The following is a 72,089-nucleotide window of genomic DNA, read 5'->3' on the forward strand; positions in this document are numbered from 1 at the left end:
CTGGGAAGCTGCAATAGCATCTCGTGACATGTGATCCTGATCTCTGTATCACGGTAATGTATCCCGTGCCATGCTCTTATGTGTCTCTCACTTTTTTGCTTTAATCTGCAGGACCTATTTGTTTCCATTTGTTATTGTCATGATGTTGTGATGAAATAGTTATTTCTGCTACTTCAGGTCTAAACAAGGTTAAATCAGATGAATCTAAAAATGAAAAAGTCTCCCGACTGATTTGATAAACACAGAGAACAATCAGTTGTTAGCAGTCATTACCTCGTATCCTACTACCGTACTTTATTGTCTATGGTGTCAAATGCTATTTGAGAGTAAATTCAGATTCATGTCATATACCTGCTTTATATATACTGGACTTCTTGAGAGCATAGCAGCCTGGTGAGTTGAATGAACCAAGCACTGTCACTGTGCATTAACCTCCATACCAGTTCACCGAGAAAACAAAAAAGGATGTCTGGAAATGCTCCCCGGGTGTGGAAAGCTGACCATCGTGGTGCCACACGGCAGTGTCACTCAAGTCACCTTTAACGGGTGGGGAAGGTTACTCTGTGTGGGTGTTTCTGTCTGAGTGTCTACTCCCTGACATACAAGCTGACCGAAGTGACTGCCAACCAGATGGACCTTGATGTGGATGACTTGATCAAGTGGAGCGTTATCAGACCACCCACTCTGGCTGACATAAGCTGCGAGGGCTAAGCGTATTAGGAGGCAGGGGATCCACGGGGACCACGGAGACACTTGAGAGTAATAAACTCATCAGGAGAGAGACAGATACACCTGTTCACTACAGGGTGACTGAGACGGAGGGCACAGAGAGGAAAGAAGACGAGGAGGAAAGGAGGAGGAGTATTGGTAGAGTGCGCAGACAAGAAATGAGGAAATAGCCGAGGAGGGGAGAGACGGAGATGCTCAACTGCTGAGGGAGTTAAAACCGTATTAGACAGGAAAGAAAACTGAGCTGGTTTGTTGAGTCCGAGTCAAGCCAAACACCAAATCCTTTTTTTAAATCCCCAATGTGTTGAAACCAAAATGGCAATGCTAATCAGAACTCAGAAGTAAAATAGAACAGCCTAGAGTTTTTGGGGGGGATTTGTTAATGTTAGTTGTCCAATATTAGACTTGATTGAGAGTCATCATACCATATATAATGAGGAAAGTGAATGGCTTTCAAATGGCAAATGTTTAGTGATTTTCTATCTAGCCTTGATGGACATGGGCAGCAGACACAGACGGGCAGCCTAATAGAGGGGCAGCAAAGACTGTAAAGTCCAGAGAAAGTGAGATGAGATGTGAAATAAAGGCAGAGACAGACAAATCCACTCCTTCCACATACAGTAAGCCCAATGCAAGACAAATATAGACACTCTACTAGGTCACCTATATAAAATTGGTTGGTAATTTTCAACAATCCTACAACACTTGTTCTTTCTGAATTCCCAGAAATAATGCAGTGACCCATATGATTCTATCTCCTCTGTAGAAAATCACATTGACCTATTTTGAGGTAAAGTAGACCATGTTCTTATTTCTGTCTTTTATCATGTAAACGGATGAATTAGGTGAGGCACAAGAACAAATTTGGATACGTGTTTGCATAGTATAGACATCATTCAGCGCCAGCGCTGCAAGTAAGACTGGTGAGCTGATCCTCTTCTAAAGCATTATACATATATTACTATGCATTAGATTCTTTCTTTTTCACAAGGCCCCGTTTTTCATAACTCCTACCTGAACAGGCTTATTGAAGTGTTAAATCATGCATTTCAGTGTATAGCCGCAGTAACATTTATCAGTCATGCTACGCAAATAACAGCACACGCTTGTTTCCGTTATGTTTGTTGTATTATTTCAGATCTGCTTATGTAGTGATATTAAAAACAGGCGTGCATTATGGTATACTGATGGTGCACTCAGACTGTGTACAACTGAGTATGTACTGTATTATTGAATTCAAATGACAGCAATAACTAGTTTAAGTGTGTCAAAGTACTGTTTTGTGAACTATTTAGTATTCTTAGGAAGCTCACCCCTGTTCGGACCTGACTGGATGGTACATTCCAGATTGAGAAGACATAATGCCCGTCACTTGGCTGTGGTGAGAGAAAAGGTCTGTGAGGCTGTAGGTTTCCTTAGGGGATTTCACTTCAGTTTGAAGTTTTCTTAGTTGAACTTCTCTTCATTTTCGCTGATCAAACTTCACCTTTTGTGTAGACTTTTCATCCTTTTTAAAGGTTCGACCAGTGCAGAATACACAAGAACATATTTTGCTCTCTGTATGGGCTGTTGGCATGAAATAAAAACCCATGACATCATGGTCATGTCTTTCAGATATCCGTTGCCCACTTGTGAGATGCTTCGATTCAATAAACTTTGAATGCAGACATTTGAATCAGGCATTACAATCAATTATTTTCTTTTTATGCTTTATTATCATGTTAATGAATTTTGTGTTAAGCAATACCTTGGTGTACATAACACAAATTACAAAATGAAAACCTTTGTTACAAGAAATAGTTTAACATTGCTAGTGTAACAGAAAGAAAAGACATAATATCCTGCTGATAAATTGATGAAAAAGCTATTGTCTGTTTATTGCTTCTCAGGGGGGCTTCTCTGTCACTTTGGTAATCCCTTTATGCTGTCAAATAAACTTTGTTGCTTTAATTAATCTCTCAACATATTAATAAACAAAGCTAAAGCAATACAACTGAAGGTGTAAATGGTTGATGCCAATACCAGCGCCCTCCCAGCTTGATTTCTTTCACAGGTTTTGAAACTGTTAAGTGGAAAATAAAGTGTTTTGGAACTTTCTGCAACTTGTGATCAAGAAGAAAATGTAAAACCAAGACATAAAGAAGAAGGACCTTTAACTTAATATTTAACTTAAAAATTAGCAGGTCAGGTAGGCGAGTACATAAGTCCAAACCAAACACCATATGGGAATATAAAGTATTTAACAGTCTAGCAGAAAACAGATGTAACCCACTGGTATAAACATTGAATGGTTAATAGGGAATCTAAAAACAGGTGCGTACAGCAATAAAAGGGGTCACTTCAAGAAAGGCAGAAGAAGGAAACATGGGTTGGACTGAGGGCATCTAGTGGCTGGATGAAGAATGGCAGGACACAGCAGTAGATGGTCAAATTAAACTGGTCTGACACAGGAACTGTGACATGGAGCCCGAAAACAGGTGGTTGATGAATATTATTAAATGTGGATTGGTGATCGGGATGCTATTGTGTGTTTGTGCACCATCTGATGTTAGGTTAACATTTAAAAGCCAGAGAATGCCAGATGCTGCCCGTCTCGTCTCTTCGTACCAGCGTGATACATTGTTCTGCAGGAGTGTGGAGGCAGTTATTTGCTCCTGAGGCATTCTTAAGGTACAACTAGGACATGCCCCTGGATACAGTACCAATTTCCTGTGTCCAGTCTCAGCTGGCCCAATGAACAATGTGATTGTGTATGAGCACTAAGTGATAATAAGAAATAATAATAATAAGCTTTAATAGATAGTATGTATCACCTCTCTCTGGTTATATCTAGGAAAAGAGTATTAGTGTTAAAAATCAACAAGCACATTCAAAAAGTCGCATACTGTGTACAGGCATACATACAATGCACAGTGTATGTAGGATAAAATTTAGCCTGTCAACCTATCGACCTTGTTGAACAATCTACTGGGAGGCCTGATGACACTGCTGAGCTGCGTTCTGTATTAAAGCTGCACTCTTGCAAAGACAGTAACTAAAGATACAGAAAAAAAAAAGAGAAGCTTCATGAGACAAATGGAAAGATGGCTCAAACTGAAACCATGACTGTGCCCATCTGTGCTTACCTCCTGCCCTGGCAACCTGGCTGACCCTATCTGACCTGAAGCCGTTTTTGCATCTACACTCTGGACAACGTCAGCATGATATACAATGGGTAGTATCCAGGTAATATCTTTGGGTGGTCTGGCTTGGACATTTGCGTTCTCACCCGCTGCAGCTCACCCAGATGATGTTAAGATGTGTTCAGGGTTCCAGTGCATGTCTGAAAGACAGTTAACTGACTTTGGACACTTCTCAGCATTTGTTAACAGGCTTCCCTATATTATAGGCAATCCCTATCTTATATCTTTCTATAGCTACCCCCATATCAGGTTTGTCCATTTTAATTTAGTGTTACAAAGTTTCAAATGACACAAACAAAGATTTAATATGTTTCAAAGGTCTTGTAGCTCAGTCTTAAGTACTTTTTTGATATTTCATGTGCACAATGAATTATAACATCATGTATACCTTTGAGGAGAGGCTTCCTAAAAGCATGCATACCTTGAATTACATTATGTGGTGCCGTAACCGATGTACAGTATGGAAGACTTATCTCCATGAAAAATGAAAGCGACACATGTCTAAAACATCAATGGTGCTGTCTCAGCTTTTATACAATGTGCGATCAGAGACAAGGACAAAGAGTTATTCAAACTCAAACCCAGCAAAGTGCAGTAAACAATCGGGTACTGCACCCACTCTCCTTCTGACGTAGCAAAGAAAAACGGCAAGGTTTCACGAAGAAACATGGAAAAATGTATGTGGGACACAGTCAAGGAAGTAAAAAGGAAAAAAGTGACAAGTTCCTGCTAAAAAAGAACTCTCTGCATGTAAAACTCAGCTTTGTTTTTTTTTTTTTTTCCTATTAGAAGTGTTAGCAATAGAATACTTAGACCTCCACATGGTCCATGTCGATGGCTTACAGTTCTATATTATGGGAGGCACATCTTTATTGCTCAAAGGAAGAAGTACAGAGTGCAAGAAAAAGGGAGAAAAGGAGAATTTAAAAAATGTGTTAAATAGTGTAGGTAGGAAGAGGCCTTCGCTCTCTTATTGCCACCTGAAGAAAGGCCATTGCCATTAGATTGAAATTTAATTTACGAAATAGTGTTTTAATGCAGCTGTTCAGCAGCAGCTCATTCCAAATACGCTTTCTGTCACTGCATTTCCTGAGGGCCATTTAATTGGGCTAATGAAGAAAGCTGCTAATGGCTGGGTTTATCTCTGGCAACACTGGTGACATTTTATAAAGGCAGGTGATTTTCCAGGCTTTGTTTAAGCTAAGCTCAGCGTGTAGCGTTTCATAGTTGGAGAACACAAAAAAAGCCAACATGTTATTTGGGCAAAATATCAAAATCCATTTTGGGAACAATGTGGTCTTGAGGAAAATGAATAACTGAACTTAATTCAAGAACAGATTGAATTATTTTCCACACATGCTTCTAATCATATTTGGAAAATCGTCTCTGACTCAGTGCTGCTCAGCAATTTGTCTCGGGCTTTAAATTCTGGGAATGCCCACACAACCCGAAGACTTCAGAGGAATGTCGCACGCCGTGAACAAAATGTGCATCACATTTGAATAGACACACACAGACAACTTATGCAGATAGAGACAGTGATGTGACATTTACCTTCATCAGTTATCAACATCTTGACATTAGTACATCAAACCTGCTGTTTAATAATGAGGTTCAGTCACCAGCCGACTAACAGATGATTCTGACACTCTTGTCATTTTCTGCTGTCAGGGAGAAAGGTCAGTGGGAAAGTCAAAGAGGTGAGACCCATGTTTATACATGGATAGGTTACAAGATTAAACTGAGCAAAGCTGACAAGTTGAAATAGCAATAGCATATGAAGGGCATGGTTAAACTGTGGCAAAGTGCACATTTGTGACAAACTAGTCAACTCAAAATAAGGGCCATAATCTGATATTTCTATGGATGGTGAATGGGTCATTTACAAACAGTAAATAAAACAGTTGAGGGTGGCATGGTGGCTCATATTGTTTACGTATATCTCAATTGTTTATTGCTGTTTCCATGTTTTCTTCATTCTTGCTTTGACCCCGGGGCTGGTTTGACTATGGCATACATCTAAACAACAGATTTACATAGATATGTACATTCATCTGCTGCACAAATCTGCATTTAGTTCTTGAACTGTCTGAAGTAGGATCAATTTCATATCAAATCTTGATAAATTAAGATCTTTTTTCAAGCTACAAAACATGCCTGACCAAACGAGCATCACTCTGGCAGAAAACATATTCCTCCTGAACCAAGTTAACATTTACATGAATATATTTCTAAAAAAGTTTAGTGAAGAATGTAACAATACAGCAAACAGCCTTTAAAACTCTAAAGCGCCTCATTGCTTGAGTCACTATCATCACCAATATTATAATAAGGGCTGTTTACTCCCTTTTTGTCAGTTGATGCCACTTGTCAGCTAAGCATCTGTCCAGTGTGCTTCTCTAAGGTTAAGTTACTAAAGATTTGATTCTGAACATACCAGAAACACTGGTAACCACAATAAAGGTGGATCTGATTGTTCTCCAGCTCAGCTGTGATGCGTATTTTTACGCTGATGATACCATCATGTAGGTTCAACCACTGATGTGATTCTGTGGAGAAAAAAAATGGATTCTCATCAAAATACTGATGCCTTGATGGCTACTGTATTGGACTAAAAAAGTCCACATTTTTAATTGAGCTCAGGGCTTATTGCTACGACAGATCAGCTTACTGAAATCACCTGCAACAAATAAGACAAAGAAAAGCAACAAACCCTGACCACCGACAAGAACTTTGTCACATTTTGGATTTATTTGCTTAAAAATGTTCTTACACAAAGATTACACAAATAGCCAAATGGTAATAATAATAATAATAAAGAACTTTTTATAGGACTGTCTCTTTTGGTTTCTATGTTCAAACCATGAACTGTGAGAGACGAGCTGAAGTTTTCAAACTTTAATTGTGATAGTATAATAATAATAAAAAGATAAAGCTGTTTTTTTTGGACAACGGCAGCAATCATCAGCCCTGAAACTTCTAATTTTCCTATAATTCGTGTAATTTAGGTATGTATTATCTTAATTACATACAAAAAATGTTTAAAGCAATAATTGCTGCTGTGTAGTTAAACTCATGCATATCAATGAATAATGCTCCGTTACAAGTTTTTCTTACCAAAAAACTTTTTATGAAACACTAAATGATGATGATCCTAGTGAAAAATAAATCTAACAATGTGTTTTACACAGAAATATACATCTACCTTTATTGCATGTTTTTCTTGTGCCTACTCCTACTCCATCTTCTCCCATCCAAGACATGTACAGTAGATTAGTTGGTGACTCTAAATTGTCCATAGGTGTGATTGGTTGTCTTGATGTCTGTATGTCAGCCCTGTAAACGGACTGACTACCTTTTCAGGGTGTAACCCTGCCTCTCACCAAATGACAGCTGGGGCAGGCTCCAGCATTTAACAGGAGAAGCGGTTAATAGATACAGGAAAGATAGAAAAAACATGTCATTTGCTTCTTTTACAGTAGACTGAACATTTTTAGATGTGATCTGAATGCATTTAGGACCTTGAGTGGATTTCAGAATAAAAGGCGGAGAAAAGAAATAAATCAATATCCGCTGAAATCTTTGTTTGTCTTTGATAAATGACTTAACTGAAAATTCAAACCACCACTTGGGCCTGAGCCCCCCCCCCACACACGCCCCTTCGCTCGGTCCGCTCAACGCACGTTTTTCCTTTCCGGTAAACAACAAAAGAAGTGGGATATTTGAAAAAACACAGATGCGCCACCGGTGAGCAAGGAGCCACCAATCATTTGTAGTCTGGAGCCAAAGCGGCTTTTGAATCCCTCCTTCTCCTCCCGCCTCTTCAAATCCATTGGCTGCCGGAGGAGTAGCGACAATGTTTAATGCACCATGCGGTGTCCGGAGTTCAGTCAGTGAGAGGAAGCGCTGCATGTGCTCGGGGCTGTTTTTACGTGCGTAAAATACCAAGTGACGATTGCGTCTGTGTTTAAGAAGAATCACCATCTCACCGGCATCTGCAGAGAGTTGTGCCAGGACGCGGCGTTTGTTGCTGACCACCTCCTCAGCAGCTGTCTGTCTCTCTCTTTCTGTGTGTGTGTGTGTGTGTATGTGTGTGCGTGTGTGTGTGTGGACTTTGACGGGGACAGCGGACAAGGACAAAAACGCCACTACGGGAATCAGTCAGTCAGCGCACTTTCGGGACGCGGAAAACAGTCTGTGATCACATTTTCCAAACTGACACTTTTGGATCTACCTTGCTGCACATCTGGATTCTTTTGTTGTTCTCCCTCCTCAGTATTTGTCTGGACAGTTTTCCCTTTCTGAGGAGCGGTGAGTCACTGCAGGCACAAGGCGAGCCGCTGCATCCTAATCAGACAGCGGAGAGGACTTCAGCTCATTGACATTACAGTCAGACTTTTCTGGAGCACTTTTTTTTTTTTCTATTTCCACTGCGCTGCACTGTAGCCTGCTTGTGCATCGGAGGCTTGTGGCTTTTTGTGTGTGTGTGTGCTGCTCGGAGAAGGGGAAGGAGGATACGGGTGGTACCCAACTGAAGCTGGCAGGGGATGAAACTCTGCCCGATCCCTGCTGGAAGTGACTGTTTTGATTTGCACTGTCGTGTTTGTTTTTTTGTTTTGGTTTTTTTGTTTGGACTATTTGCTCCAGCTGTTTATTCAGGTAAGTTAACGCGTTTCTTTTTCCTTGCTCGCTCTCTTTCTCCTGTGCGTCTTTTCTTTTTATTCTTCCATTCCTCACCCGGACTCATGTCTGTCGACTGGTATTTCTCAGCCACCACCGTGCATGCGGATGCAACAGCTTCTTCCAAGGTCCGTTGAATCTTGCAGCGAGAGAAAGAGAGAGAGGGAGAGCCAGGGAGCATCAGTGGCGAGAATTACACGACTGTGCCGAGATGTTGGCAGCTCTTTTTTTTTTTTTTTTTTTGCTGAATTTTTATAATGCTCATTTTAAATATCCGGATTATGCGGATTTGTTAATGCGTGTAAGAGGCTCATTTTATACACACTTATTCAAATAGCCGCCACAATAGGGCCATTTCTCAGCTGTACGCCTGCGGTGTCACCATGTTATTAAAGTTCCAGTTTCATAATGTGAGAACAGTCCGTTTATCATGACAGGGTCAGGTCATGCATGCGCATTGGATCTAAAAAAAAAACTGCACTCTGAAACTTGTCCTTATAATAATGGAAGTAGTAAATAAGCTACAGGGGGAATAATTATTTCTCAGTGTATCAGGGCTGCGGCGAGTGTCTTCCCAAGGTTAACTAATTGACAAGCTTCCCCCACAATTGTGCAGATGAATTACACATGAGCCCTGTTTCATGTCGGGCTCCGCGGTGGATCTGGTTTCTTCCCGGGCACAATGGTTCCTGTAGCGCACTCTTTTAATTTAGATGCCTAATTGATACATATATATTTTAACATCTATGTGTTTTTTTTTTTTTTTTCCTGTTTTCCTTCTTAGGTGAAATGAGTAACCAGTTACAATGATTCTGTTTGGAGACTGGATCGCGATTATTGCTCAGATGAGTCTGGGCGCTCAGCTGAATATAAATTAGGTGTTCAGCACCACAGATCGCTGGAAGAGGCAGAGAGAGAGAGAGAGAGAGAGAGAGAAAGAGACAGAGCAAAGACAATCCACAAAGACAAATGCCAAGGCCTCACATGATGAACAGAACTCTTTATTTGATCCCGAATAACAGAAATATCGAATTTGAGCAAAATATCAACAGGTCAAAGGAAACATAAATACAACACACAGCAGCTTTTAAGGAGTGGGGATGCATCTTTCTATTTACTTTTTCCTTCTCTTATGGGCTCAAGCCCTGACACTGAAAAACTTGAACTACTCTGTTCCAGAGGAACAGGGTCCGGGTACAGTGATTGGGAACATTGCCAAAGATGCAAGACTTGGGCTTGAACAGGTTGGGCCGGGAGGACAGGGTAAGAAAGCCAACTTCAGGGTGCTGGAGAACTCAGCCCCGCATCTCATCGACGTGGACCCTCAAAGCGGACTGCTGTACACAAAGCAGCGCATTGACAGGGAAACATTGTGTAAGAGAAACCCCAAGTGCCAGCTGTCCATGGAGGTGTTTGCTAATGACAAGGAGATCTGCATGATCAAAATAGATATTCAGGACATAAACGACAACTCGCCCACTTTCCCCTCGGATCAGATTGATATTGACATTTCTGAAAACGCAGTGCCAGGGACACGCTTTCCCCTGACCAGCGCGCATGATCCAGATGCAGGAGAAAACGGTCTGAAAACCTATCAGATAACACGCGACGACTACAATCTCTTTTCTTTGGAGGTTAAATCCCGTGGGGATGGGACTAAATTTCCAGAGTTAGTTATTCAGCGGCCCCTGGACCGAGAAGAAAGAAGCCATCATACCCTTATTTTGTCAGCCACTGATGGGGGTGAATATCCTAGGTCAGGCACCATGCAGATAAATGTTAAAGTTATTGATTCCAATGATAACAGCCCTGTGTTTGATCAGCCCTCATATGTTGTAGAAATTCCTGAAAATTCACCCCCTGGTAAAGTCCTAATAGATTTAAATGCCACTGATCCTGATGAGGGCAACAATGGGCAAGTAGTTTATTCTTTTAGTGGCTATGCCCCTGAGAGAATCAGGGAGCTCTTCTCCATAGATTCCAGAACAGGGGTCATAAAGATTCAGGGTGAAATTGACTATGAAGAGAGTCCAGTTATTGAGATAGATGTCCAGGCAAAGGATCTAGGTCCTAATCCAATCCCTGGCCATTGTAAAGTCACTGTTAAAGTGCTTGACAGGAATGATAACTGGCCATCTATAGGCTTTGTGTCTGTGAGACAGGGAGCCATCAGCGAGGCAGCACCTCCAGGCACTGTCATTGCCCTGGTGCGTGTCACAGACAAGGACTCAGGCAGGAATGGGCAGCTTCAGTGCAGAGTGTTGGGTAATGTCCCCTTTAAGCTCGAGGAGAACTATGACAACTTCTATACAGTGGTGACTGACAGGCCCTTGGACAGAGAGGTGCAGGATGAGTACAATGTCACCATTGTGGCCAAAGACAACGGCATTCCTCCTCTGAACTCCACAAAATCTTTCACTGTAAAGATTCTGGATGAGAATGACAATGTTCCCCGATTTACAAAGTCCGTGTATCTTCTTCAGATACCAGAAAACAACATCCCTGGGGAGTACTTAGGTTCAGTTCTGGCACATGACCCAGACCTTGGTCAGAATGGCACAGTGTACTACAGCATAATCAATTCCAATGTGAGTGGTGGTGACGTCAACACCTATGTTAATGTAAATGCAGCCAATGGAGCCATCTATGCTGTGAGATCTTTCAACTATGAGCAAATAAAATATTTCGACTTCAAGGTTCTTGCTAAAGATGCAGGATCTCCACACCTGGAGAGCAATGCTACAGTACGCATCAGTGTTCTGGATGTCAATGACAACATCCCTGTCATAGTTCTACCCCTACTACAAAATGACACAGCTGAAATCCATGTGCCACGTAATGTGGGTGTCGGTTATATCGTCACCACGGTGAAGGCTGTGGATAATGACTATGGGGAGAGTGGGAGGCTCACCTATGAGATCTCAGATGGCAATGAGGAGCACCTCTTTGAGATTGATCCAGTAACTGGAGAGGTGCGAACGGCTCACCCATTCTGGGACGACGTGAGTCCTATTGTGGAACTGATCATCCGAGTATCTGACCACGGCAAGCCAACCCTCACTGCTGCAGCGAGACTCATCATCAAGGCCTCCAATGGGCGCCCTCCTGATGGTCTGCCACGCATGAACGAGAATCACAACTGGGATATGTCTCTGCCTCTTATTGTAACTCTAAGCATCATATCCATCATGCTTCTGGCTGCCATGGTGACCATAGCCATCAAGTGCAAGCGGGAAAACAAGGAGATCCGTACTTATAATTGTCGCATTGCAGAGTACTCGCACCCTCAGCTGGGGAAAGGCAAGAAGAAGAAGATTAACAAGAACGACATCATGCTGGTGCAGAGCGAGGTGGAGGAGCGGGATGCCATGAATGTGATGAATGTGGTAAGCAGCCCTTCCTTGGCCACCTCTCCCATGTACTTTGACTACCAGACACGCCTGCCACTCAGCTCACCAAGGTCAGAGGTCATGTACCTCAAGCCCACTGCCAATAACCTCAGCGTGCCCCAAGGCCACGTGGGATGCCACACGAGCTTCACAGGCCCAGTCACCAGCACTACAGACACACCTACTAACCGCATGTCCATCATACAGGTAAGAGAAATTGCACTTTGCTTTTTCACAGTTGTGCCACCATTTTCACGTCACAACTCTCTAAAAAGCTCCCTGTCCTATAACGTTTGCCCACTGGTTTATTTAATAAAAGAAGAAGACAAGGACAGGCAGAGGCAGAGAGGCCCAGAAGCACAGAATGGAGGGAGTGGTGAGCATTAGACGGATTAAACAGTCATTCTGTTGCTCTCATAGAACAGAGCCAGTGACATCAACACAAATCAGTTGTGCATGAAATATGTCACGGCAGGCTTTTTAAATCAGTTTTCCCCTAGAATTTCTCATTAATCACTCAATCACTTGTTTAATTCCAATGGAACAAAGTTTAGCCATTGGCTGAAGGTAGGTGTGCTTGTTTTAGGACCAATTTTATTATATATAATATTAACACAGTATAAAATTATCCTAACCATTATATTCATTAAGGGCATATCCAGAGAGTAGAGTTAGTTGAAGAGTTATAGATGCCTGTTTTTGTTTAAAGCCTCTGTTTCTAACACCATATCAGGCATTTAACTGTATAGCTCTTCGAGGTTAATTCCAGTGATTTTAATTCCTAGAGATTAGCAGATTGTACTTATTTTCACGGCTACTTTATACGTCTTTGTGTGGAGTACTTGGATATATAAGCCTCTAACGTGATAACTTCTCTGCGTCTTTGGCCTTAAGCCCATTAAAAGTCTGTCGTGTCAGACAAGGATTAAAGCCTGTTGAAGATTGTAGTATGTAACACGGGATAATGGGCAGTTGCAGCAGAGTCTACCTTTTTCTGATGTTTGTTTTTATATTAAATGATTGATTAAAATGAATAAATAGTAAGTAATGAGTTTTATTGTTTTTACTCTACATTTCTGCTGAATTGGAGAATGTCATTTTTGTGTTTGTCCTGATGGACTCTCAGTCTCTTCATTAGACTCTCCTCAATCTTTTCTATCCTGCTATTTGAGCTGGACATGGTTGTGACGATGACTGTTATCAAATGTGACATGTTCCCACCAGGGATGAAGGCCACTGTCTGTTGTTCCCACTCTCAGTCTCTGCCCTGCTTCTATTATGAGCCAGCTGCGTAGGGCAAGGGTCAGCACAAAGACCGTTAAGGCTTCCTAATCACAGGGACACAATAATTGCTCGTCCATTCTGCAGGCTGTTTCTCTGCACATCTAGTGATGATGAATGCAAGTGCGAGAGGCTGTTGCACACCCATTTTGTGCATTTCCTTTTTCTCTTTCCCTTCAGACTGTCAAAGGGAAAACAAGCAGGAGAAACAACACATTTCTTAGTGTCTTGTTTACAGAGGGACCCCTCAACGCATCAGGCGTGCAGGGTGCTCTATTGTATTATTCAACAGAAACCTGTGTATAGGGAGATGGCCCGAGGCATTAAGTTTCTTCAGAAGCTGTACAGAAGCGTATCGCTTTCCTCCCTCCTCCACGCTTCTGCTTCTGCTTCTGCCTACCCTCTCAGTTAGTGTGGACAGTAAGTAACCTGAGTCAGAGGAGAGTGGCTATGGGAAAAATGTCAGGAAACAAAGACAGAATTCCCCTTCCATCGATCCCAAGGCCTCTCAGCCCATCTGTCACTACAGTTGCCACAGGAGGAGAGGCTAAATAGGAAAAATAAATAAAGAGATGGACAAAGCGAGAGAGCGTATCACCTGCTCAGTCAGTTTCACAAGGGCACCTTAGTGCTGCTGTCTTCATCTGCACCTACTGTAGTTGCCTGCGACTCCTAGTCTCTCTCCAAACTGCTGTTGGCCTCTAATGATGTTTTATAGTGGTGCACTGGCAGACAGGCTGGGCTTGGTCTTTAGCTGGGAGAGGGGAATAATATGTACATATCAGCAGAGCTCTGCTGGCCTTATCATTGTCACCACCATGCTAGTATCTGGCCCAGTGGAGAGCTTCATTTCATTTGTAAAGAGAATTCCTGGGATAAGGAGATGGATGATACGTAACGATGCCTAATTCCGCTTAAGGCGTTGAAGGGAATTACTTAGTGTGGAATCAAGGTTAAAACCAATCTGCTGAAAAATTCCTCAGCGCTCAGGAAGAAGGGATTTCAGTAATGCGCTCCAAAGAGGGAGCCAGTGCCCACTCTGATTTGAATACGTTTCAGGATTTTGTCCCACATTATGTTTAGCTTCAGCAACTGTGTCAGACTTTGGCCCACTGACTTGTCTTGTGGCTATTTTCAAGAAGCCACCCTCACTGTTACCAAATATTCCAAAACTCCTGCGCCTGTTACTTTTAAATGGCCCATAATTTATCATATTGATTTGTTTTGATAAGTTTTGAGTGTTGTAATTTGATTCACCATGAAACTCTAATTAAACAGAATTCTGTCTCAGTGGGAGACCATCCATGTTAATAAGGTGCAGGTGGTAGCGAGGCGATGGGGGAGTCTGACAGGCTATAAGAGCCGCCTTTGGGTGGCGACATTCTGCCTTGTGAAGGGTGGCATTGACATGAGGGTGTCGAGGAGAAAATGGGATCTGGCCTTGACATTGACACTTTGAATGAGGGATCCTAAAAATGAAACATGAAACATGAAGATGTAGCAAATGTGGAATATAGTTCTTTTTATGCTTGGCTGCATTTTGTTATTATTGTTTTGATTGACAGTTACTGTATTAACCGAGCAGACACTGAATGATATTTGAATATTTTTTTGCTGCATATAAATCAGAGAAAAAAAATAGGACTTATTAGCAATAAACCAAGCTTTGAGTATAGTTCCTCAAAATAACTGGCAGCCATAAACCTATTGAGTGGAAAAACAGCAGTTAAGTGGTGCGACTTTGATCATTTAAGCAGCATATATACTGTACAGTAAAGTGGAGAAAGAAATCACTCCTTTGATCTGTTTAGGTTGAACATATGCATGCCAACAGTGTAGCTTGAACAGATGTTGAAAATGGATGCTTCCAGGAATGGTCTTTACTCTGCATAATTCAGAGAGATTGTGTATGTGTGTGTGTGTGTGTGTGTGTGTGTGTGTGTGTGTGTGTGCATGTGTGGGTGTATCATCATTGTGTATTCCAGGCATGTGATTTAAGCATTTAGCTGGCAGCCTTGGTGACAGAGCCCCCCCCCCCCTTTTACGAGTGTGACAATCTTGCGTTTGTCCGAACCTTGAAACACCCTTGCTCCAAGAAACGCACACAAATGCACAGATGCACATGTAAATGGGCTTAGTCTGTTTTTGAGGATTCTGCTGAAAAGTCTTATCAAAGCCTCCGCTGTATATTGTATTGAAATTGCTCCCACACTTCAGTGGCCACTCAGGCAATGAATAGAAAAGCACACTTTATTTCATTTCTTCCCCTCTCCCTTCATCTTTAGATAACTGCGTTCCTCTAGAGCTCTGGAATGAGTTTGGTAAACCTGCACCTACTGACGTTCGCTTGCGGACAGGTTGGAGCAGCTCAGCAGCTAGATGTGCAAACAGCCATTAGAAGAATGTGAGACATTTCAAGAGGTCATTTGTAATTTGTGTACTTTTGTCACACAGTTGAGATCTTCTGGCCCACTGGGCCAGATTTGTTTTATCTGAGTACCTCCTATACAATAAAGAGAAAATGATCACCTCGCCTTGGGGTGTATCTTCATATTTCCTCAAATAAACCTGGTGCTACTGTACATAACACTACACAGTGAAATTGTGAATTATTAATAGGCAGTTTTATTTTTCCTCCTTTCCCACAAGCCCATACGATAGATACAACTGAGAGGAAGTGCAGTCAGACCACAGAATGCTGCTCTAGGGAACATGAGTAAATTATGTTATCTTTGTACAATGAACACATCAAAATTTTGTCATTGAATGTTTCATTTATTAGCTGCCATTACTGGTATTTCAGCTGTGGTGTTTGCAGAAGTGCTTTTTTTTTTTGCCAGCGGAGATGCCACGGCATGTCTTGAAGCTGTTGCAGCACGTAACACGCAGCACCGAGCAGCAGCAGCTATATTTGCATCCTCTTTCATTAATAAATCATAATGTTTAACAGGAAAGCAGATGTCATGCTAAACATAAGAGGTCTCTGGCTACATATTTGTTAACAGATTTTGGGGGAGAGAAGGACAGAACGCAGGGTGAGTGGAACCTAGAGAAGCTAGTTAGTTAAAAATATAAGCCAAATTATATTTGTGCAATATGAGGCAGAAGGAGAGAAAGTCGAAATTACTGTAATATTCTTTCAAATAGCTTATTCACATCTCTCCACACATATGTGGTAACTTTTCCCTGAAGTTCCTTATTTTCACACTGAACAGACAAAAAAAAACAGTGCATTTCTTCAAAGATTTCACCAATTAATAGTTCATTTACAGATACAAAATATAAGTACCCCAAAATTGTGTTGGAGTCCAGAGGCAGCTGTGGAAGTGAATGGTTTATTTAGTGCAATGTCTCCAAAATCCAAGTAAATCTGTTAAATAATTAAACATAGGCTAAATGCAGGCCCCTGACTATGCCCTCCACTAGGCACAATTTTCCCTTGTAACTTAAAACCCCAGTGGAATGCCGACAGAGATAGATACACATAGATACATAGACTAGATACATATGGTGGATAGATTTTGGCTCCGATAGGTAGATAAATATGCATACGGTATTGACATTATTGATCTACCCCCATAGAAATCCTCTCTGCCAGCTGTTGTGCATCCACTGAACACAGCACTTAACTGTGCCGGTAATTTAATTATTTTAACAGACCTCCCACTGCAGAACTGCGGGGGAAACAAACAAACTTTATCTCCTACCCATGTGTAGAGAAAGAGAGGCAGGATATGAGAACACGATTTGACCTCCGTGACAGACAGATTGGCCAGACGCATTAAACAATTCTGCTTCATTCAATAGGAAGCAGCCTATTGGAGATGACATGGCGCGATAATAAGACTGGGGACTGTCAGTGGACGTTCGCTGTCAAGTCGTTTGTGTGTTTGCGTGTGCATGAGCGCGAGTGTGCGAGTCTGATAGCGAGGAAGTGGATGATTAGGGCTCCTGTGCCTAATTGAGTGACACTGGAGCTTCAAAATGTCATGTTGTTTTATCATGTCTTTCTGCTGAGTAGCAAGTGTTCTTTTGTAGCTTGGTTTACCTTCTAAAGGCAGACTGGCATTTAAAATGGTTTCCAATCAAGTCCTATCAGACTTAGTAATTACTTTCCAATCCTGTCCTTTCATTGCTACCAACAGCATGACTGCTTTGGCTTTTTTTTTTTTTTTTTTTTTTTTTGCCAGATAGTTTTATTTATTGCGGCTGTTTCCCTGTGTGACAGTGTGTCTTGTTTTCCTGACCCTTCCCAGCTGGCCATATTTCTGTTGCAGCGCACACCTACACCAGCCAGATGGATCTGAGCGTTTTATATGTGCCAGTCCTTTTTATTGTAAAGTGTTTTCTTTCTAACCCCAAATTCTTCAATAGTCGATATTTTACACAGAAAAAAGGCGACGGCAGAAAAAAAAAATAATAATCTGTGCATGCCCCTAGTAGATTTCGAAGCATTTATCTTGGTGCTGCTGGAATTGTGCTCAAACAACTCAGACACAAGGAGCCAGCCTAGCATCAACAGAGGTCACAAAAACAAGAGAACAAAACATAACCTTCACAGTGGAGAAATCCAACATTCGGCTGCCATGTGTATGCGTCTGCATGTGTACGTGCGTCCGCGTGCGTGTATACGTGCACGCGCACTCATGCACCTGTGCTACTGCCAGCTGTGCTCTGAAGCACCGGCCTTGCTGGTTCCCTCAGATTGAAATGGGCTTCTCTGTTAGGGGCCGCCTGCCCCCCCTGAGGGCTGTCAGATCCCTCCGGGGGTCTTTAGACTTAACGCTTTAAGCAGCGGGGGGTGCAGGAGCTGCAGCGATAGACGGGGCTACAGATAGGAATGACCTGTCGGTAAAGTGCGCCGTAACGCGTGGCACGTAGAAGGCTATGAGCGCGCGCGTGACACGGCGACGTATTCTTTGAACTGCCAGCAGCTGGGTTCTCCTTGCTGTAAATCAAACACTTTCAAAGTCAAACAAAGTGGAACTCACTCTGCTGTGTCTTGGCGCCGGTCCAACCTGAGAGAGCTTTTATTTCTGCCACATCTTCCTTCACTGTGCCCCCTAGGCATGTGCTGTAAAACAACACACAGCTCAAAGAATGAGTTATGCGGATCTGTTCTCACCTTCTATCTCATTAGTATAAGAGAAATGATTTATCCCTCTGTCCCTGAATCTCTCTCTCTTTGTCCTTGCCTTCTACAGTTCAGCACTTCTTCAGCTTCATCAGTAATGTGATTAATTGATTGGAGGGAGAGACCATGAATACCATCTCATTTGCTCTAATTTCACCTAACTACTTGTCAAAACAAGCCACTATAAAACAGGCTTCCTCTCCCTAATACAACCACTGGAGTACATTACAGTCGCCCGAGCCTGAAACGGCAGTTTGCTTTTGCAATTTGAGGAGTATTTTTCGAAACAGTGTTACCCTGTCAGTGTATGTTTGCCCGCTTGTGTATGCGGCATGAGTGCGCCTGCGAAAGTCTGACACTCTAATAGGAGAGATCCCACTGTCTCTTGTGTTCCAGCTCATATCTGTAGCACAGTTTGAAATCTGACTCCCATGTCTAAAGCCCTGTAGTGTGTCTGGAGGGAAATGACAGCCACTGTGTTTTGCAGTGGCTGTTGTGTGTTTGTGGCAACAGAGGCAAATAAGTCGGCGCTCTCGGATGTTATTGCCTAAACAAAAAGCCCACTAAGTGGCGGCCACGCGAGATTTGTCGTCAAGCGTTCCACTGTGTCTGCTCTTTGGGCTTGCAGTGGCAATGCCAAGTGCTAATGGTATATTTGACCACTCTTATATCACACAGATGTGCCCGACTGGCCCCTCGCTAGGTTGAAATCTTGGATTGAAATCTTTTTGGGGCCTTTTCTTTTTTTATAGAGTTTTGCTCAGTTTGGAACTGAAATACTGTATACCAGAACAACTAGTGCTCCCTCTCTCACTTCCTCCCCTCCCTCGTGCTCCTGTTCTTACTCTTTTGCTTTTTCGGATCCCCCCCCCCTTTTCTTTCTGCTCTTGTCATCTCAGATAAGCATTGCAATTGCTCATGTTACTGACGACCCAAGCCAAATTCATAATGATGAGATTATCTTGTCAACAGTACAGAGTGTATATGTCTGCTGTATTGATCTGTGCACAATCTTAATAAATGAAGTACCACGATGGAAGCGTGGTGTCGGTGATAACTCTGAGCAGATCTCGCTATTTATACACTCTCCACGCTGCTAAGATGATGAATGGAACTTGTGTATTTTACTCTTCTCTCTTTTCCTTTATCCTCCTCTCCTCTCCCTGGATTGATGGGGCAAAACAGCTCCTCTCCCCACACACATAGTCTGAAATGCGTCCTCTTTGAGGTCATGTTGACACTCTGAGTCAATGCACTCCCAAGCGATGAGACATGGGTGCTGCCGTGGGAGGAACCAATCAGAGGAGGAAAAGTGGAGGAAAAGCAGGGAGGGTAAAAAAAAAAAAAAAAAGGACTGCTGGAGCTCAGGCGTGTGTGTGTGTGTATCTTTAAAAGACTGAGGTTTGAAGGGGAGTTTATGCATTTGAAGAGAAGGTCAGCAGGGTTTAGAGCCTGAGATTATGTCTGATTGTTTCTTCTGTAGGCTAGCTGATTAATGCTTAAGCTGGTCTGACAGATTTCTTAATGCACACAGACACACTTAAAAGAGACAGAGAGGAACTGGCGTTCAGCACTTTGACATTGGAGCATTATCCTAAAGCCTTCACTGTCAGTTTTTTACCCAGGTGTATGGACAGTTTCCTTTCTCTCTTCCTTTTCCCTGCCACTCCTTTGCTCATCTCCACTGACCTGATACATATACAGTAGATAGGTCACCTTGAATCGCAACTAGGCGTAGTCCGTCTGCTGCGTGTATCTGTGCGTGCATAGAGAGGCAGAGTGGGAGAACCCATGGTGTGTGTGTATGTGTGTGTGTGTGTGTGAGTGTGTGTGTAGACTTCTGTGTTTATATATCTGTGCCTGACATTAGCTCTGGGCTTTGGGAAAATATCTAAAGTGCGTTCATCCACTGAACAACTCTTCCTCCATTAATTCAAACAGAATATTTTTTTTTGTTCTTTAACGTTTTTGTTCAACGCTAAATTACAAAATACTTTCTTGATGCTTGCACTGGAAAACAACATCAGCTCAGAAGTGCAGCTAACACTGGTGCTTTCAGCTGCTGGGAAATTGCGTTTGATTTTGCATTGTGAGGCTGAAAAGATGCATTTTAAGTGTAATGCAGACTTACTGTAAATTACACTTTGGATGTTACTTCAAACACTGAAGGGCCCAGGCATTTAGCCTGTTTATTTATGAATGCACCTTGTTTGATCATATTGTCCTATTATGTTGTCATTTATCATTATTTGTATAAAGCCGAACACCTGAAGCAAACATTGTACCTATGACAGATTTAGATGACAACATGTATGCCTCTCTCACCAATGTACACAGTATTCTGAAGCTCTAGTTAATGTTGCCTGTCTCCAAATCCTCTTTCCCTTTTTTTCGGCATATTTTTCTTTATCAATAATCACAAGACTGGTACCCGCTTTCTGCTCCCCAGACCAGCTGGTTCAATGTGTCTACACAAAACAAATCATGTAGTGAGGGAGAACAACACAGCTATTTTAGGGAGAGCTGGCAAACTGCTGTGTTAGGGGTTTTTTTTGTGTGTTGGAATAAATATCTATGCCAAAAGCTACATTTATCATTTACTCCTGGGGTGAAGCCGCCACAGATGTGGATTGTGTTGATAGGAGTACAAACGCACTGTCTTCTGCCGCCCCTCCTCTTCAGAGCAGGAAAGTTTCCTCTGAGCTGGTTTCAGAGGCTGCAGCTGAGACGGAATTGGCTGCCGAATTGTTGTCAGTGTTGTTGAGTTTCAAAAGATAATGCTGGTAGGAACTGCAGACACACAAGAGTCATTTTGCTGGAGATAACAGCGAATGGAACAAGGTCTGGAGTTGTTGAGTAACATTAGAACGAAAGGCCATTTTTGCCTTTTATTTTTTATTTTTTTTGAAAACACAGATTGGGTCACAACCCAGACTGCCTTTTTGTCTAGTGCTCAGTGTGATTTGGAGTTGGTTTTGTTTTGCTGTTTGTTCGGTCGCACTTTTATTATGTTGCACAGTGCACAGGCGTGATTGCGCCTTATAACAGCGGCTCAAGAATAACAATATTCTCACACAATCTCAGGACGCAGCGCTCTCACGCGCTCTCGCTCGTAGATTTGCATGCGCGCCGCGTTCTCCGGTGTTCTGCTGGTGAATTGCATGCGCTGGCAGTAATGCGGCTGTTTTTTTGGAGAGTCATCAGACATGAAAAGACATGAAAGGAAGTTCAGTTGTTTCAAGTAACTAATATACTAGGTACCCGATGTTTCACTTCACTTGGACCTCACCCAAACACTCTCGCACACCCACACACACACAAATCCTACCCCACACATGCACACACCAATTCTCCGGTCTGGTAGCTGAGGATTATGGCAGACTTCTCACTCAGTTTCAAAACCCCCGGGTCAGTCATATGAATTCACTCAATTTGAATTTAGCTTGCAGCTTGTAATAGGAATTGTGCCAATGCCCCCCTTATGAAGCTAGAATTAATTTTGCTGCTTGAATATCCCACTCATTTGGTATTTTAGTGATCCTCACATCCAGCTTGCCTAAAGGTGAGCAGTTTACAATAACATATTCTTGGTGCGCAGTACTTTTGTTTTTTATTGTTGTTAAAATGTTATTTATCTATTTTTTTATGTACTACAAACTTAGTCTCAAATTTAGTGAAAGAATATAATTGTTTCCTTCTGGGTGAACATGATGTGTAATAATAAATATAGTTACTTCAACATGGAATAGGACTCTTATGGTCTCTTTTCAGGCTACCAGCCCAGTGTCGTTTGACTCATATGATGGCTCACGCTCAATTTGGCTTCATTTACTTCCATTTAGCAGAAAATCTAAATAAAAATATGTTGACAGTTTGCCTAAATACAAAGCACCAGTTGTGTGTATTCATTGGCAGCTTATTGTAATCTTTACCTGAGGGGATGTTGGTCAACATCAGACCAGACCAGTAATGTTGTTCTTTTTAGTTAGATAAGGATGATTCATTCAATAATAGCTTAATCAACCTATTAATAAATCAATTACACGTGTAGGAGTTTAAAAACAGATTATTATATATTTTTTTGTAATTTGAGGTAAACAGATTATTCTGTGTAAGTGTCTGCTTATTAAGACACGCTGCCTGAGCCATTTTGTTTATGCAGGATTTAGTTTAGCCCATCATTTGATTTTTTCTGCATCATAAAATAGGCTAGACTAGAAGGATGTGCACTCTCTCAAGAGGTTTGCATTTTATAATTTTCTGCGTGAGTTGATTCTCGAGATGATAATGACAGGTTTAAGAACAGGGTTTAACAACACCGTGTTGACCATCGCTCAGACTCTGGGTTCTTTTATCCCTCAGAGTTTTCATGCTCTTTTACAAATAGCATTGTTGTCTGCAAAATTAAATGACAAACATTAGTACAAGGGATGACTGTGCTTTGTGAAAGCAGCTCTTAGAAAACTGAAAAAACGCTTTCGTAGTTTCATTACTCTTGAAGGCAAATGCAGGTATCCCACTTATACATAATAAAACTACCATAGAATTGTGACCAAAGTACTCATTTGTAGACAGAAGAGATAATTATATCTATGCTTGCTCTGGCTCTGCCTCAAAAGGAATAATAAAGTAGCAGTAACTGCACAGGTTGAAGGAAATCAGCTTTCAAGTAGAGTTTTTGTCACTCTCCCTCACTCTCTCGGTGAAGAGACACAAGCTTGACCACCCCAGTCCTCCATCTGCCTTTTCTTTTTTTGTCTCTTCTCTTTGCTTTTTGCGATTATTTCAGTTCCGACAACTTGTTCAGAAAAACATGTGGTTAGAAAAACAATCTAGTTCTTTCATATTGTCATTTCATGACGTGGTTTTGTTGAGATTGAGGGTGATTAAGGAAAAAAAAAGTAACTGTGACGACTTGATGCTCTCCGCTGTGCTCGTAATAGACATCTCTAATGACACTGTATGGTCAACCAAAATAATAGGCAATCACTGTGAGTGGCTGCTTATTAATTATGAATATTTGTCTTTGCTGGGGGTCAGTGGATATGCAAAGGAGAGGTCATATGTTTGTGTAGCTGTACATCAAAGCCTTTAAAGTACTACTTAACCCTGTTTAATGAAAGAATGATGCCCTATTCTCCACCAGAACAAAATAAACACATGCACACACACTCGCACGCAAACACACACAAATTAATGTTCTGCTATGTTATGAATTATGAATTATGGAAAACCATGATTAACAAGATGAGATGGAGTTAGATTAGGACTGCCTGTGTTGCCAATTAACAAATTATTTTCACAAAAAGGAGTTCTATAAAAAAAAATAATAACAATGTCACTATAGATCAAGCCTGTGGTGACGCTGACACATGTAGATGTGGGAGGCTTTATTGAGTGGATTTAGATTTGTGGTACTGAATCCGGGTTCACCACAGTTAGAAATTGGATGGAGAGGAGAGAGCGTCAATAATAAAGATACTTTAAATGACTGATCGCATTGGTTAGGACAAATAATCAATACGTTCTGATACGGTCTCCAGTGAAATGTAATAATAGCATTGGAAATAATTTTGCTGCATGTTCTCTTGCTTTCCTAGAGAGTTTCATTCCTGTCTAGAAGACATGTATTGGTAATCTTTCTCCAGTATCAGATGTCCATGAATGCACTTTCTCATGGCAGAGAAGGTTTCATGATTGTATTTAGGTTTTCAGACCGCCTTATATCACACAAAGCCTGAGCTTTAAACATGACTCACACAGAATGCCAGCTCACTCACTCATGTAACACTTATGGTGACCTGCCATCCTGCAACAAACATCGTGGTATTGGGGAAACTCAACACAATTTATGCAGGTGACTCACTGTCACAAATCAGTCTGCACAAAATGCTGCTGCAAGGGCTTGTTTATCTTCTGTTGTGGTTTGTCCAGTAAAGAGGGTTGGAAGTCGGTGGAGAATGCAACTGGACTTTTAATGTCAAAGCAACAGGAGCTGATGCCTGCTGCATCTTAACATACTGAGATAATGTGGGTTGTAACCAAACTTCACAGCTGAATACAAACCCCGGTGTTTGGGTCAGAGTTCAGGAGGTTTTTTAAACCACACAATTTACTTTCTATTTCTTTTGTTGTTTGTTTTTGTATTAGTAACAATAAACCTTGGTTTGTGGGCCTTAAATCCTTCCATCAAAATGTAAAATAAAAATGGATTTTCTATAAGATCACCTTCTGAAACTAGAGTACAGTAGCAGCTGCATGGTTCAGATGAATAATCCAACACGGTAGGTGCGAATGCTCACTCCCTGGTTATTCCGTGCGCTGCAAAGAGAAACCTTTTTTAGTTCATCAAGATGAACATGCATGCTCTATCAGTCACGCCTCACGTCATTCTGTCACCTAGACTTGTTCACACTTTGGGAGATGACATTTTATTACTCTTTCTTTACTCACTTCACAAACACAGCTCACTAGATCACTTGGAAGTTCTGTTTTGCTGATAAGTGGACGAATTGCAACCATCAGCAACAAAGGCTAATTCAGACCAACTGCAGTTCGTACTATGACCATGGGCAAGGCAGTCTGAAGTATTCACAGCATGGTGTCAACCTGCTTGACTACATGAACAACATCCGCCTTCAAATCTAAACTTGTCTTCAAATGTGTAAGGGATCTTCTTTGAAAGTCTCCTTAATGAATAAATGTTGTCCAGAATCATTAGTAAGGTGTCCATCCGCACTGATAAGGCCGTGACTGTAATCTGTCTCGTCTCCATTTACCCCCATCGGTGGCACTTCCTTACTCGTCTGAAATTTCTGTGGACCAGACTTTCTTCTGTGTTGTTTAGAAGATAATGGAAGATATTTAGCAGACAGATGGCCTTAAGTTCACTTAAGCCTATTGATTGATTGGTCTGTTATCTCCAGGAAGATGTATAGAACCAGGTAATTAGATTTGATCACTTACAATTGCTCCTCAGCCACTAGGTAATCAATGCAGTCTAATTATTGTCTAGTTTCTCCGCCCCCTTTTTCCCTTTCCTTCTTTATCATTCTCTCACTTTGTTGTTTTGCTTCCCCTTTTCTGTTTTTGGCTTTATTTCCTGTTTTTAACACAGCCTCCTTCACTGCCATGTTTAACCTCAGTTTCATCCTTTACCCACTCTCCCAGTGTTGCTGTTCTTACATCACACTAATAGATGCACAGAACACAGACATCATTTTATCATATTAAAAACTGTAGTCCAGATCTTTTTGACGTACTAACAAGGTTATGGTGGATTTGGAACCACTCGCACCTTGTTACACGAAGAAGCATATGCACTTGCAGGAATACACACAGAGGTCAACGTGTGTTTTTGGAAGACAGTAAAGGACAGATGCATGTATCATACCTAGCAGGGTAGGTCGTGGGAGGGGGGTGTAATCTCATTCCTGTGAATAAAAGAGAGCTGTCCAATGATGTGTGAAAGAGAAGCTGCAATTTGTCCTCGTTCACCACCCCTACCTAAAATATCAAACAGACACACACGCACACACAGACAGATACGCACAAACATAGCCTCGCAGAAATGAACAGTGCTCCAAAATGCACCAACAAAGCCTGAGAGTAGAATAGCACTCCAATATGCTTGTCCCATTTGTCTCAATCGGCCTGCTGTCTGCTTGGTCAGTCTTAGGGCCTCAATGGGAATACTGAATAGAATGCAGCTTTTTGCACTTACTCAGCCTCGCGGTACTTTGTATCTCTCTGACCTTTGTGGTCTTTCTGCATGACACATCATTCAGCAACATTCAATGACAGGCTTTTGCTATTTTCATCCATAGAACCAGCCAAACTAACCTCTGATGAGATCTACACACAACCAATGGATTCATCCTGTATCTCTGAACCGTTAAGGTCAAAGACTCTTAATATTGTAGGTCAATTCAGACTTGGAAACTTTAAAGGTCAAATATACGGACGATGCACTTCAGGTTGGTTTAATTTGTAGGTCAGTTACGTAGAGCTCAGTTCAGTTCCGTTCCGTTCATTTCCAGAAGTCCTGCAAAAGGGAAATGGCAAGAAGAAGGCAAGAAGTTCAATCATGCACCGTAAATTCCTTAATGATACTTGCTGTGCTAAATGAATCTACCTGCTGCACACAGAGTCTAATAATAATATTAAAACCACTGGACATCTACCCAGTATTTATCATCCACCTCTCAAATCACCCTGTATTCATTGTGGGCTCTGACTGACTAAGTACAAAGCAACACATACTGGCTTTTATCGATCCATTAATTGGAAAGTGGCCCGTTGCAGTGAAAGGGCTAGACAGTATAGACAGACTGGAAGAGATGGACGCTTAAGATCAGCCTGGATCCCTAATTGGCAGGAAAGAGGTTTCTATGAAGTGGTGTAATGTGCTTTTTATTGGCTGGGGGTGGGTGGGTGGCGGAACGATGTAGAATGCATGCTACTTTAAGTGCAACATACTTTTTTCACCCCTACTTTGGTAAGATAAAAAAAACCACAGTCATGAATAACCTTCTGTATGAAACTGTGGTTGAATTCCATTTAACATGCCATCAAAAGCACATTTCACATTAAAGTACAGTAGATTTAATTTAGTAATATAGGAAAAAAATGTTGTATGCCTGTAGATATCATTTAGATATTTGGCCTATGCACGCAGGTGCAGAAAGTAAATGAAACCATACAACAATCAAGGAAATTCATTTTCTGCTAGTGTCCTTTCATCTTGATCAGATGCAGTGCTTATAGAGCTGAGTTGATTGAAAAGTATGTCCAAGGATGAGTCCCTGAGGTACAGAAGAGGTCTATGAATATAAAGACTTCTTTCTCCCCTTTTTGTAAAACTCAGGCTGTTGTAATTTCAATGCCAAACGATTTCAAACATTCATTCTTCTCTTACTCTGTGGTCAGATTCCATCTTTTGACATATTCTGTGGGTGTTTTCTTTTAATCTTGGCGAAGGCTGAGGTGGAATTGAGTGTTCAGGTAGAGATAAAGGTGTTGGCAAAAGCATGGAAGGTCAAAGTACTGAGGTGGCCTGTCTGACCTTCAGACATGCTTTTTCATACTGAGCTACCGCAGAGCACGGACGACACTGAAATACTCTATCGACTGTGAGTCAAGCTGTGCATGTGAAAAACCCTGGCACAAGGAGACATTACTCACTAAACATGACATTTTGTGGCTATCAATTCAAGACAGAGCGTTGTGCACAACATAGGGTAATTATTTGTGTTTCTGTGATGAATACAGCTAACGCAGTATGAAAGCTGTTTCTCTTGAAGTTTGTTTCCTGGCTTGTTTTTTAAAGGCTTAAAGTGAAATGAATATCTTTGATTGCTTTTACATTAGTTGTTTTCATTAATCCATGTGGCCCTTTATGTCAATTGACATCATTAAAACCCCATCTTTGATATAATTAACAAGAGAGAGACAAACTGGGGAAAAAGTGCCAGCGTGATTGATCCAGTGTGTAATGCACTGCTGCAAAATGCTGCTGACTGAGGAATGTTTGTGCGTTTTATGCAGTATAGGGTTTGTTCCAGTATGTTGAGGCTCAGAAAGTCAACAGTTTCTTGCATCATTGTTTTGAAAGAACTTGAAAATTAGATTTTAATTTCTTTAGAGATATTACAGCGAGCTTCTATTTTTATTAAGACCAGGAATTATCATTATTGATTCAATTATGTCTGCCAGCTAATTGGCTTCCGTTGAAGGTTAATGAAAAGCCTAAAAACCTGAACAATACAGGACTCACATCTGCTGCATTTTTTTTTTTGCCCCCAACTTTGTCCTCTACCTTATTTTGTTATTCATAATTACTCATATGTCACTAGGAGATCTTTTTTTCAAAGCAGGACTCATTTCTGTAGAGCGCACTACATGCTTTTTTCTCTCTTCTCCACAGACGGACAATTTCCCCTCTGAGCCTAATTATATGGGTAGCAGACAACAGTTTGTTCAAAGGTAAGGGTTGGGATCTATATCCCTCACTACATCTCAGACCTTTGTTTTCTAGTCCTAACACAGTATCAACAGTAACCAAACTCCAGATTAATGATACCGAATCATAGCAGGGAGATGAAGGGCATGTATGTTTAATTAGGTTTAAAAGTGTTCACTAACAGTATTCTGTGTGAATAAAATATAATCGCACACACAATCCATTCTTTTTTTGTCTCAGCTTTAGTCTTATTTCACAGACAGCTCTGCTGGTAAGGCCTTTTAGAAGCATTTTATTACATCCTAAATCCTATTATCATAGCATTCAGGGATGCTCATTAATGTTTTATTTTGTCTCTAAACTTCCACTGAAGGTAAAAAAGAACATCAAATCGTGATGCATTCTCAGCTATACTCTGTGTACGAATACGCTTTGCTTTCTTTCTGATTTGTTTAGTAGTTCAACTTTCAAAGACCCAGAGCGAGCGAGCCTCAGAGACAGTGGTCATGGGGATAGCGACCAGGCTGACAGTGACCAGGACACCAACAAAGGCTCCTGCTGTGATATGTCTGCAAAAGAAGCCCTGAAGTTAAAGGCTACAGGTGTGAAGCCGCCACCTTTGGAGCAAGGTGAGAGCTGCACACACTTGAACCAACTCACTATCAATTCATTTTCTGTGCTGCGTTTATTTCTTATTCGTGACTTACCTGAATGAATCTGAACTTGGCTTCTGTATTCTCCTTTACTTTGTTCTCTACACTTTTATTTAGTGTGGGTCTGAGGGTGTGAGCAAATGTGCATTCTATACACGTCCTCAGTTTATCAAAGCAGACAAGCCCATTATGTTTTTATAAGCCCAACTACTTCAGACTCTCCATTTAGTCCCCCTTTCCTGAGCACCATCTCTGAAACTTTGATAATGGAACATGGAAAATGACTTAGTGAGCGGCAGGCGATGTAGCTTCGTAGTGTGGTGATTAAATATGAATAATTATTCTAAGCGCTGTGGGTCGGGCAGATTACACATGACATGTGTAGAACAATAACTCCCCAGATATGAGTGGTTGCAGCCCTCCTTACCCCAGCCACCTCGCATGAATAGTGCAGGGTCAGGAGAGGCACGAAAGACACAATTATACATAGCTATAGAAGGAAAAATCGGGACAGGAGGTATGGTAAATTTCTCACTGCAGCTTCAACCAGTCATGTACCTCAGCACGGACCATTACCTGCTCGGCAAAACAGATATTTCCACCAGAAATACAAATTCACTAAAGTCTCCACCAAAAAAATATGTGTCTCACTGACTGGATCCAGAAGTACAGTGCTGTGTACCAGACATGGATTCCTTGTAATGGTTGCTATTAATCCAGGGAACAGAAGGGCTGTTTTACTCCTTGTGGAAGGACAATGACAATTTGTGCAACACTCTGTGGTGCAATATGCATGTCTGACTAGACAGCATTTTTTCCCATTTCACTGATTTTTAGAATAAGAAAAAATGCCACACATGTTGGCAAGAGAAATTGGCCAATTAAAAAGCTCCATATGTTTCTCATTTGAAAATGTTCCCATTTAATTGTCCATGAGGGACTGAAAGAATCACACATAACACGCATGACAAAGGGAGCTAAGAGCGTGTTGGACAGTAGTCAGACAGTAAAAAGGCTCCTAATACAATGTTGTTGGTGGATGTGTACAGCTACAGGTTCCAGCCACAGCCGGTCTGTCTACCTCTGTGTGTCGTCTTCAGTATCCTTTTGACAGCCTTGAATAAGAGATTGTCTCACCCATGCGCAAACAGACACACTTGCCCGGTGGTGCTGGAAACTCAGTGAAAGGCTGCAACCTGCCTCTGCCTGTTTCACACTTAATGCCGCCCTCCCATTTATGCTCCACGACTTTTGTTCCACTTTTCCACCTCCCCTTGTTTGGGGAAATCGATTAATGCGAGATTAGACAGTTAACTGGCTGCAGCTGGCTGTGTTTAGCCAATAACATGTGGGCTTAGCTAAGCTGTGGGGGAGGGCAGGGGCAGAAGGCCAAGACAGGATGCAAGAGCAGGGATGTTGAGTGAGGGGTGGTGAACATCACTCTGGCAGTGCTCCAGTGCGTCTTTATTAAGTTGCAAAGATAACAGCTGAGTGCTCAAATACAGCAAATTATGCCTCACTTAGAGTTAATATTGACATGGGAAAACAAAACTATGTTGTGATCTTCGGCTTTTTAAACATACAATGTCATGTTGCCCTGCTTTTTCATTACGTTGTGCCTGGTAAACTCAAGAGTGGCCCCTTCTGCTACTTAGTGTAAAGTATACTCACTCGTCCATGTACAGGCACATGTAATATGCACTCACTTGTCACTATATTATGTACACCTACACTGCAATGCAATCAATACAAGGTTACAATTTCTTAGTTTTAGTTGAAACTGTCAGGAAGGTGAGAATTATACTACATGTTTACTATTGAAGTCATAGTGGATGGTGGAGTCGTACTGGTGTGCATTATATCAACATATTTTTACATCAATTAGTTTTAACATAAATTAGGGGCCCAAAGCAATAGATACGTTGCAAACCTGCAGGTTTGGGATTGCATTAGATTGTACAGGTGTACCTAATTAAGTGCAATGTGAACTGATTAAATCACATATTGGATCTTGATGAGAGAATTATTAGTTTAAAATCTTTACTAAAGTTAGGAATTCTATATTTGTTCACTGAGAATCCTCAACCCATGGAGCACAGTATCTAAAAAAGCCCCCTGTGTGTGAATACATGCACTGTACATGTGAGCACACAGGGATGTACAGTATGTCCTCTCCACGTATATAGCTCTCCCAATTGCTCTCCAGGACTCTCTGCTTGCCTGCCAGGACACCGCGGCATCATTCACTGGCTCAGTATAAAACTACAAGTGCACGAAGCATGTAGTTCAAATCCCAATCAGTCCCCAACACTGTTTCAGTTCTTAACCTTCAGAGCCACTAGGTCCACTAGAGTGTAGCCTGCAGTGTGTTGTTTTCCTCTTGTGCCATCCTCTTTTTTTCTGTCTTATCCTACTTCTTTTTCATCACTGTCTATTTCTACTCTTCTCTGGTAGAACAAACATATTCCCCATCCCCATGCTTGTAATTCATCTTTTCCTCTTATGTTCAGTACAGTTTCTTTCCAGACAACATAATCTGGGCATCTTCACACCAGGGACCAGTAACAAATTGATTAATTAGCCCCACAAATTTGGTAGCAATGTATTAATTAAGCTTAAGTATATCAAATGCATTTTTTGCCAGTTTTAAACGGTGATTAATTGATGCTCCAGCACGCCTGCAGCAGACGTTGATACGGGCTTCTCTGGCTCCAGCGGAGCGGCTGGCAGCACATCGCTTGCCTCTATGGAGATGACTGCCATAGTCCCTATCATGAACAGACAGGCAGCAGTGGTGTAGGGAGATGTTTCCCACTGATAGGGCTGTCCGAGGAAATGGAGAAGGAGGGATGATGGAAGAAGAGAAATAAGATTGTGGAGGCGCGGATACTGTTTGACTGTACCAGCTGACTTATCCTAATTAGCTGTGATATGAGTCTGATAATCAAACCGCCTCCTGCCTTTTTTTAAAGCGAGGCAAAAGTGGAACAGAGGAGAGGGGAGGGGGGAGGAGGATATGATAGTACAAGCAGACAGAGACATGTTCAAATGACAGCACAGTAGAAGATGTGTAGATGTGATGGGTTGTGTTTCCCTGTTATTTGTGTCACCCCCACATTATCCCCCAGCTTGTGAGTAGCTGAAATAAGGGGAAAGCCTTCTTCTTTGTCAGTTGTTCTTACACATGCAAACTTTATGCACAAACACATCCAAACAATAATGAAAATCATATATAGTCACATCATTCATAAGTAAATAATGTTTGCAGTTTTCAATTGTCACTGAGCAAACACTTATTACACTTTAGGTTGACATTTAAGTTATTACCAAAAGTGAAATATTGTTATGCTTTATGCTACAAGAACATGCCATGTTAAATATGGAAGTATTTCATGCGACATATGCCTTGGGGAACGACAAGAGACCATAACAGACTATTTATCCCTTTAGAAATAGGACTGAATTTCACCATATTAATATTATTATTAGCATTTTTAATTAAAAACAGTAGCCAAAACAATCAGCCCAACATAAAAGGTGATTCCACTAATCTATTATTGAGTTCTTGTTAGGGTACACATCACATTCATTAGTCTGTAAAATCATGGGGAAATTAATTCTTTATGTTGTTTTGTTAAATAATAGATCCCACCCAACTAAATATTCAGCCTTTAATCCATCTTAATATTCACTCATCTCCCATTGTGACAGTCTTAATCTAAAAACTCTAGCATTACTGTATTTTTCACGTCCACGCAGTCTTAGTCTTTTCTCCTTATTGGGAGCAATTAAGTTTGAGTCATGAATGAACCTTTGATAAAAAAAAAAAAAATTCAATTCCAAAATTAATTGACTGGTCAGAAGTCAGATCAGATGCCCTTTTCACACTTGTAGCCATGGCAACCTCTATCCTGCTCGTTCTGGCCTTCAATAAACCTTTATCTGACGGTTGGAAAAGGGCATACCAATCAACATCATTCATATTTCATGGACATGGACAGATAAATGCAGAAATGTTTTTCATAGGCTGGGTTGATGTGTAGTACATCTATAATTTGAATGCTTGTGAGTTTCTATTCAAAATGCAGCGCAATCAGCCCTGCTGTGAGTCCACTTATTTATATTTGTTTTGTAATACTTTGGGTACAAATAGTGCACGTACAGTTAGAGTTATTATACAGTACATCAGAATAATGAAATTAATAATGCATGTACATGCAGTTTGGAGATATTTATACTAATAATTCCCATAAAAGTCAAGTGCTTTTGTTACACCTCACCAATTATACCTACCTTATAGCAATTTATAGGAGTGAATTGCTTAATTAATTTGTTTATAGCATTTCCAGTTGGAGCAGGAGAAAAAGAAAAAACACACAGATTTCAGGCACGGCGTGATTGAATGTGGGAAACAAATGAACAAAGCGACACACAATCTGGCTGCTGCTAGAAGACACACTTCTTCTGAAACATTTCCTGTGGGCATTGGATCCAAAAAGTGGGGAGATCTGATCGTGCCACAGCACAGCCAGGACGTGACTGAGTCATATCTTGTGGACATAAATTGAACTACAACACATTTGATTTGAAAATAAATACTAAAGCCAATGGAGTTAGAACTTATTTCCTATTTAAAATAAGTTCCAGCCTTGGTCTTCTCATGAAATGTACACATAGTTCATGGAAATTGCAATAAATACTTTAATTATCACTATCACTACTTATCACTAGTTTCTAAATGTCTCTTATTAACAAGTTTGAGCAATAAACTTGTTCAAAGCCGCTGACACAGTGCGTGCTCCCGAGTGCTCAGAGGGCATTCTTAATGTGCAATCCCTCACAAGATGTTAAAGCAATTGTTCTGCAGGTTAATAGACAAACATCTGCTGAGAGAGAGGAGCTTCATTTCAGCGCATTGTAATTAGTCTCTTTATAAATATTACACTAAACAGGTAGCATATGGAAGAGTCATGGTTTCATGTGATGCTATCACATCTGTCTGTTTAAACCTGATTAATTGAGGCTATCAGTGTACAGCCATTGTTCCAGTGGAGACATGTTGTTGCATCATTGCAATGAGCGCAGCAGCATGAGCAGGAATCTGTGTTACACAGCTCTCATTTGCCCGCTATTTCATTCGCTGCTTGAGACCTCTTTTCATCAGTAATAGCTTATTTTAAATGTACGATTTTTTTAAATCACAAACAACCTTAAAGAATCTATCGGGGGGGGGGGGGGGGGGGGAAGGGAAGGCACTGCTTTAAGGGATACATTAGAAAAACAAGCACCATCTGAAAACAGCAGCCAGATGCTCGTGATTCTTCTCACTCTTTGTGTGAACTATTGGTCAAAGAGGATTTGTCTCTGAGCCTTTCATCTTCTCCAGCTCCTCATCTTCTCAGCTCTCCATGGCCTGTCCCTGGCTGGGATGATAGGCTGATTCATGGCAGCATCACCAGCTACTTTCCTGGTGGGGAAAATGAGAACCATCAGCAATCTGGACTTCTCCAGGATGCATCACTCAAAGTCAAATAAGATTTGTGTGTGTGTGTGTGTGTGTGTGTGTGTGTGTGTGTGTGTGTGTGTGTGTGCGTGTGTGTGTGTGGGTGTGTTTTTGTGCCTGCACTTGTGCCAGATCGTGTGCTCACCCCATTCTTAGAGGATATGGCGGTATCGCACAGCAGTGAGGCGATTTGCGGCTAAGCTAGTGGAATCCTGTGGAAAGCCTAAAATCTTGTGGGGTGAAGGGAGGGGAAATATCACAGTCTTAGGATTTCTTCTCTCTCATTATGGAAGATTTAAAGGGATTAGTCTGTTTTCTTTAATACATGAAGTTTTATTAAATTCCATTGTTATGATTGCAGCTCATGAAGGGTAATGTCCATTCTTGTGTCCTTCCTCTTGTGCCGACTTCGTGTGATATAGGGCTGGGCTGGGCTGGAAGTGGGTTGTGATTTCCCACTAAACCTCCGCCCGCCTGCATAGCGGCGCACCCCCGTGATCCGCATTCAGCAGCTGAAGCCTATCTCAAGCACTGTGGCACCACAGCATTGGTGAGGATTGATGAATATCTCCAACTCCTACCAATTGGGCTATAAATCTCTGACATTATCCCTTCACCTCTGGTAACCGCGGTGAATAATTATGACATGTTTATGGAAGCAATGAGTAAAAATATGTCTTATTTTGCTCTGAGCGCCATTTCAGCCTCTTATCACAGCATCATCGGACTTCTCACCTGAAAATAAAAAGCTGTGCTAGATTCCATCAAGAGCTTGTTTCTCCTGCCCACTTCCAGTAAGACCTGATTCCCCTAAATGCTTACAGCTGCTCAGCCCTGTCTCTTCACACCTCTCTGTAATGAGGACATTACAGGGTATTAATCTGAGTGTGTGCTCACTCATATTAGACACTGAAAAAAAAAAAAAAACACACAAAGCCATTAAATGCTGTGGAATTGTTATTCAAGGCCCATTAAAAAAATGCAGTAGCACTGAGGATTACTCCAGAGTCATGGAGATTTAAAGTTAATCGCTGTTCAACCGTATTGTTAGACTTCATCCACTGTCAGGTCAAGCAAAAACCTCTGTGATATTATATTATATTTTTATTATATTTCAGCTTTCTGGAAAACCAACTGTCACAGGCATGATGTGAAACTATTTTATGCTGAAATGTTGCTCTGTGCCTCTGTCATCGTGCTTGTCAGAGGCCTCGCCTGCAGGTGAATTTGAATTTGTTGGATCTAAACCCTCATTTGGGTGTAATTGAACTCAGAAAGTGAGGCGACGCGGTTTGATTAGTTTGCATATTCCGTGTTTGCACTTAATACATGTACACAGGCGTGCTTGCTGTAAACAAGGCTGGTAACCTACATTGTCATCAAGTGCATGTTGTGTACACTGGTTACAAAACCGGCTGAACTTGCCACACAAATAAAGCTTATGTTCCAGCAAAGCAGCAGCAAGAGTGATGAACTGCTGCAGTTATCAGTGTTATCATCACGACAGACAGGCTTCTGCTCACAGTTGTTCCCTTTGTAATCACATGAACAACAACCTTGTAGTTGTCTATAAATGAAGTTAATTAACATTGTGTGGCTGAGCCCCATGGCAGTGCAGCCTACATTTATTTTTATTTCTTTATTTATTTATTTTCTCTCCAGGCATTAACCTCTCATCGAAAAGCGTTCGTTCAATTTGTGACTACAGCGCGAACAATTAGGATGTTATCGCTGCTTCCGATGCTGATATGTTTTAAGATACGTCGAAATCGGAGCGCGGAAGTGTTGCTGCGGTTTTACTTCAGCTTATGGGGTGGTACCAAGTGAGCTTTTTTTTTTGACTGAAAAACGAGCGAGCAAGCTGAATCAGAATCGGTGCTCTGCAGCCTTGTGCTTGTGTCTGTGTGTTGTGTGAGATACACAGACTGACTGACAGAAATAACTCCTGTGAGCAATCCAAGGCTGATTCGTAAAAGACTGAGTTGATTGGAATGTTTTAGAACATGCTGCTGCCGTACACACATTTGCACTGCCCTTGTGTTTTCTTTGCTACATTAAGAAAATCGTTCTGGGTTCTGTGGATGTTTCTTTTTTTTTTTTTTCTTACTTGCTGCTTTTTTAAACGGAGGAACAGTCGCAATTCAAGTTATTTTGTTGTCACAGCACCTCTCTAAGAGGATGTGTGACAGAGCAGCAGAAGAGCTGTTCCAGAATCTGCTCTCAGTGGGTGAAACATGTTGTCCAGCACAGCAGTAGGGAGGATACTATGGAGCAGATTATAATAATACAGAACATCGTCACTTCCTGGACCGGAGCCATCCTGCAGCCATCTGTCCTCTGTCCATGGACAGCCGGGGCATTTGTGCATGTGTATTTGTGCGCGTTTAGGATGTAATTCTAGACATTAACCACACTCTCATACATATGTTTACGTTTTACTTCCTCTCTGCCATTTTTCAGTTGAATCCCTCTCTATCAGCGACATCTTGGAGAACTTCAGTTTATCAAGTGACTAAATACTAAACAGCTGATGCTTAGGAGTCGCAGAAAGTTAGACAAAAAGCTAAAAGCTGCTTGTTTTTCTCTGCTTCAGATCGTTATATATATTTAAATGAAATGTGCATTCATTAGTGGGTTCACTGGTATTTGTCGTTATTTGCATTTTTTTGTAGTTAATTAACGGCATAAAAATCGTCAGTTGATAAACAGTTGCAGCTCTGCTATCCTTGTAGATTTCCGTTTTGTAATAGTCAGAACTGTAATGCCTTGACTTTTGAGATGGGCTCCAATTGCTGGTTCTATTTTGGATCTCATTTCAACTCAGTAAAATACCGGTATTTCTTAGGCCCTGTGTCCAATTAATCTCTCCTGCCACTGCTAAGGGGGTAATAGAAACTCCCTTCACATATACTGTATATATATATATATATATATATATATAGTATATATACTTGTAGCAGTTTAAACTCCCAGCCCTACACCTCTCCAGCTCAGATGAATCTCAGTGGATTAGATATAAAACCAAGTAAACTAAAAACCATACTTTTATTTTTAAAGCTTGCATCTCTTCATTTTACACCAAGAAAAAGGAGTTAATAAGAGATGTGGAAGAATGCAGATACGGGAAGATTCAAGACCAGCTTCAGGTTTAATAAGCTGCAATCTAACACCATCCCATCCATACTTGACTTGGATCACTTTCAGACCACAGAAAAAAAACATCATTTAATTAACTAAACGTTTGAAATTGGGACATGTCACAGTTTGGGATTTAATTTTTTTATTATCCAGGGTTGAAATAAAGCTTCAGGCTCTATACATAGATAGTAGCTATTTACAGTAAAAGCCTGTAAACTTGAACTGCTGTATTTCAGTATTCTTCGTGCTTTTACAGTGTTTGTACATTTTGTTATTTTTATTAGGGAAATACAGTCGCATGAAAAAGTATGTGAATATTTTGGAATTTCATGGTTTTCAGCATTAATTTGTCAGAAAATGTGATTTGATCTTCAAGAATATTAACAAATATTATGTGCCTAAAACAATAACACAAAAAACTTGATCTTTTTATGTCTTTATTGAGAAAAACAACTCACAGTGTGAGTGGAAAAATTATACTTACGCCACTGTATATGTTGTGCCCTACGCTATATACCTAAAATAGCAATCAAGCACCAACCACATTAAGGTTTAGCATAAAGAGACAGGTGGTGAGACTCTTTCTTTTCAACAGTGACGTATTACCTGTGACAAATTCACACCTGTAGCCTGCTCTCACAATCAGAGGAGTTGATTCTGTCATCAGCTGGTAATAACACCCAGAGGGGTGAAGGCACGGGGTGGCACACATCTTTTTCTTCACATGACTTTGTCCCTGGTCTCGTTCATATCCATTTCACTCGCAATTCCAGTGCTTTTTTAGTAAATTTTTGTTTTACCTGCATGTCGTCTTTCCATTTTACTTCATAGTTCTTCAGTGCCAGTATATTTTCTTTGAGTTAGCAAAGTTAGTTAGTTTTATTTTTTTAATTTGGATTACAGAGTGCTGTGGTATAAGTTCTACTTTGTTGATCTCCGTCATATACTGAATACAGCATCATCATTATTATCAAAAAAACTCAAAGTGACAGATTGTTTTTTAATCGATTCTGTGCAGACTTCTACAAACTGGAGAAAAATGTTAAAGCTTTTCATTATGCAGAAATAAAATGCTTGGTAAAGAAAATCCTCTAGACGGTGAATTTAGACCAACTTTCATTGAATCTGGAAGATACAAAGATACAAATGAAGAACTCCTTTGTCCAGGCTGTTTCTGGCTGATGTGAATGAATTTCTGTTGCACCCTGGGGCATTGTTTCCCCGTGTTACACTGAATGGGGAGCTAGAGAGATAAATAGGCCCGGCCTGTCCGAGGCATCAGGACTTCTTCTCTTTTCAACCATAACTAGTAAGGTCCTTTCATCCACTGCCTCCAGTGATGTAGATAATGGAGGATGTGAAGAAGCGGAAACTCTGAAACAAAAAGAGACGGGATGTGGTTTATGTAATGACACAGGATGGCATAATCAGATATGTCAAATAAAGAGGGAAATGTAGATGTATGGGACAAATACAGACTCATATGTGTGGGTTGAACAATACAAATCCATGAACCAGGGCCTGAAGGAAGGTCAAAGCATGGCAGCTGGTTGATAAGTGATGAGATGATCAGCAGAAGCAGCTCATGGGTGGATGGATGGCTGCAGATGGGTGGGACAGCACTAGCTTAAGTAACCTAATATCTGACTCCCAGCAGTCACTGAACCACCAGCTCAGATTCACAAGTAAAGCCTGTCAACATAAATACATACTGTAGCCTTCTAAGACACGCCTGGATCTGGTTGCACATACCCACACTGAGAAATATACTCGCACTCGCTGCGCCGGCACAAAGAGAGGCCGACCCCTTACAGCTGTGATAAATATGGGTTAAGGCATTTGCACCACAGCTATTGCCTTGCGGTGTCTTTGAGGATGGCAACACCAGCAAGCTGTATGAATTTCATCATCTACTTTATCTGTGTTACATATGTGGCGCTGTAATATAACTTTTTTATTGTAGGAGACTGAGAGGAAGAGCGGGTGGATATGTGTGCGAGTATATGAGGATGGCGACTGGGAGTGTTTTTCTCCGATAACCTCAGTTTGTTACTTTTTGATCCTGCTAAATTAAGATAAGGGGCTTGGTTAATTAAACTGTCACATGGCAATACCTTGAGGAATTGCGAGGCCAACGGAGCTTTAATTGGGTGGCTGCTATTGTCCCCACACTGCCTCTATTTTCTGGGATGCGGCCCCACAGAGGTGAAAGAAAAACCCTTATGGCTACTGGCAAAGGATGGAAGAGTTGAGGGAATGACAAGCTTGAACATTCAAATCCGCAGGTGGGGCAAAGGCAGGGGGATCTCATCTTGTGTATCTAAATATAATTTAAGCTAATAATGCATGTTATGCCTAGCGTGGTGCTTACGAGAGCTCCTTGACAGGGTGAGACACAGGTTAGATTGTATGTTTTAATTGCTCCCCCAGAATTTATGAATGAAACTTGCGCCATAAACCATACATTGCAATATTCACTGTGGCAAATTAGTTGCAAGGCAGGTCTCCAAAGTCCATAGGACAGCTTAAGATACATCTGTAATTACCAGCAGCCAATTAACAGCTGACCTCACCATCTCACCTCAAACCACAAGATCTATTATGGAGATTTAGAAGACTTGCAGAGTAAACAGCTGAGTGTGACAGATCCTCATGTAGTGTTTACACCTTCTCTGTTGGTTTACACACACACACACACACACACACACACATCATTGAAATTCAGGCCACGGTGAGGTAGACAGTTGAATGGTTTGCAGATGTGTAGGATTTTCTGTAACAGGTGTTGCAGAGAACACCGTTTAGTTGATCAGTTGATCTCAGTACTACCAAGGTTAGCACCAGATTCACTCATGTTATCACATCCTGTTGTTTGTTGAAGCAAGTTGAAGATTTTTTTTAATAGTGTCCTAGAGTGTAGCAATGCTATGCAGACTAATATGTGATCCTAGAAACACTCTGGGTTGTTGATGCTGGAGGGTGTATCCTCTATAGCACAATGCATATTCTGTGCTGATGTTTTGAAAACAGTTGTCCATCTGTTCCTGAAGGTGACGAGAAAAAAAAAAAAAAAAAAAAAAAGGAGATCTGCCTTGATTAACAAGTGGGAGATCTGGGTGATGGTCCGCCGTGCTGCCTCTCATCCCCTTCGAAGTGGTGATCAAAGAGAATGAAGTTTTGAGCCTAGGGATAATCTAGTTCCCTAGATTGTGATAATGCTGCGCAGGATGATCGCGTGGATGAGAGCGGGTCTGGGTGTGCTCGTGGCTGTGGGTTCGTGCTCGCATGTACTTGTGTGCCTGTGTGTTGGTGCTCAAAAAGAGAAGAGGCAGACAATAGCAGAGGGAGCCGGTGAATTAATACACATAGACTGATGGAAAATACACACTCTTGCTGTTGCTGTATCCAGGCAACCACATCAGAATTCAAGACGTATCGAACAACAGGTGATCCATCCTCCATCTTCCTTTTTCAGCTTTGAGCTGCGAAATTATGACCACTTGTGCTCAAAAATACAATTTCAAGTGACAAATTAGTCAAATACTCCAGTATACGACAGCCTTTTTCAGATAGAACACCTTGTTTAGCAGAAAATATATCCGCAGTATGATATTAGATCAAAACATTAGAATACAGGGATTTTCTTTTTTTTTTTTTTTTTTTTTTTGCAAATAACTGTGGCTCGGCTTTGTTAATGTTCTTTATTTTTCTTTCCTTTGCGACTCACAAACAGTTTGTCAGATGACAGTGAGCTTAAGCTCCGCTGAATCTCATTTTAGTTTTAAGTTCCCTGTTGTTCCGCATGGTCTCCTCCCACCCTGATCCATGTCTGGTGTTGGTGTCCAGCTGTTCCATCAGCACGACAAGTGTTTCAGGAAACTCCCTTATTGTTCACTGACCAATCACAAACACACCAGAATGCTGTCAACGAGCATTTTCCACCCAGTGGTTTGCATTTGCCTGCACCTGTGGTTTTAGCCCAGAGGGCAGAGGATGCAGCAGGAGGGGGGGGGGGGCGGTGGAAGGATGGGGAGAGGCTGGGCATTGGGGTGGAAAGGCAGTCAGGGTTGGGATTAGACTGTCTTTCTGTCTGTCGAGATTAAATGAAATAAATTTGTTGCGAGTTTTTTCCCCATTTTGTCGTGTTTTCTTCAAAACGCACCAGAGGACAGCTGAGCCTCACCGCCCGAATTTGCATTTTTGTAATTTGCATGAACTCATCGGAGCTTAGAGGCAACTTACAGTTGTGCGCGCGTGTATGCATTCATGCGTGTGTGCTCCTGACCATGTGCATCGCCAATTTGACAAGCAAAATAAAGAGCTTGTTCAAACAATCAAATAGACATGACTGGAGAGAGCTTGGTGCTCCGCTCACAGAAGCCTGGTGCTCGAAACCACCACCAGGACAGTTTTAGTATTTGTTGTCTAAAATTTACTGGAATGTTAAGAAATTACATTAACTGCCTCCGCTGACTTACAACATGTTGTAACGCCGTATCATGCTGCAGTAGAGAGTCTACTGTGGAGAGTTACTTGAAGAGATATACTGCACTGCAGTTCTTTGCTAGCCTGGGTTGTGAATCTTATCAAGCGGAATTGTGGTAGTGGATTTTGTGTGTTTGTGTGTGTCTGTGTATGTATTTGTGTGGATGTGTGCCTGCATGTGTGTGTCCAGGCCCCTCTGGAGTCCATTAATCCCAAATCTAACAGACTTACTGCAGAGGCAGCCTTTGATGTGTGCTGAATCCCTCTCTGGAATATTGGATGCTGCTTCCATAATATTCACTTTCCATTGTCAGGAATACATTGCTTTGTTTTCTTTCTCCCCCCACGATGCCACGATTGTCGAGCAGGACAGGTGGCTGCCCTGTTATGAGTTTGTTTACAAGTCAGGTGTATTTTCACCAGTTCTCTGATCTGTAATTTTACATCTCTGAGCTCTTTTAATCCCATTCTTATCTTGTGTAAGCCTCCTAATCTTTGACCCTAATCTTAAACCACCACATAGAATGGGGCATCATGGGTTGAGGGGAGTTGTTTTTCTCACCTTCAAAATCAATGCATATATTTGTCAAGAGAGAGCCGGGGTCTTCTAGCCTTTGGGTCTGATGTCTGAGAGGTATTTATTGGTATGTATTCCTGTTTATTTGCCTTTTATTTCAGTGGCCTTGACTTGAACCCAGCCTATTTTAAAGCCTTGTGTTGATAACCTACCAGTCTCAGGAGTGAAACAGATGGAGAGGCAAAGAAAGTATAAATTAGATAGTGAGATGGAAAACACATTTCTATTTGAAATGATTATCCCCCCGATGGGTAGACTAATAGACCGTTATTGCATTTCCGTCAGTTTCTCTTAATCTAATCATACTTATAAACAGACGAGTGAGAGTGTTAGCGTGTGCATATGTTTATCCATACAGAGACACAAGCAACCAGTGTCTAGACGGCAAACACCAATTTGGCTGGGGCACGGAGGAACGTCGATGCTAAAGCAATGTGGCTGAAACACTAGGCATGTTCCTGAGTTTTCTATGGAGAGAAGGTTGTGGTGACAGACAGACGGCAATGGGAGGAAGAGGAGGTGCAGCAGAAATAGAAGAGAGGTTGGCAGAGCTCACTGTGGCTAATACATCCAAAGTGTGTCAGTTAGCTCTCTAAATGTGTTAGGCCCCGGGGCTGAGAAAGCCAACACCATCGACTCAACCTACCTCTCTGCACCTTTCCACTTAGCCTCTGTTCAACACCCGCCAATATCCTTAGGGGAGCTACACTGGTGTTCATTGGCACAATTGATCAAATGCCTACATGCTAAAGTGTACTGTTTTCTTATTGCACATATTAGTCTCATGAGTGCGTGAGCTAGAAGTTGAATTTAGAGGGATTTGTTCATGTGTGGCACAGCACCTACTTTAACAGGTCATTTCGTTTTACTTATCTCTGACTTTTTTTTTTTCCGACGTCCTGATCCTGGATATCACACTGTTTCTGCTAGCACTCACAAAATGTGTGATCCCGTTTTATTACAGCAGGAAATCATACTTTCATATTCGGAAGTTCGGTACTTCAAATTGTATTAGTGTAATGCTGTGTACAAAGAAAAGGCAACACAATCTGAACTTTGCTTTACGCATTTACATTATTAATTAAACAAAACACTTGTAGCAACATCAATATTGCACATTACTTACTAAATTACATTTCAATATTCCCATGTGTAGAATGAACTCCAACTCAACTTAACTCCAGTGGAGGAAACGTTCAGGCTTTCACAATAGGCTCTGGTGGAGATATCTGCAGAGCTGAATTTGAATTTGAATAAATAATGTTTAAAATCATTGATTGTTTAATTGTTTATACTTTATCACTCGCTAATATCTGAACTGAGGCTTTTTAACACATTAAACCAATGTGGTTTAGTTATTTGTGTGATGTATTCATTTGGAAAAGTGTTAAATACTGTATGTGGACAGTGATAGACTGTTTTTGTCAGTATTTTAATGTCTTAGACATTTCTTATAATCGCAACTCGGCATTATTTGGATTGCAATGCAATGTGTCAAGCCCCTTTACGCCTACCCATTCTGTCTTTATTAATGTCTCTCAACCAGTAACAGGAAGACACTGCTAGCAGCAGCAAGTTGAGCACCCACCTTTTTCTTTATTTTTACATTATTTTGATGAATTTGTCGCTGTGAATTTTGTCAGCTTAGCTTCATCGTAGCCTTTTACAGCAGCTCAACACTTGAAACGATCAAGGTCATATCATAACGCAGGACAGAATGAAGTGTGAGGGACAATACTGTTGTACACTGTGTGTTGGTATATTACAGTGAGAGCATTTTCTGTTGAGACAGAGAATCAGAAGCACTTTCCCTAATCCTGCTAAAGCAGTACACATGGGAATGATTACTTGCACAAAGCCATGACACCCCGAGTTGTTCAAATCCCTTTGTTCAAAAGAGAGCGACAAATAGAGAGGCAGACAGAGAGAGAGAGAGAGAGACAATAAAACAAAGTGATTTAATTCAGCAAATGTGACAGGATTGCCTGATGTCTGGTGGATCTTGTTATTGTATTGACTGTCTGAATGACGCCTCCACAAAACGAAATGTTTTTTTCTTCTTGTTGTTTTAGGCTAGTTATCAGGGGAGGGCCACGTGCGCCTCAACGTAGGCACTAAATCCGATCACTTTTAAGAAGAGATCCCTCAAATGTAGAGTACTGGAAATAACATCATTAAAATAGCACGGTTAAAATGTAAAAAATCTGGTGGAGTGAAGCACTTCAAAAGCCGACCCTCTGTGAATTAGCAACAAAAGGTTTCCCTTCATTCTTTATTTAATGGGGAGTTTTAAACCTGTTTTCTCCTTGGATAGAAACAGGATTTTTGTAATGAGCTGGTGAGTCAGAGATTCTCTCAGCTTTTTTTTTTTTAATTCCCTGCCCCTTCCTTTTCTCTCTTGCTCTTCTTCCTCTCTCTCTCTCTATCTTTCTCACTTTATTTCCTGCACTCACTATCTCTCTAAATGGGCCAAGGAAACTTTTCTTGCCGTCTGCTGGGAGAAGGAAGTAGATTAAGGCTATTAACAGGCAGAAGGATGCTGATCAGGTCTCATGTCTGGTCCATACTGTGCTCTGGATCCTAAGGCTTTTCAGTTATGTGCATGGTGTGCGTGTGTGTGTGGAAGAGGAAGTGTTATTTCACTGAAACAAGCCATTTGATTCCCACAAATATGCCTAAATACAATCTAAGGGTGTCACGCTGCGACAAAAGCTGCAAAAAAAAAAAAAAAAAAAAAAAAAAAAGGAGTGCACTCTTACTCTGATCCACAAATAGTAAGTAGTAGTGAGTAGAACTGAAAACATGGTGCAGGCATGCTGTGTCTGTTTATGTTGCTTATGAGTGAACATGCTGCGATGCACACACCGTAAAGACAAGACACACACAGGCTTGCTATATTTAGATGACAAACCGCCATAAACCCGGGCTAAAGAGGGAAGAAATAAACAAAAGAGTGAGAGGGGGAAAAAAGCAAGGCGGTCCAGAAGCATCCCCTGTCACGGTGCAATCCCCCATGTCCTAATTACATAGGCTTAGAGGAAACGGAGGATTAGCCACAGATTCACCACGCTTCTCGCCTCATCTTCTAATAAGTCCCCTTCTTGTCTCCTTGCCACCCTTTGTGCCACCCTCCATGTCTCTCTCCAGGTAAAGGTAGCAAGATACTGTCGACCTGCTAACATGTCAGCCTCCGACAACACCACCGAATCCCACTTTAACAGCAGTCTGCGCAACAGGCTTGTGTTTCTAGTCGTTCCCATGATTTTATGTTCGATATCTAGACGTAAGCCAGAGTTTGCATCAGTGATGAATAGGATCACATTCTTATTTGTACTTGTTCTTTTTGTTCAGCTTTAACTAAATGAATCCTCTGGTGTCCATCTATTCAGTGGTGAATACACAACACTGAGCATGTTTTATTTATGGCAGAGCAACTTTATTTTTATATCATGTGGTGACAAAAACAGTTCACATTGCTTTCATGCAATATGTTTCCTGTTCTTCTTTAACTTAAAATTTAAAAGGATTAAAGCCAACTGCATAAATCTGTAAACAGATTATAACTGTATTTATTATAGGGTACTCTCTGTTTCTGTCTAATTATAGATATACATATCTTTATTTTTTTATAACCTTACACTATATAAACAGTGAAACTGTGACTTTATACAGTATGTTTACAGTATGTACATGAATATATGCATGCTGTTTAGTGTACATACCCATAGACAGATGTACTATTAGTTTATATTTTCTTCCGTGTAATGGCTTTTTCATGTTAATTGTAGATATAAATAGCTTGATGACAGTGGGAATGATGTATGGGTGGTTCCTCTCAGACATCTATATCTAATAGCTTCCCTGTGGCTGCTCTGCTGCAATTCTACCACCATTAGAACACTTAAGGACTGAGAGAAAGAGGAGTTGAGGAGTGAGCTATAGCTAGAGGAAATTTGAATTATACAATGGTCTTAAGTCACAGGTTAGAAAAGAGGCAGCTGGGTTTTGATTGGCTAAAGCAAGGATCTTCCTTGACTGACCTTGCAATATTTATTGAGTGCCTTTGACTGCTCGGTGCTGCTACAGTATTTGAGTGCGTACATACACACAAAGGATTCAAATGGTCTGTAGAAATGAAAAGGAACTCAATGTAAAGCACTTAAAACTTGGTCAACTGTGTGGTTGAAATAGCAGTGGGAATGTTCTGAAGGGTGTTGTCGCACGTCACACATGCATTTACAGATAAACATCACTTTTACTGCTCTCAGCATTTTTTAGCATCGGATAGGTTCCCATGGCGGTTGACTTAAACCTGTCTGGTGAGGTTCTTGTTTTTCTTGTTTTTTTCTTTTTTAGTCGGAGGTCTGATTGCCAAGAGATAACCAAGAAAATGTGAGATGATCTTTTTATCCCCCCTGTTTTCACACCGTTGTCTCTTGGCTGAGTTTTGCAAACAATTAGAGCCAGGAGCAACCTTTGACAACTGAGACTATGTCAGAGAACATATGGCTGTGGCGCTGTGAGACGTAACGCAAGGAAAAGCTATTCATATTTTAGTGGAGGCGTCTTTTAAATCAGATAAGAAATAAGATAATAAGAAAAACAGTCAATACGCCCTAAAGTTGCAGGAACCCCCGACACTGGCAGAGTCTAAGTGCACATTCAATTCTCCTCTGTACAAACAGGAACAGACAAACACACACACACCTTTATATGACCAGGTAGGTCACTTGTTTAAATGTGTATTCATAAGGACTGCATTAAACATTTTAGAGCCCTCAATGCTGCTTTGTGTTAAAGGCAAAGTGCTGTTTGAAAAGACCAACCTGTCTGTCCAGATGTCCCTCATCTCTACGACCCACAGCACACACGGGCTCTGCTTGCTCATCATTGATTAGGCTCTGTGTCTTTGTTTGTGTTTGAATATGAGTCCATGCGCCTCTTCCTCCTCCTCTTGGGTTTCAGTCCTCCTTCTCCAATGCATAAACACTCTCTCCTCAAGGTGTTCTTTGAACAACTTAGCCAAGGCATTCGCTGACGGAGGAGCCTGAAGTTTCTACGGGAACGCCTGAAGAGAGGCCATGTTTGATCCTGAGATAAATGTCCTTGATTCAGTCTTGGCATTGCCAGCCACTGGGCACCCCCACCACTGCTGCCAAGCATTTCAGGCTATGCATTGGCATTCTCTTGCCCCCCACTGCGATAAAAGCTCCTACAGTGGAGAGAAGTATCCCTCTTATTGTGCCACCTGCCACAAAAAGCAAGCAGATCTCTTTCCTCAACGCGCAGTCGCACTCACAGAAAAACTTTGACTTAATAATTGCACCCTAATCAACATCATAAAATATTATAAAGTAGTTTTCTTGTTGGAACAACTATATTTCTAAATGAGTTATATTGTTTGTGGTCTGCCAAACAGTAAAAGTTTCTCCAAAAAAAAAGCAAAATAAATGTATTTAAAACTTCACTTTCTCCAAATTACTGTTTTAAATCACATCATAGGCCTCATTTACTGTTCTTGATAGGTTTTAAGCAGAGCAATAGGCCAGCGTAAAATCCCAACCCACAGCAAACTGGGGGGAAAAGACCATTACAGAGATTTTATGGAAAAAAAAAACTTTTCCAAGGCAACTTTCCTGAAATGATGATGGCAAAACAGACTGGTCAACTGTAGAGGGGGGAACCTGCTTTCTCAGCATCTCTGTGTTTTAGAATCATAACAATATCAAATTCAGTAAAAGACTTGAGTAATGTTCTCACTTTCGCCAAAGCAATGCTGCGTAAGGGGAATATGTGTGAAGATGTGAGTGATGCGCTGTGGTAAAACCAAATTCGCATCAGAATACGAATCGGATGATATTTCATGAAGAGAAATCCTTTTATAAAACAATAGGTACTATATTAATTTGTAGTTTTTTTATACATCAGCCCTCCAGTTGAGCTTGTTGACGGGTTTACTTTCTGAAATTACTGAAGTACACTTCACCGAGGACCAAAGTTTAACTCTTTAACTGCTGTTGTTTGCTAGACCAGCGACCTGAGAAGTAATAAGAAATTCACTAAACATTAGGCTTAGTCAGAGCGAACACTCTCTCATCTGTGCAATTCAAATATTTACTCACCCTGATTGGTTGAGAATGGGAGGAGTGGTGGTGGTGGTGGGGGTTTGCATGGATCAGCTGGGTTTGATAGCAGTAGGCGAGGAGATTAAAAGCACAACAACGCGCACACACACACATGCACACACAAACGCACACTGTGAGCTCCCTCAGGTGAACAGGTGCAGTCATGGTCTGTCACAGATGCTCTGCACAATTCGTCAGCTGCCATTCCTCCTGTCCACCTTGGGTGGGTAGAGGGATACACTCCACAACACAACCTCAACACACAGACACACACACACACACACACACAAATCATCTCAGTTCGTTCTCCAATCTCGCAGGCTACTTTAGTAGCCCGTAGAGCCGCCTAATAACTAGCCAGGTGTGCACGATGGTAAAATGATTCACCACCACTGTGATGGATACAAAGCGGTTACACGTTTGTAGTGTTTTGCCTTTTTTGTGCTTTCAGAAGCAGCACTCCACACTCCTCCTTCTCCTGTGTTCACTTTGCTGCTGCTTTTCTAGCAATAGCCTGTGTGTACAGCTCTCTCTCACGGTTCCTCCCTCCTTCCTAGGGAACCACAGTGTGTGACAGAGGGACATTAATCACAGGGCTGGGTAATAAAGCGAGGAGGGATGGGCATGTAGGGCCAGGGGGGCAGGCGTCTGGAGGGAGAAAAGGAGTTTAGGGAAATCACACCGTGCTTTATGACACACACTGATACACAAGCACACTTTTGCACTCACAGGTTTAGGTGCACATCCTTCACGCGCCATACCTTAAGCTCCCGCCCTGAAAGGTAGAAAAATTAAATTGAGAAAAGTAAAAAAAAAAAAAACGGCTCAGGATTGCGAGCAGTTACTTTCTATCATTCTGCACTAAGGGGACAGCCCTGTGCCATCTCCTCTAGCTATGTGTGATTTTAAGTGGCCTGTGGCACCTCTTTAATTATGTGCTAATTTAGTAAAAGGCTTTTTTTTTTCTGGAAGGAAAACAGAGGAGCATTTTTCTATAATTTGGAAAGACATGAGAGGTATTTTGTGGCTCAGTAGAAGGACCTTCACTGTTGCTGTGGTGCAGGGGATGGCTGCGGGAGACTTTCTTGATCTGGATAACTCTCATGACACAGGATGCTGATGAAATGTGCTTGTTTGTACAGCACATACAGTTTGTGCCTGTATGATTACCAGCTAAATGACAGCCGAACACACAATTCGGTAGTCCACTGGGTTTAATTTTTCCCTCAACATTTATTTCTGACCCTACAGGCTTTATTGAAGTTTTTTAATATCAAACTCATTCCATCTTGACATTTTACAGTGGACACTGGGTTGTGAATCATATCAAGCCGAGTTGTGATAGTGGATATTTTGTGTGTGGGTGTGTGTGTGTGTGTGAGTGAGTGGGTGTGTGTGTGGGTGGGTGAGTGTATAGTGTATGTCCTTACAGGTATGCACCGCCACCCTCAGTACTTTGCTGCATATTTTCTGTTGCATCTGCACTTGTGTCCTCAAGGAGTATTAGTAAATAGTAGGTTGGAAAATGAGATACCAATAATAGTTTCCTGTTCTTGTAAATCCACCGTAACTACAAAGCAAATGCTCCGTGCTCTAGATTCTTATGATTGTGGCATTTCACTAACACAAAGAAGGAAGGACATTATTATCAGAAGCTCCACCAGGCTAAAACGTATGCGGTGTGATAGTAGCACAATAAATCATCACTGTTGTTGCTGTTGCTGATTAGAATTGAATATTGCAATACATCTGTGATATACGGTTGTTTCACTATCACTAGGCTAAATAAGAGCGGCACATCTCTGATTATTGCTGAACAATTACAGGTTTTTATCGAAATAAATAATTCTTAAATTATAAGTATAAATAAAATCACATGTACACATCCACAGTCATAACTGGTCAGACTTTTCAGACTCTTTGAATTGATTCTGAATTAACAAACCCCTAATTCATCTGTTTTCATTTTCATTGACTTTTCTCAAACTAGACAGTGTTATGATGAATAGTAATATCTGATTTTGAATAATAAAAGTGAACTAGGAGCTTCTTCGCGTTTTGTTGCTGAACTAAGGGTCTTACTGAATTCGATTTCTTGGCCGCTGTGTCCTTTTGTTATTGCAAAGACACTTACTTGAGCAGCTTTGCTACTTTTCTATCTGTTTCATGTGCTCTTAGCCATAAAGATAACTGGCAGCAACATAGCTGTTCTATCTGGTTCATTGTTACCCAGTCTTCCTGCCCTAAGGCAAGGCAATTAACCCTGCCAGAGGTAGTAAGATAGCTCGGGCTGGCTTGATGTTAAAAAGGAATCCACAAGTACAAAAGAGTGTGTAGAGTTAATTAAACTTTTTGTTGGCCATAGAGTTGTAATAAATATCTGATTTCAATAAGGGATTCAGGTCAAGTGCCTTGAACAGAGCTGCAAAGATACAAACACCAACTGCGCCTTCCTCCCGATCGGACAATTCGATCAGAGTTTCAATGACACCGGGAAATGAAGCTGAGTCTTGCCTCCTCTTTTCTTCCTGATGTCTAAGACGGTTTGCTCACGCTTTGCACCAAGTAATCTAAACTGCTGCATATCATCGCATCACCTCCTGTCGCTTACATTTGTTCCCATTTGGTTCAGGGCCAGCGTGGTTGTAAGATGTACTGTCCTTTTCAAGGCTTCTGTGTAAGATGAGATTTAAGGACATTCTTTCTTTTTGAGCCATACAATATCTGTGTCCGAGATTGCAAAGTTGATAAAATAGTGAGAGCTGAAAGATAAAAACGCTGTGTTCTTGTTGTAAACACAGATTGATATCTAGAGGTCCACGCTATCTTGAGGTTTTGATTTTACGACAAATACTTAGCATTTCGTCTCTCACATGTAGGCAATGATGTTGCAAAAAAGAAAAATAAGTGGATGAATGATTAAGACAGTGAGCAACAGGATACCTAGGTCTAAAAGCAGGTCTATAGCAAAGTAATGTGGGAGAAGACAAACTAAATGTGTTAGCATGGTAATGGGAATATTGTATATTTATAAATAATGGATTATGCAGTTGATCAATGTGATTCATCATCATGTAAGAACAAAAACTGACTGAACAGTGAATCAAAATGTGACATGTGACTGCTTGTATCACTCCATCAGTGTCATTTACCTTTGATCATGCACAGCACTAAGAGAGAAACTGGAGAGGAAACAAGTGAGCACGCCCCTGGTAGCCAAATCATCACAGGCAAATGTGTCCTTGTTGCCCATCCCAGAAAGCTGGTGGAGAAGAGGCACAGCGAGGAGGGGACGGGAGGAGGGAGATGAATGTCACCCTTGCTCTCATATGTCATATTGTTAGCCATAGATATGAGGAGAACGCCTCAAGGTTGAACGTGCAACTGAGACATGAATAATCTATCAGAGGTTTCCTCCAACTAAATAGAAGGAAATATGTCTGCATGGATTATTTATGCTGTAATATGGGCGCGGTGAATGGACAGTCACCTCTGAGAGCATGGAGATGTCGTAGGGGCCATGTTAATTGTGTGTGTGTGTGTGTGTGTGTGTGTCTGGAATGCATGAAAGTGTATGAAAGGCAGTGGTCGTCCACCCGTTAAACCGGGCTGCGGCGTGCTTTGTGGTTTGGTGATGGATTACAGTAATAGTGCGTTCTGGTTACAGACTGTATTCAAGTTTCTATTATTTACGTGGGCTACATACTTTCCACCAAATCATCGGCTTTGTACTCTGACATGTTGTTTATATTTTCATACTCAAATCTCGAATCACTCAAGCACAAACACGCACGCACACATGCAAATGCATCCACCCCCACCCAACACACACACACACACACACACACCATTTAAATGTAGTCCGTCTGAAGCTGGCCTGGCCTCTGCTTCCCACCTCACCTTATTTCGTCTTCAGATGACTGCCTCAACATGGGAAATGTCAGCCTGTCTTTGCGCCAGCACTGTTTGGCTTCTTCAAACATTTGTGAAGTGTTAAGCTCATCTCTACAGCTTAGGAGGGCAGTCTCTCAGGAATCTAGGCTGCTGACCCACAACCCGGCAAAGATAGCCTAGCCAAGTGCACTCAAGCACATCCACTCTGCCCGCTCATTCGCATCAACGAAAGATTGTATTAGTCCCAAGTTTGTGGTCTTTAAAGCAGCACTCTCGCCCTGCTGTAAAGGTCCATGCATCGCATAATGGAATTAATGGGGTGGCTTTACAGCTCCTAACAGTGATGTTGTTGTCTTCTCACATTTAGTTGAGAATAATAGTGGAAATGCTGCCTGGCTCTTAGTAGCCTCGTCGAACTCCTTTTAAAAGTTTACATATAACAAATCTGTGGAGTGAACATTTTCAAACCCTGTGTCAACACATCTCAACACCAGAGCTTTCGTTTCAGGCCATACAAAATAAACCGAAGGAGGCTTTTTTTTTTGGTAAGTTTGGTCCCACACTCAGTACTGCACATGAGAATCACTGCTCATAGTGAGAAAACATTCAGAAACAGGGGTAAAAGGTGACAAAAGCAGGGATAAGAATATGTTTCAGTTCAAATATTGTGCTCCTGCCATTCGTTCTACTGACATTTTCACTGAGCTACATTAACTATACAAACAAAAAAAACGAGCTCCTATAAATAGACTTGCCTAATTCCTCTTAACAAACAAAAGCTGCCTCAGTTCTGTTGCAGTTTGTTTTGCTGTATTTTAGCAAGCGGGAAAGTCTCACATCGGTATAGGAAACTGGAAGTCGGTGTTTGTCTGCAGCTTTTGGTTCCACAAACAGACAGAGATGCATCCCATATCTCAAAACCAATATGCAAATTAGTCTGAGCTGATGCATTTGTTTAGAAGCCTGTGCAAGCAACCTTTGGATTTCACTGGAGAGCAGCGTTAAATGCTGGTGTATTATTCTAGTTTTTGGTGTGTTTAACCTGTATGTTGTGAAGTTCACCCTTTATTAACCAATGGAATGATAGATAAATAAATGCAGCATATTGAAATCCTATACAAGCCTATACAAATTGTGTATTTAAGCTACTGAAGTAACATTTACAACAAACGCAGACATGTTACACAATCTGTGTTTTAAATTCTGTTGGAGTTTGTTGTAAATGATTATTACGTTGTCTAATGTGTGGATGTACAAATCTCACGGATCCCGTCCTTCTGCACGTCTATTGGTTTCATCTCGCCCCCACCACTGGTGAAATTCCATTTGTGGGACAGCAGATGCTCTTTTTTTTTTTTTTCCACTTTATGCCCAAGAGGAGCAAAAAAAAATGTGTTCTTCTTTTTATTTTATTATTATTTTTTAACCAAGTTCTGGATCTGTTTGACACAGGCACAAACACTTCCATAATCAGCCAGAGTGTGCATCCTTCTGAATAGAGATGAAAGAGGGGAACACACAAACACTCATACACACGTGTGCACACACAACAACAACAAGGGACCCACAAATAAACAGGCACAAACACGGGGAAGAAGCACAAGCCATTTGGCACAGCCTCTCTGTCTAGGGAGGGCTTCAAAGCCCACTGACATGAATTTATGATAACGGCACTATGCCTTTGCCAAACCTCAACTGTTGTTGTTTTTCTCTCGCTCCCTCTCCATTCCTTCTGTATGCTCTGCCATCCCCCTGATCAGAGCTTTGGAAAATGCTAGCAGGTGTCCCCCAGTCCCTTGGATAGGTGTGTATGTGTGTGTGTGTGTGTGTGTGCATGTATTTCTACATGCACTTGAAACCAGAAATCCTTTGCTGGCGCTTTCCTTTTTTACATCATTTTATTAGGTTTGGCTCTGTTTCTGTGACTTTGGGCTCGGACACTTTGGACAGTTCATTTTCATAATAGTGTAATGATTCTCTTATGCTCTCACTGTGTGTTTTTACTCAGTTTTATGCACACTGGTATAAATATCTCTTTGTTCTCCATCCATCCCCTCCCCTTTTTTTTCTGCAGATGAGGACTGTGTGAATTGTACGGAGGAGTGCCGAGTACTGGGTCATTCTGACCGTTGCTGGATGCCCCAGTTCCCTGCCGGAGGAAACCAGGCGGAGGGCGTAGACTACCGCAACAATATGTTTGTGCCAGCAGGGATGGAGACTGTGCCCGAGACAGAGACCTATGAGACTGTTAACCCCAATGGCAAGAAGACGTTCTGTACATTTGGAAAAGAGAGACGTGACCACACCATTCTGGTCGCCAACGTCAAGCCCTACTTGAAGGCAAAACGTGCCCTCAGCCCACTGCTCCAAGAGGTACCTTCAGCTTCTAACAGTCCCACCAAGGGCTGCTCCACCATGTCTCCCTGCTCTTCCGTCAAAAGTCCAGCTGATGGGGCTGAAGGCAGACCTCCTCCTGCCACGTGCTCTAGCCACTACGGGCCTCCTGATGGTCAGTACCTGTCACCAACCAAACAAACCAGAGACCAGGGGGTCTACCCACCCTTGCCTCCCTCAGACCCGGTGGCCAAGGTGCTCGCTGAGGCCCGCTCCAGGATCAGCCAAGAGGCAACAGGTGAAATGGAGTGTGTCCTGGAGCATGCGGAGCCCGACACGAACCGTGACGGAATGGACGCTGACCAGGTGGTGAGAGACATCGACAAACTATTGCAGGACTGCAGAGGAAGCGAGGCCACTGGCACACTCAGGAAGTGACACAACAGAACTGCAACAAAAAGGATGTAGAGAGAGAGGAATGGGATGCTATTCCACAAACTCTCATGCCAAAACTGTTACCAAAACAAATCGTAAAGGTTAAATGGCTCTCACAACAGGAGCACTTTTCAGTGTATTTGTTGTGGACAAGTACCAACACTGGACATACAATGGGAACATTTATTGTATCAGTCATTTGGCACCAGTTTTGGTGCTAAGATCTCTACCAACAAAAAGGAACATCTGAATTCTGCTGAATTTATAAACTCTCTTTTTTTTGATTCTTAAGCAAATCGCAGAGGCTTAAGCCTCTGGCACCTCGCAAGCTATTATCTAAGTGCCCACCAGCTCATAAGTGTGTTGTTCATGGTCTCTCGTGAAATCCTACATATCTAAGTGTGTGTAGGCAAATTTTCTGTTATGTGTGATGGCCACAGAAACTGAATGAAAAGGACTATTTATGGTCAGACATGACAATCGATGTGGAAACCGGAACAAGTTATAATTGAGACAGTGAAAGACACAACTTTATCTTTTCTGACATTACTATAGGTGTTTTACGTGTAATGGATCCTATGTCTGAACATGAAGAGATTGGTTAATCAGGAGTTGGTCATGGACTTGGGTTTGGAGGGGCTTAAATGCTCCGCTGAAGGAGAATAATTAACAGTGTAACCATGTTTCACCTGTCATTTGTAGCCACATGTGTAAGCTGTGTCTCTCTCACGCCTCTATTTAAACATTCATGACGCTGACCGGTGTAGTTGCACACACCAGTTTTACACATATGCACTACACTTTGCGCATACACATGGTAACACACTCACACGCACTGACGATCCTTCGCACACACAAACACACACATACACACAAATGCTTACAGACGACTGGCCATCTGTGTAATTGTCTTATACATGTACATCATCAGCTTTCAGTCCCTTGTGTACAGTGAATTATCATGTGTGTGACGATGCCTGAGGGCAATCACAAGTTGTATAAAAAGGGACATTTTTCCTCAACTGTGAAAACATATCTATATGATCTATATAGATGACTATATGTATGAATTCATGTATAGTGTCCAAATATTAACAAAATATTTATACATTTTATAAAAAAAAAAAAGAAAAAAGAAATGAGAAATCTCAGCAAAAAGTGTCCTGGAGTTGGGGGTCAAGGCGGGATATTAACCTAAAAAACTGCGAAGGACACTGCCATTATTTCGAAGACAATATCCAAAAATATAAATAAACAAACAAGAAAATGTCCCTTCACATTATCACTATACATAATCTCATTATATGTGTAAATGTATCCGATTTAGATGTGTTTACATCAAAAAATTGACATATTTTTATTGATTTTAACTGCAATTTCTGTGCATTTGAGCCAAATTGTTATGTGTACAAAAGCTATATTGTGTATTTTATTAAATTAATATATAGTTGTGTTGCAATATACATGGGCTTATATTGTATTTGGCAAAGGTTGCCTTAGTAGCTGTCGAACTCTGTGAGTTTGCTTTAGTTTGGGTTTTTGTTGGTGTTTTGTTTTTTTTTCTTCGCTATTCTGCATCTTTGCAGGCTGGCTTCAGTGCTTTTGAGATGTCGCCTCTTTTTACCCTGCGATCCAGCTGGATCAAATACAATAACTGTTGAAAGCTTAATGAGCCAGCTGATCTAGAATACAATTCAAACCAACAACAAAAAGCAACAACCACAGGATAACAGTTTGAATATTTTTACTGAGCAGATTTTTACAGGGCAGCTATTTTCTTTAACAATATCTAGTATGCGTCTTTTGTGTTCATTATGTTTTTACTTTCTTTCCAAAAAAGAAACCTGCCATATGGAAAGTGGAGTGGTTTCCTTGGTGATCATAAAACTGCCTTACTGTCTCTGCGGAGAGCTTGTTGTATCTGTGGAGCTTGTGACTGCTTATAAAACCCTGGTCCACCAGAATGTGCATTTTCTATAAAGGACCAAAAGAGGTTCTTTTTCAGCAGTCTGTGTTGTTTATGTATGTACTCCTTCTCGATACATGTTAGAAATTCTCATACTTTGCAGAGAAACTTGACATCTGAAATTCTATCTGAAGTTACTTTGGATTTGATGTCTTTGCTGTTTAGGTGGATGGTTTATATAACCAAGTGTCTTCACATTCAGGCTTTCTTAAAAGAAAATTATACAGACATTTATTTTTGAAAATTTTGGCACATTTCGGCCACTCTCTGAAATAATAATGGGAGGTGCTTTTTCTATTATTCTCTGACAGTAAAAAACGCAGAACAGTAGGCTATTAGACTAGATGTGTTTTGGAAAATGTGACCACAATCACCAAATCTATGGAAGATGCAGCTATTAGAGGGAACAGTGACTTGCATTCATATGGCTCCTGGTGTGTTTACTGTGTAAAATATATCAAAGCAGAGCTGGAATCTTGACAGCAGATATGACACATTCTGTCCTCCAGACATGTCACATGCGAGTATTTTGGTATTTCTGTTCTTGCTTCATTTTCCTAATTGAGGTACATGTTTGGACATTATCCCGTCATTCTGTCATTCTGCTGTATCTTTTGCCTTCTTGCCAGTTTTTTTTTTTTTTTTTTTAATGTTCACTTGCTACTTTTCTTCATCTCCTTCGCCTGTATTTGATTTCCGTTTACCCTTGCTCTTTTCCTGGGAGATGGGGAGAGGCTTCTTTTTTTTTTTTTTTCTTGTAGAAGGACTTGATGGAATTGGAAAATATTTATGACTATTTTTAAATTAGATTTTTAGTTATCTTTCTCAAATATCGGGGATAAATCGAGCAAGCCTGACATTCTCATCACACATTTAAAATGTGCTGTTCAAAGCGGCACTGCAACTGTGATCCTGACAAAAGTGCTAATACACATGCATGTGTGCACAAACACCCAGCTACACACTGCCTTTTATTTAAATGCATAGCCTCTTAAAGGAAAGAGTGAAAGAGAGGGCAAAACACTACCCAGGCGTATGTGACATTTCCACACTTGTCTCCATAGTTAATTTTCTTTTTATCTCATTGTGCTCAGTTTTCATGCTGGATCAAGCGTCCTCTCCACTGTGTGTGTGTGTGTGTGTATCTGTGTGTGTCTCTGTGTGTCTGTGCATGATTCACTTTCATGCTTGCATTGTTGGACAAAACAATTTTTTCTTCTTATTTCATTGCTGTTACCTGTGAACTATAAATTTAATTCCAACTCAAATTAAGACTTTATTGCTGTGGATTGTTTTTTTTTTTTTTTATTTTGTTATTTATTAAAACAAAATCCAGGTCACCCCAGGATTTTTGTCTTTTTACTTGGAGTGTGGCTGCCAGTCACTGTTATTGTTCATGTACATGCATGCACAGTCCTGCTCCCTCTAATGGTGTTCCCCTGGCCCGGCCACTGTCCGTACATTCACAAATTGTGGGCAGGAAATGAGCTGGGCCCAGTGGATAGAAGGTATTCTTTAAAGCCATGGCCCCTCTCTCAGGCTATTTGCTGTTTAATAGAGCAGAGGATGCTGCTGAGGTCAACACATAGTTGGAGAGTGATCATAATGTAAGGCCTCTCATTATTGTCTAATTACACGCTGTTGGCATCATACACTGTTGGCAGTGCATTACTCAAATCTAGAGTGGGTTATTTTTACCCACTTGAGACTGTTGGTTGTACCAAGCGATTAGGACAGGGCCTTATTGAATGTGGCTAACAGCCTCTGGTCTCTGAATCACACTGATGCAGGTGCTCACAGACTCAGACAGGCACTTTTTCACACACACATAGAGACAACATTTTGGTTAGTTAAAACAAGCACCCAATGTTTGTCAGTGTCGTCCCCTCACCCCAAGCCCACACTGATAACATAGGGCTCCACGCTACAATGGGCAACTGGTGAAAAAGACCAGAGACATTCATTTGTATGGATTATTTCAACTGCTATTGTCTAAAGGCTGTGTTCATTGTGATCTATCTGAAAAAAAAAGATGAAAAGATCAAATAAAAAAGCAATTACTAATAATTTTTCCACTTGTCCTTGTATGACTTGGTTGAAGAATGGCGAGTCATGGTTTTGATTTAATTCCTCATCTCTCAAGAGATAACCTCCAATACCAGATATTTTTGTTCTCTCAAGCATGTGTGCAACCAATTTTGCCATGTCAAATAAGATTGCATTGTTTACTTTCATAGTTCCAGCTTCCTTTGGAAAAGATTAAAATGGGTATTGTCAATTGCCTCTGTTAAATACACATATGCACGCACCTCATACACAAACACACACACTGACTATGAATTTTGCTTTGGGCAAATGATTCGTCATTCATCACATTAGTTCACATTTTTGCCACACAAAAGATAACTGCTCATGCTGTGTGTGTGTGTTTTATTTTCCCTAATTGCTCTGAGGCAAATAAATCAGCGCTTGAAATTATGTGTACTAATGTTTCTCAGATAAGATGTTGCACTCCATCCTTCAGCTAGATTTGCATTCAGAGGCCAATTTAAAGTCTTTTTTAACACTGGCCTGTGGTTAGAGAGATATAGTGTGCTTCCCATTTACTCAGTTAATTCAGGATTCCTTAATTCTTTATTTATGGCTATTAGGATGTAGATGCTCCGAATGGAACATACAGTACACTGGCAGTGGCAGATGTGACCTCCCTTGTGGTGTGTAGTTCCTCATGAAGAACAGTAAACAAACTTTGGAGAGCTGACTTATGCTCAAAGCATTAGTGCTTTGGAATGGGTTTTTAATGTCCTTTTTAGTGGTTTTCAATACAAAATGATAAACCATTGAAACTAATGATACATTCATCACAGGAAACTATTCCATCATCACTGTTTAATTGTCGAAGTACATATGGCGGTATGCACCAGTCGTCATTTGCTGCAAAGAAAGAACGTAAGTAATTTGTCAGAGTGCCGTCTTTCTAAACGTCTTTCAGGATATTCAGACGTAGACTAATACAAACTGATACTCAATTCTTATTTGCTGTCGTCTCAAGATCTATCCAGTAGACTTGTTTTTTGTTTTTTTTTAATTAACTGGGATCGAAAGATTAATGGTTTATGTGTACAAAAATCCAATGCCAAAAAGAATCAATTTAAATACATCAAGATAAATTATTCATGGAATTATATATTTGAAGAGGACTTGATCAAATTAATTTTAATTTTGACCACAGAGAGAATGTTTTACCCCGTACTGGATTTAGCAGACCATTGGTATGCACCAAGGCTTTTTCTGTTTGTATCTAACTAGCCTCAAGGCAGATATTAATTAAAAAGACGGCACTCTTTTAAAAAAAAAACACCATTTCTAGCACTGCGGTGTCTACATGCAGCGCTGTCTCATTTGGCCCAGTGGTTAGAGTTTTATTTAAACCTGCAGCATACCTCCGAGCAAAGAATATCCTGTCCTTTGTATGTGTCAGTCACCTTCAATTAGAGTCTCTCAGAACTTTGCAGATCACACAACTTGCTGAAGCAAGTGTGAAAGAGTGGTGGTAAATGGTAAACTGTGCGGTAGATGATGCAAACTTGTCTTGCATATGCATCATGATCAAATGTGATAAAAAGAAAAGGAAAATATACATATGTATAGTACAGAACGCACCTTTTTATGGAATGGCAGTGAGCTAGTTGTTTGTCTCAATTCAAATTTCACAGTAACACTAGATAGAAAAATCATATTGCTGCATTTTAATCAAGGTCCTTGATCCAAATAACTGTGCTAATGGGATTTAATCAAGTACTGTTCTATATTGAGCTGACTAAAAGGGCAAATAGAGAGGAGGTCTTTTCAACACGAAGAAGAGAAGGTATTCATCATATTCTATTGTTAAAGGACAAGGGTCCTCCTTTCATTTGTGCGTAATGTTGGAGAAGGTACGCCAAATTGAAATAAGCGTGTGTGTGTGTGTGTGAAAGGAAGACTGTGTGTGCATGATTACGTAAAAGAAACACAAGAGGTTTGAAATGTGAATGTACGACTTACAACATGAACAGTCATGTGTCATCGCTTTAGATAAATAATGAAAATAATAAACTATAGGCAACGGCAGTATGGCCATACTGCCAGAGTATCACAGAATCACTGCTCATCAATCAGAAGAGGAAACGATGGCAATGACGCAATCATGATAACAAATCAACAGAATCAACAGAAATCCTTTAGCCTGTATCATGTGGAATACATAAGTATATTGTATAGTAGGTGACAAATCCCATGCAATATAGGCGTATATATTGCATTTATAAATAACACTTTATGATGCTTACATGCTATAAGGCAACAGTAAAACTGATGATGTCTCCTCCCATTTTCTGATTTACTGCTCAATTTAAAATAATAGCTACATTTTATATGGCTCCATGGTGGTTATTGATTGGGAAACCTGTAGAAAATTACAACATTTATCACCAAAAACAGACCCAGCATTAATGCACAATAAAGATGCAAAAAACTGCAATTAGCGTATGTTTATTACAACCCACATCTGCACCTAGCACCTCATATAGCTCCCTCTCTTTCACATTCAAACCCTACTCTCCAGTCACCTCCAACACAAGCAGTGTGCTAAATGCTCAAGTGTTCACCCGAAGCACAACGGGAAGCAGCGAAATAATGGCTCCAGACAGCTTCTGTGAAGGGGCTAGCTTGCATCAGTGAGGGAAAATGCTGGATGAAAAGGTCAATAAGCAACACAGGAAACTTAATATGAAGTAGACATATGAATTCCATCACATGGATTAGTGCCCGTGGCAAAGTGCAGGAGTGAGTGACACTGCTGAATCAATTCATAAATATCCAATGTCTCGTGTGTAAGACACTCAGGAGCTAAGAGGACCTTTGACTAAATGTCACCTGGACTTTTAAAATAAAAGTGATTCTTGAGGACCGGGATAAAACATGTTGTGCACGTAAACAGATGTTGTAAAAAATTAATCTAAAGTACGAAAGTAAAAAAAAAAAGGGGTTCATTTTAATTTAAATATAACAAGGTTTGTAAGTGTTTCTGTATTTGATACATATATGATGAACTGTACCCCAAAGTGCCCTCTCTGTGTTTGTCTTTAATGCCAAGATTAGTGAGAAAAAGAACTGTGGAGCCTTAGATCGATGACATTTGGCGGGTTAGCAACAGATAAAGAACAAAACAGGTCCTAATTATAACCCAAGAGTTATATGCAGCACTGGGGTTGTTTTTGTCAACTCTGTCAGGTGTCAACTCTGTGAAGATTTCTGTCTAACGGTGGCAACACCGGTTATGGTGTTGACACATGCCCCAAAAGCATGTTTTCTTCTTTTAATTGGAATAGTTAGAACTTGGAAATATATTTCTAAAATGTGATGACTTCTAGCCAATGTGTTATGGTGCTACTGCGATAACTCCTACCACATACTCAGTATCTCTTTTTCTTTTTCGTTTCACCAAATACAACCTTTAACAAAAATATTGTATTGTAAAGTTATAGTACCAATTTGTATGTGAAATACTGACAGCTACTGCAGTTATTTTACCAGCAAAAGGATGTGTGATGTGTGTGGCACACAGCTACACACTGTATCTTCTGCCTGAAAGTTAAACCGTCATGAAATTTGCATACTTCCCATAGCCACTGTGTACATTCACTTGCACTCATTTGTACATTTATAAGTGTTATAGGTGCATTGTATGTGATAACCAAATGTGAGATTCACAGCGGTGATCTAATTCCCCCCCTAAACAGCTGAACTGCAGTGTGCTCACACCAGACCATTCACTGTATGCTGCCTTTCACCTCCTGTGTTACATCATCTGCTGTTATATCATCTACTCACTTATCTGTTACATTACCCTCATTTGATCCCTCGCACTGTCTCTTTCAAATATTCCATTACATTGTGTTTACATCTAACACCTCCAGTTTTAACATAATTACCGGCTGGCAGTGTGATATATGTATTTTACACTCTCCTATCCTTTCTTCATAGCTCAGTATATATTTCATTTCATATTTTATGGCATTAACTACATTAATTATCTGTAACTCTTCTTTCTTTTTGCAGTTCTTCTTTTTTGCTCCTGGTTATGAGCAATCACTGTTTCTAGCCTTGAGCCCCTAATGTCTAAATCAGCTAATTTTAAAATACACGTTTTTACTTTGCAGAAGAGTATCATGGTTTATTGAGATTATTCTGCACATCTGTGTTTTATTTTAAAGCAGCAAACCCTGGTTTTAGAAAAATAAATGATAATAATAATAATAAAATCCACAGTTCAAAAAATGCAGAGGTTCACATTTCTCTACCACTTTTAACTCCTGATTTGCTTGGGCCACTTCGTAATTGTCAGTACTCCAGGTATTTTATTGTTAGACTTTGATAAGTTGCCACAGAGGCCATCACAGAGAGGAGGTATTAGATGAAAGAGAAGACAGATACCTAAATGGCTGTATGGTAACAACAGGATGTGATTTGGACCGAATGTCAGAAGGGAACAGGAAGGTCAATATTACAGTAACAGAATATGACCTTGGGGACAAACTTCTTACTGTTGAAGCCGTTCTCCTTTGACAAAGCTACACCATTGATCCTTCGTTGTAATATCAATTAGCTATGGAATCATTAACTGAGCTTTACCGCAATGTCATTTTGACTGTATTCTTTGGGAAATATCCTCGGCTATCCATTTAGTCTATTCCAAATTTAAACTTTATTTGAAAAGGGAAGCTTGTGGAAGTGTAATCGTGTTCAGGGTAACGGTAAAGCAGAGTGAGAAAACTTTACATGACACAACTGCCTCTTAAAATTCCACAATAACCAGAATAAGTACAATGACACACACACACACACACACACACTCACCAATTACTTTTGCTGCATGATAAATCTCATGATAGGAAAAATAAATTAGTGGGGCAGATAATTAAATTTACCTTAATAGCTTGTGCTCTTTATCTGCCATATTGACTCACTTTGTTAAAAGAAGAACATAAATGACATCTCCGAGCAATTATGTGATTCAGTGCCAGGAGTTTTGTCTGTTTGATGTTTTTCATGTTTCGCGCTTCTGTCCTCAGGTTGTGTTGAGTGTCGTAGAGAAATAGGAAGCACTACATTTTTTGAGTTTGGTAAAAAAAAAAAAAAAACAGTGTTTGCTTATTTAAAAAAATAGTAAAAATGTGCAGAATAATCTCCATTTATTATGATAAACTACATATTCTTAGATCATGTATTTTAAAATGAGTTGGTTTAGACATTCAGAAAAACAAAAGCATTGGGTGTTGTTTCTATTGTCCTATTTCTTAATGCTTAATAAACCATTCGAAGCGTGCTATATTAGCTCAGAAAGGGAAGTTTCCACAGGACGGCTGTAATACATTAAGGTTAGGTGAAGGTTCCGACATGTTCCACGAGTGTGACGTTATGGACACTCACCGGGATGTACTAACATGGAAAATATGCGCCTACCAGGAGAATACTTCACTTTGATGGCCGAAGATTTCGGCCTTGAGAGTCAATTGGTCACGATGAAAATCTGTGAGAAAGTCGTCTGTAGGCACGTTTTCAAACGCTCAGTCTTGGTCAGACTGTATTTTGTATGGCATGCACAACAATGGTAACTGGCAACTTTTACTTGGATCAAAGCCTTGTGCCTCTGCCTTCCTCCCTTTGTTTTCAAAGTTTATGTATCTCCAGTATGAACACAGCAGTGGGTATCATGCAAGCACATCGGCCCCTCTCTGAACTCAGAGACCCGGCTGACGAAGGCGATTAAAATCCTCTGAAAGCATGCCTGCACATGATTAGACCATCCTTTAGAGGTTTGAACCCCCACACCCACCCATAACAATTCCCCAAACTTAAACACTGAAACACCAGTGAAAAATTAATACGCAGGCCACATCAATGAGGAGTGAGGGATGGAACGATCAAATGGGAATCAGCGAGGGAAAACAAACAAAGAGTTGCTAAATGAGCTGGGCAACAGACAGAGGCCTTTTCCTTGCCTAATGGCTAGTGCAAATAGAATGGGCCTAGAGGGATTTAAAGGGCTGCAGCTGACAGTTAAAGCAGTCTAAAGCTGATCTACAACAAAGTGAGAATGTGATGCATCCACACAGCACCAACCTAGACAGGATGAGAGGGTGTAAATAACAGGCACTCCCCAGAGATGTGTGCCACATAACACAAAGACTCCCTGGTTTGGGTGTTTGATTTGTTTGAATGCTATCTGACATTTACTTACCAACTGCAGTGAAATAATCTTTAAGGATTCTCAATTTGGCTCAACAATGGAGCTGCTTCTGTCTGCCTTTCTGAGTGAGCTGCACTCCACATTGCATTTTGCTTGTGTTTGGTACAAGGCAGTAATATCTCTCTCTCTCTCTCTCTCTCTCTCTCTCTCTCTCTCTCTCTCTCTATATATATATATATATATATATATATATATATATATATATATATATATATATATATATATAGAAAGCTAACCTGAAGATGGGCATTTGGAGTCACAGTAAAACTGTGCTACCCTTAGGTTATACAGTAAAAAACTGTATTTCATTTCCATTTAAGTCTCTTTCTGCTCTGGTCCAACATCGCCGCCATCGCATCTCAGTTACCTTAATGGAAAACATAAGAGATGCCCTTCTAATGTTTCCTGCTTTAGATATACTGCTCTTTCTCTGCCTCCCCTCTGGCTCTCTCTCTTCTTCCTTCCAGACCACCCAGACACATTGAGTGACGTGAGTGTGTACGAGTCAGTGCGTAACTGTGCATGTGCTGTGCATCTGGGCTAGTGTTACAGCTCAGATCACAGCCCAGTGCACATCTGAACACCCTGTTTTCAAGTGTCAGTGGAGTGGCAGAAGGACAGTGACAGTGCTGTCTCAGATCCGCTGTCCATGTGACACCATGTGCCTGACACCACATTACAATGAGGTGTCGTGTACATCAAAGAAAATGATCTTGGGCAAATTAGTCAGTTCCAGAGAGTTTGTTTTGATGATTTTGTTTCTGATAATCATATGTAGAAATTTAACAATTTACAGATAAACTTGCTGCCTAACAGAGGATATTGATAAAATAATAACACCAGCTTCATGCACCCAATGTGCCAAAATTACGTGGTCCAATGGATTCTCCATATTACATGTCAATTTTTGTATAATTGTTTTAATTATGAATGTGATCTGTCCCACATGCCTATGATTTTATCTTTGGTAACTAGTTTTACATCTTAGTCATGGAAGCTGCAGATCAGAATAATCCCAGGATTTTTATAGCATGAAAAGCTGCTTCATTTGTTAACTTATATGTTACCACATACACATTTTATGGTACAATGAACCACTGAAATGGCTCAAATTAAAAGCAAACATAACATTTAAAAATGCGTATTTCACCCCTATTGCTCCGTCCATTTCATTACAGCCAAAGTCATTTTTTCCAAACCTCTTTGGAGGGCCAGATGGTTCAGCCCTGACGTACATGAACCATTAAATTTCAAAAGGTTGAGATGGTGCCACGGGTGGCAAAGTTGCATCTGGCATGGTACTGAGAGGCCTGTGTGGTATCTAGACCACATCCATTCCTGATGGCGTGGCCCAGGATCACTGGGGCACAAACCGATGCCCAATGATGACTGTCAGGGTCATTTGAAAAATCACCCAAAGTCTACAGAACATATATGTAGCAGCATTTTCATAGATTCGTGAACCTCATTTAGCCTATCTTTAGTTTGAATGTATTAGTGTATCTATATAGCTGTTGTTGCCATAGGTCTTTTCAAGGAGTAACTAAGATTTATCTATTTAAGATGCCTTTTTTCTCCCATCGCAGAAATATGCAGTATTGACTGAATGTTGTACAGAAAATATAGAAAATAAGTTGTGATTTTTATGGATGAAAAAAAAAAGATCAACTTGCCATATTGGGTCTCTCTGGTGTTCAACTTATCCAAATGTGTTGACCTAAATTCAGACTGTTGGATCAAGAGACGTGTGACATCATTACTCCTTCTGTTATAGCCCAGTGGATCTCAGTCACATGTTTCATGGCAGTTGGCAGTTGGGGTGAGAAACAGATACCTTTATAGGCTAGAAAAAGTGTAATCACCGAATATACACTGGTAGGAAACGCCTACATGTTTATGTTTTCTGATTATCTTTTTTTACCAATAAAATGGTTATAAATTAATCACAAACACAAAAAATTAAAAATTCTGTTTTAAGCATATGACCTTTGCAGCAATGACTCCCTGACAAATCTGTGGCATTCACTGATCAGTTTTCGTAGATATTCAGGTCTGATTTCCTCCTGGGTAGTGTTCCCGAACTTTGATTGAGCTGGCCAAGCTACCACAGAGAGGATTCAAGCAGCTACTTTCTTCTCCAAATAATTCTTATGCAGCCAGGAAGACTGTTTGGGGCGACTGTCTTACTGCCAGATTAAGTTATATCCATACAGTCATGGCCCAGAAGGAATGGCATCCCTCTTCGGTATGTGGATTGATTGAGGACGCCTTGCACATGTAAATCATCCACTCTCCCTTTGCCAAAATGTCGCCAGATCATCACGTTTCCACCTCCATGTTTCACTACTGGTTTTAGACAGGTGTCTTACATGTTTTCAAGAGCTTGATGTTCTTCACTTGGATTCAAACTTTGGCAAATCAGTCCATAATTATTATTTATTCAGTCATCTAGGGTCCACTGCTTGTGCATCGTGGCCCACTGTAACCTCTTCTTCCAATTTGCCAACCTTCGTGCAGACAGGTGCACACTGGTTTCTGCTCATGTTTTATCCAACGATGCAACCAATTCAGGAGCAGTGAGGCATCTATTTCTCAAGGACGACACTTGTAAGTACTTGTCTTTCTGGACAGATGTACACTTGAGCCTTCTACTTCATCTTCTGTCCTGACTGGATCCGGCTGCAGCACATCATTTGAGACTATAATGTACACCTTTTTAAAGAAATCTTAAACTTCAATGAAAACAAAAAAACAACTAGCTTTAACACTGACTGAATAGCAAATGTTTGTTGTATTGTAAAAGGTAATATTTGAAGTTTCGGAGGGTTTAATAGCTGATTAGCTCTTTTTCTGTTCACTGCACTGTAAAATGACTTTTGAAAAATTCTAGAGAAATGTCAGATACAATCTCTGCTACTTACTATAAAAGTCTGAAAAGGCTGCATCTGTTTATTTATTTTTTAATGTAGATTCTCTCTGCTTTGAGCAAAATTCCTCTCACCTACACTAGACTCTCTGGCAGGGATTTCAAATCCTTGGCAAATGCAACCTAAACTATCTGCATGACTAGATGACACTTGGAAAAGGTGGGAAAATATGTTTATTTGTGATTTAGGGGAACTAACATGAGTTGCAGTTTAAACTGTGCACCTGCATTGCAATGAATCAATTGTTTGGCACATTAAACTGAGTGCAACGTGCTGCCAATGTGCGAGGAAAACAAGACTCTCCCTTGGAGAGCAGACAGCACTCAACAGACGACTGCTTGTTGTCACACGCAGGTTATGTAGGCCAGGATATGTAGACTGGCGAGTACAAAGGAGAGCACTCAGCACCACCCCTCTAAAAATTGTTCATAAATACTGCAGGGTGACGCTTTGTCTTTCTGCTGCACTGAACCTACCCTCGCTTACAAGACAGCTGTGCTTTGGCAATGTGCTTCCCAGCCGTACACAGCATACACCCTGACAGGCCCCATATATTCTGATGTATTGTTGTTAATGTTTAAATGCTTTTACTGCCATGCCAATAAAAAACACAGTAATGTACTTCCCACAAGGAGGAGATGGAAAAACGGAAGAAAAAGGAGGTATGAGGCTTATTTGGAGGTATATGTTAGAAAATAACTGACCAGACAGCACAAACCTATAAATCTGACAGTTTTACTCATGAAATTGTAGCATTTACTGACACCATTTATCTAGTTTGCACAGCTGACAGCACAAAGCTCTGCATATACAGTAAGACTCTACGGTGGAAGTGATGATGCTGCGCTAAGCTCTTTAAGGTCACGGCAGTTTCAAATAGCAGAGCAGGTGAATCACACACCAGACACACCTGATCAAAAAACTTAAACCTCCCCGCAGGAGATGTTGCTTCGTTAGAAGAGGTGCAATTTAAAAATAAAATTAAAAAGAAGAAGTCGGCGGTTGACAGGTGAATTTTGGGGAGGTTTGCATTTCAGCACAAAGCCTGACACTTGTTTACACAGTAAGTTCAAAGTCGTCCGGCTTACAACCAGATATACCTGCATATTTTGGATAAAAAAAAATAAAAATAAGACCCTGCATAAACCTTTATTTGCATAAAACCTTTGATTTAACACAGATGAATGCACAGGAGAAAGCAACAGCCGCTTTGTTGAGATTAAAAGAGTTTATTTGTCACATTAGTCAGAATTACCTGTGTTGGTGTCAGCTGCATGGAAAAGGAGCAGAGAGGAAGGCACGGTGGGAGGAAAGGTGAGAGAGAGGCACAGCGAGGGAGAAACTCTGTAGGGTACATGCATGAAAAAAAGGAGAAGGAAAGGAAGAAAGAGATGCATTCATTCGGCACCTCATTGCCTCATAAGCTGCTCCCTCACCTCCTCCTACCGATAATAACTAGCTTTGCACACTGTGAGCCACAGGAGAGTGGAAAAGCTCCCTTTGCTCCTGCTTCCTACTTTGCAGGAGGGCTTGATGTGTCAGAAAGGAACACGAGCAGCTCTGTTGGACTGAACCTCTTCTCCCCTCAGTGTGGTGGCTGGAAGGATGTCTACTATGACAGCTGGAGGTCTGTTGTGATGAAGGAGGGCTGTGGAGTTAGATAAACTGCCAACTGATGTGAGCTTTAGAGAGGGCTGGGATCTGTGATACAGGCACTCGTGCAAAAAAAATAAAGAAATAAAAAAGACCAAGCCAGGAAAAGAGGCAAACGAAAGAGATGAAAGGGGAGAAATGTATGGCAGGATCACGGTGACCATATGTTTTCCTCCAGTGTAAGCTCTGCCTGGCTTATCTCTCGCTGCACCAAAAAAATCACAGAGGTCACATCATCATTTTTCCACCATGTAAACAAAACAAATGAGGGACATAAGGGGAGGTGGAAGATAATCAACCAGTCTTCCACATGCCCTGATGCTTGTTTCTCTGTTTGGCATTTTGTTCATGAACAGACGCTGTAACATATGAACAACATGACATTGAAAAGATCAAGCTACATTGGCTCTTGGAAAAATAAAAAGCTTTAGCTTTCTGCTTATTTATTTATTTTTGGTGTTTGCAGAAGGACAGAAAAACTAAAAAAAAAAAAAAGATTTCCTGGATGAAATCAAGCTCCCCTTTGTGCTGCTAAAGTCCAATTTTCCCTATGGGTACTTACTGCTGTGCCAGTCATCACTTCTCAGTTCTTACAGACAAAACCTTTTCCTGCACCTGGTGTTGTTTACCCTTCTTTTTCATCAGGGTCAATTGGGTAGCCAAGCTCTGCTGGGAAACTAACAGAAGTTTCACGATCCTGCTTTTGTCGGACATTTTTTTTTTTTTTTTTTTTGCGTGCCTTCATCTAAAACTCTGCTTGCTGTTGTGTGAAGTGAGGCTGGTCCTGCACTAGTAAGCTGATCAAGTTGTGCACCACGCTGATGATGCTACAAGCTCACACTATCTTCCCTTCTCTCTATTTTAGGTCTGCTTTTGATTAGGGTTTTTTTTTGTCTCTGCTCTTCTTGACTTCACACTCCTTTGCTAACTTTTCACTTGTCTCCCACCCCCCTCTCCATCTCCCTTTATATCTCTTTTCTTCACACAGCTCTACAAACCACGCCTGGCTATGCTCGGCGAATTGCAGTGTTTTCCTGAAATTAGAGTCACATGTTGTCTCTTATCCAAATATAAGTACGTGGCAGGGCTCGGCATTTAGTTGTCAGTCAAAACTATGAGCCTCCACTCATCACGGTGTCATAAGTGTTGATGAGAAAAAGACTGTAACCTCTATTCTCATACAAGTATTTGGGAACAGCTCAGCGGTCCCATCAATCCCGACTCCATCAGCCTGACAGAGCTGTAATAACACAAATCGCTGCGACTTTCAAATGCAAAATGAAGGTAAATCAGTAGTCAGCTCACATCTTTTGCCATTCTCACAGTGATATAAAAATGAGGCAAGGTGATGTTATGAATAATAACATTTACTTGATGGTTTTTTGTTTTTTTTTTCGACACACACTTCCAAAGAGAGCTCAGTGTTGTTGTATTTAATACAATACCACAGATTTTCTAATGCTGACTTAACAAGATGAGATATTTTTACTTATGTGCATCTACATCCACGTCAGGCAGTTAAAAGCTGGAGACTCTGACACCCACTCAGGTTTTTCTAACACACATACTAGACCAGTACCTTAATGGGTTTGTCCCTGTTGGCAACTGTGCAGCTTTACTGGCACAATGGATGGTTCAGTGCCTTGCTCAACTGCACTTTGATGGGAGCTGGTGCTGAGCTGAGGGTAAGAGTGGTGTTCGCTCCGATTTTTGTACTCAGTCCAGACCTGGCAAATCTTCAGACAGATTACTG

General features: G+C 40.9%; 1 protein-coding gene across 2 annotated transcripts; it reads left to right on the forward strand.

The window, feature by feature from the left end:
- The first annotated feature begins 7,813 nt into the window (after positions 1-7,813).
- On the forward strand, positions 7,814-59,514 carry pcdh17 (protocadherin 17). 2 transcript variants are annotated; one of them, XM_026378547.1, is made up of 5 exons: positions 7,814-8,570; positions 9,376-12,187; positions 28,321-28,379; positions 28,813-28,985; positions 54,806-59,514. In XM_026378547.1, the coding sequence occupies exons 2-5, from the start codon at positions 9,692-9,694 to the stop codon at positions 55,501-55,503; spliced, it is 3,426 nt and encodes a 1,141-aa protein (XP_026234332.1). In that variant the 5' UTR covers positions 7,814-8,570; positions 9,376-9,691; the 3' UTR covers positions 55,504-59,514. The 2 variants fall into 2 exon arrangements, with proteins under 2 accessions (XP_026234332.1, XP_026234333.1); XM_026378548.1 differs by having other exon boundaries at positions 28,816-28,985.
- The last annotated feature ends 12,575 nt before the right edge of the window (positions 59,515-72,089 follow it).

This window comes from Anabas testudineus, chromosome 3 (assembly GCF_900324465.2).
Source record: "Anabas testudineus chromosome 3, fAnaTes1.2, whole genome shotgun sequence".
NCBI lineage: Eukaryota > Metazoa > Chordata > Actinopteri > Anabantiformes > Anabantidae > Anabas > Anabas testudineus.

Bases quoted from the DNA above. Each gene is read 5' to 3' on its own strand.
- pcdh17 (XM_026378547.1), top strand. From the start codon at position 9,692: ATGCATCTTTCTATTTACTTTTTCCTTCTCTTATGGGCTCAAGCCCTG. The intron at 12,188-28,320 runs GTAAGAGAAATT...TCTTCTCCACAG, and splicing joins ACCGCATGTCCATCATACAG to ACGGACAATTTCCCCTCTGA. The intron at 28,986-54,805 runs GTGAGAGCTGCA...TTTTTTCTGCAG, and splicing joins GCCGCCACCTTTGGAGCAAG to ATGAGGACTGTGTGAATTGT.